At 36.0% G+C, this 72,089-nt stretch overlaps 5 protein-coding genes and 2 pseudogenes across 28 annotated transcripts in view; 4 read left to right on the forward strand and 3 right to left on the reverse strand.

The window, feature by feature from the left end:
• The first annotated feature begins 3,671 nt into the window (after positions 1-3,671).
• Positions 3,672-5,566, forward strand: LOC107624798 (hydroquinone glucosyltransferase). Its single transcript, XM_016327256.3, has one exon. It carries the CDS (start codon positions 3,929-3,931, stop codon positions 5,441-5,443), a length of 1,515 nt encoding a protein of 504 aa, XP_016182742.2. The 5' UTR covers positions 3,672-3,928; the 3' UTR covers positions 5,444-5,566.
• An 8,964-nt stretch (positions 5,567-14,530) lies between these two features.
• On the forward strand, positions 14,531-20,436 carry LOC107624801 (UPF0481 protein At3g47200-like). Of its 14 annotated transcripts, XR_015905283.1 has the most exons (5): positions 14,599-14,755; positions 14,975-15,065; positions 18,488-18,836; positions 19,363-19,484; positions 20,021-20,436. XR_015905283.1 is itself a non-coding variant. In XM_088505382.1 (3 exons), exon 3 carries the CDS (start codon positions 16,443-16,445, stop codon positions 17,904-17,906), a length of 1,464 nt encoding a protein of 487 aa, XP_088361508.1. In that variant the 5' UTR covers positions 14,585-14,755; positions 14,913-15,065; positions 16,422-16,442; the 3' UTR covers positions 17,907-18,028. The 14 variants fall into 14 exon arrangements, 10 of the variants coding, with proteins under 10 accessions (XP_088361502.1, XP_088361501.1, XP_088361503.1 ...); XR_015905284.1 differs by lacking the exon at positions 14,975-15,065 and having other exon boundaries at positions 14,610-14,755; XR_015905281.1 differs by lacking the exon at positions 14,599-14,755 and having other exon boundaries at positions 14,771-17,951.
• Positions 20,437-46,426: 25,990 nt separating this feature from the next.
• Positions 46,427-47,770, reverse strand: LOC148572989 (uncharacterized; annotated as a pseudogene).
• Positions 47,771-51,295: 3,525 nt separating this feature from the next.
• On the forward strand, positions 51,296-53,817 carry LOC110268684 (uncharacterized; annotated as a pseudogene). The gene is made up of 4 exons (XR_015905168.1): positions 51,296-51,503; positions 53,025-53,090; positions 53,251-53,485; positions 53,680-53,817. The product of XR_015905168.1 is annotated as an uncharacterized LOC110268684 (transcript).
• Positions 53,756-63,481, forward strand: LOC107626766 (argininosuccinate lyase, chloroplastic). Of its 10 annotated transcripts, none has more exons than XR_015905166.1 (7): positions 53,756-53,833; positions 53,948-54,009; positions 54,526-54,855; positions 54,939-55,168; positions 55,280-55,444; positions 55,954-56,108; positions 60,084-60,412. XR_015905166.1 is itself a non-coding variant. In XM_088504864.1 (7 exons), exons 3-6 carry the CDS (start codon positions 54,546-54,548, stop codon positions 60,195-60,197), a joined length of 819 nt encoding a protein of 272 aa, XP_088360990.1. In that variant the 5' UTR covers positions 53,756-53,833; positions 53,948-54,009; positions 54,526-54,545; the 3' UTR covers positions 60,198-60,240; positions 61,890-63,481. The 10 variants fall into 10 exon arrangements, 7 of the variants coding, with proteins under 7 accessions (XP_088360990.1, XP_088360991.1, XP_088360992.1 ...); XR_015905165.1 differs by having other exon boundaries at positions 60,096-60,410; XR_015905167.1 differs by having other exon boundaries at positions 55,968-56,108; positions 60,096-60,409.
• Positions 63,482-64,637: 1,156 nt separating this feature from the next.
• On the reverse strand, positions 64,638-65,769 carry LOC148572990 (uric acid degradation bifunctional protein TTL-like). Its single transcript, XM_088505615.1, has 4 exons — positions 65,557-65,769; positions 65,328-65,429; positions 65,107-65,233; positions 64,638-64,957 (listed from the first exon to the last, which is right to left on the reverse strand). Exons 1-4 carry the CDS (start codon positions 65,767-65,769, stop codon positions 64,638-64,640), a joined length of 762 nt encoding a protein of 253 aa, XP_088361741.1.
• A 350-nt stretch (positions 65,770-66,119) lies between these two features.
• The window catches only part of LOC110269160 (uncharacterized), a 6,354-nt gene continuing 384 nt past the window's right edge, over positions 66,120-72,089 (reverse strand). Inside the window, exons 2-6 of the mRNA XM_021116825.2 lie at positions 68,987-69,783; positions 67,476-68,875; positions 67,081-67,389; positions 66,888-66,993; positions 66,120-66,788 (exon numbers count right to left, since the gene is read on the reverse strand). Coding sequence (XP_020972484.2) covers positions 66,120-66,788; positions 66,888-66,993; positions 67,081-67,389; positions 67,476-68,875; positions 68,987-69,783 — 3,281 coding nt within the window. The remainder of the gene's footprint in view (positions 66,789-66,887; positions 66,994-67,080; positions 67,390-67,475; positions 68,876-68,986; positions 69,784-72,089) is intronic.

Consider the following 72,089-nt stretch of genomic DNA (forward strand, 5'->3'; position numbering starts at 1 on the left):
TTATTTTGGTCTGTTTTTAAATATTGTATAGGTATTGTTGAATTGAATATTAAACCATATGTTGAAGATGAGGGTACTGACGAGTTGTAATATGTTCAGGTGAACGATATATAATAATATTGAATATGTTAATTTTTTTAGTTCAATTGACAATTGAAGTTTTAGATATCGAAAGATATATGAATGGTTTCTTATTACTATTGAATTATATGTCATTTATGTTCATGAAAAAAAATTAAATTGATATTATTTTGCTAAAGAAACTAAATAAATTGTTGATAATTTATTTTTATTCATACTGTTTCAGAAAAAGATTAGGCTACTTTAATTTAGAATTCAAAAAATGAAAATTCATCTAATTTAAACAAATAAATTGAATGAATTAATAAATGTGAGCTTATTACTTTTTTTTTTCAAATGACATAAGTTAATGTTGTTGTTATAGTAATTAACATTGAACATCAATTTGTTCCACATTTGTATGTGGTCATCATTGAATCTTAAAATACTATTTGATTAGTGACTCCCTCATTTTCAGAAAAGCAATTGTCTACGAGTAATAATATAATATTACAAAGTTAGTAAATTAGATATAGAACAAAAAAAATAAATTAAAAATATATATTCATGATGCTTTATTTTAACCCTCCTGTATATAGTTCATACTATTACTTAATAGAGAGTGAGTTAATGAGAAAAATAAAACTTTGTTTGGTTGAAGATAAATAAAATAGAAGTTCTGTCTTTTCTTTTTTATATTAGAATACAAGTATGATTTAGTGTTATTATTTAAGTGTTAAGATTACAAAAAAAATGTTATCATCTAAAGAAGCGTTACTATTCAAATTTATTTTTTAAATTTAAAATTTAAGTTATCGTCGGATTTACTAGAGATTAATCCGACAGTAATAAACTTAAAAATTTCACCATATAAAAATTTATATCCGCCACTAAATTTACGAGTAATTAATGACGAACAAAAAAAATTCATTAATAAATAATTATCAGTAAAATTTATACCATCACCGTCAAATTTATTTTGTCCTTAAATTTGATAGTAAATATATTATCATCAGATATTTTAATAAAGATGAATGCTAGGGGGCCAGCAACTTTTGTAATTTGTAACTATCAAATAGCTATCAATGATGATTTTAATGGTGTGAGATTGATGTGAGATTTCATCCAATGACTCACTTTTTTTTTCTGGTTACATGCTGGCCAGAATTTAACAAATATGACCGTATGCGATAATTTTTTTTTTTTTATTTTTTTGTAGTGCTGTGTTTATATGGAATGGGTCCTTGTATTGAATACGCCTGTCAATAGCCGTGGGGCCTTAGCTTATATCTCGTTGAGATTTCAACAGTGAAAGATAGGAGGAGGCACCCTAGCGTTTTTTGTTTTTCTGTGAACTCTTTTTTTTTTTAGTTTTTCTTATGATCTTATATTAATTTTCTTTTGACTACCAAAAAAAAATATTAATTTTCTTTTCAATAATAATCTAAATTTAGATTTTAAATTATAAAAATTTTGATATTATATTATTATGTTATTTTTTTCAAAATTTTAAATTAATAAAAAATACATAAATAATTATATTTTTAATATTTTTATTTATTGCTTTCTCTCCGAAAAGAAAGGGGTCACATTCACTAAGATCATCCAAAAAAAAAAACAGATATAGTTTCTCTAGGGTAAGATGACAGTAGTAATGGACTAATGGGCCTCCCTTCATCGGTCATCGCCATTAAAAGGGAAACGACAAACCTTTTTATTAGATGCTTGTACATAGAAAAATAATGTTGTATTTATGTGATTTGTTTATTTATAAGTGTTATTAACATGAGTTTTTTAATACCAAAAACTAAAAATACAAATATAATTAATATGTGTTTGCATTTTCATATAAAATATTATCATTTATGTATTTTTTTATTAGTTTAAATATTTTAGAAAAATAATTTTAAGGTATATTATTCAAACTTCGATCATCAAAAAATTTAAAAAATATTTAAAAATATAATTATTTATATTTTTTTCATTATTAATTTAAATTTTTTTAAAAATGATTTTATGACTGAGAGACAAAAAGTGTATTTCTAGAAAAAAAATCTGTTCCTAATATACAAAAAGTTTTAACAAAGATTTTAATTAAAAAATTATAAAAAAATTAAATTTAAAATTTCATTATATATCTTGTGTTTTTATTAAAATAAAAAAAAATTATTAACAATAACCTTATCTTATACCCTAAAGATGGTTAAACCCAAACTTTTATACAAATTAAATAAAAATCTTAAACTTGGATGGAACACACTATTGTTTCAAGTTTCAACCTTGAAGGACCAAATGCACATTAAATAAAGCTCGGTTTTAGATAGGCTTATTAATAGTGCAAGTTGTTTCAAGTTTATCATCACCTATAATTATTGGAGAAAATGGTCCCTTCAATTCCAAATCATTAGGTCCCACGATTTGATGAGTACACTGATGATGCTGTATATTCTGGCTTTTTATGTTGTTTTAATTTGATTATTTTTATTCCAGTTTATATATCTGTGGCTGTATGTAAGGTAGGGATGGCATCTTGATTGTAACGTGTTACCCATGCACCTCATGAAAAAAATAAACACACACACGTATATCATTTCTAATGATGAATATTGTTTATAAATTAATTAATTAAAGATTAATAAGATAAGTATATGTTGAAAAGAATTGTGAGATAAATTTATAGAGAAAAAGAAATACTAATATGTTTTTTTAAAAAAATTATTTTTTTAAAAATCTACGTGATAGTTTATTTTATTTTAGAGTAATAATAGTTAACGAACTCTTTTCGGTCAATATTAACTAATTTTTTAAATTATTTTATTTATTTTATATTTTTTGGTTGTCTACAATATCTCGCAATCTTATAGGTCAAAAACTAATGTGTCGCGAATCTGAGCTCTATTTAAAGGTCTGAGGAGTGAGCTGACCACTCGACTAACCTAAACTACTAAACCAACCTAAGTTGGTTATATTTATTTTATATTTTAAATCATAATTTTTTAACCATGCATTTTAAATTATAAATTCTAAAATTTAAAATCGGTTGATGTCGAAACTAATAATTTTCTATAATTTTTTCTTTATTTTATTTGTTGAGGGTTGCCCTTTGCTCTAATTTTAAAGTGGTATTTAGTTAATAACAGTGACTACTCATGTATAAAGATATCTTTATACGAAAATAATAGTTAAATTATTAACAATATTGTATTAGGTAATTAAAAAATAATTAAAAGTTTTAGTTTATTTTTTAAATTATTTTCTTAATTTTTAATGAAAAATTTTGATTTTTTATTTTTTAACATTCTTAAAAAATAATATATATTTAAATTTTTACTCATTTAAATATTAATAAGAACATAATTAGAAGATAAGTTAAAATTCCTAATCACAACTCTAAATAATTTTTAAATATTTTTTTTACATGTATTTCTCTGAAAAATATTAGAGGCCAATACTTTTTTGATAATATTAGGCAATATTTTATTTTTATATTATTAAAATTTAAAATTTAATATAAAAATATTTTTTATTAGATAAGCGTTAAAATAAATAAATAAATAAATTTTATTACTTATGTGTAATTGCTCTAATTTGATTTTATCTTTGCAAAACAACAATGGCTTTAGACAAAGCGGTAGAGCCATATTTTGTGTGTGGTATCTGCAGTCTGCACTTTAATAATTATGTCTTTACATGGAACTATGGAAGAAGGAATGAATCCTTTGTATATAGCAACGGTTCTTCTAACTGTTATGTTATATTGAAAGGTTGTAAAAATATAAGGACAATGCTTCATTATTTAATTTGTTGCAAGTAGCTAGCAATTTCACTTGGAAACAAATTAATTAAAACTTCTCTGATCTTTATTATTATGATTCCCATGATGGAAAAGATGGAAAAGAAACATCCATGCATAGTGATGGTTCCTTCCCCTGGTCTCAGCCATTTGATTCCACTTGTTGAGTTTGCAAAGATGCTTGTTCATGATGATGATGAGTTAAATGTGAAGTTCATAGTTCCAACACTTTCTTCTTCTTCTTCTTCTTCTTCTTCTTCTTCCATGAATTCCATTCTTAACAACTCTGATCTCCCACCAAACATAACCTTCACTGTTCTTCCCCAAGTCAACGTTGAAGACCTTCCTGTGAAGTCTCAAACTTCAACTCAAATACGCTTTGCAGTGAAGCATTCTCTTCCATTCATCCATCAACAACTTACCTCATTCATGAGTTCCACTACTCATCACATAGTTGCTCTTGTCTTCAGCATCTTTGCAACCGATGTTCTTGATCTTGCCAAGGAATTCAATCTCTTAACCTATGTTTTCTTTGCCTCTGGGGCTTCACTTCTATCATTCTGTCTTTATCTTCCATATCTTGATGAAACCGTTTTCTCTACTACTAATAATACTATGTCCTTAACAGAAACTGTGAATTTCCCAGGTTGTGTTGTCCCTTTTCAGATCAAGGATCTCCCTGACCCAGTTCTTTATGAGAGATCAAGTGAAGTCTACAAATCATTCCTCAATGTATGCAGAACACACTCTCTGGTTGATGGTGCCATAGTGAACACCTTCACACATTTGGAATCAGAAGCCATTGCAGCCATACAACAACAACAACAACAACAAAGAGAAGCCAATGATAGAAACACTGATAAAGTTCCTCCTTTTGTTTACCCAATTGGACCAATCATTCAAAGTGAGACAAGTAATGATGTAAACAGGTTAGAGTGTTTAAGATGGTTGGATAATCAGCCACCGAGATCAGTGTTGTATATATCTTTTGGAAGTGGTGGAACACTTTCTCAAGAGCAACTCAATGAGATTGCATTTGGGTTGGAAATGAGTGGACACAAGTTCTTGTGGGTTGTGAGAGCTCCAAATGAATATGGTGGAGGTGCTTATCTTAATGAACAAAAAGAGGATCCATTACACCATTTACCATCAGGTTTTGTAGACAGAACCAAAGGAGAAGGCTTGGTGGTTCCATCATGGGCCCCACAAGTTGAGATCCTTGGTCATGGATCCACAAGTGCTTTCTTGAGTCATTGTGGTTGGAACTCAATTCTAGAGAGTGTTGTCCATGGTGTTCCCATGATTGCATGGCCATTGTTTGCTGAGCAGAGAATGAATGCAGTGTTGCTCAAAGAGGTGCTTAAGGTGGCACTCATGCCAGAGAAGGTTGTTGATAATGATGAAGATGGGATAGTGAAAAGAGAGGAAATTGCAAGAGTTATAAAGAGAATGATGGAGGAGAATGAAGAAGGTTTGGAAATGAGAAAGAGAATCAAACACTTGAGTGATGCTGCTGCTGCTGCACTCACTCAAAATGGTTCATCTACTAAGGCATTCTCTACTCTTAAACAGAAATGGAAAATTGTTTAATGACATTTATGTAGTGTAATATTATTCTATAAATGAATAATGCATGTAACTTGTCAACACAACCAAAGTTTGGAATCCTTATTATTATTATTTTTTTACTACTTATGAAAATATTTTGTCTAATAACAGTGCTTTACAAATTAATTAGTAGTAACAACATGGATGTATGAACTAATTGGATTTATCGTCGAATGATCAATTTATTCATCTGCTTAAATAAGTATGGTTAGAAATTCAAATTTTATTTTATACATATAATAATTTATTGGTCAATAACAAATTTTTAAATAAAATTTAAATTCATAATGAATTGAATTAGTTTTTAATCTGATAGACTAAAAAATACTTTGAAAAATAAAAGGATGTTGCGTTCTTCAAATTAAAGCAAAACAATTTCACTAAAAACTTAGATACTTTGAAGATTTACATTGAAGTCGCCTAACAATTTTGTTACCTAGTTTGCAGAATGGATAATGCTATTACTACTCAAGGCCGAAATTTATATTTTATATTATATAAAAATTTCCAAATGAAAAAGATAGATTTTATATTTTTTAAATTTTGAATTTTATTTTAGAAAATAAAGTATGATTTATGACCATTTATTTCATAGATAGAATCAAGAGAAAATATGAGAGAGACTTGTGGAGCTGACATAAACTCTACTCGCGAGTTAACTCGTAGACTCATACGAGTTCACCTATTATGAAGTTTATATATATATATAGTATACATAATGTATATTTACTCAATTCTAACCCTTTAAAATTAATAATATCAATCTTAAAGCACATAATAAATTAAAATAATAGTATACACTATAATAAATACTTTAAAATACACATTCAAATCCTCTATAATTATTCTTATACAAATACAACATAAAACACACAAAATTAAAAATTCTAAATCTGTAATACTAAATCTTTAATTGAACATTGAATAATATCAAATAATCAAATTAACTCTAATCAAAATAATTAATTACTAATCAGCCATGAATGGATGAACCATCTGGCCATCTAACATAAACGATAAGTAATAGGCTAAAATTAGAAGCAATAAAATTTAAAGAGAAAAAAAAAAACTAAATCAAAAAGCAAAGGCTCAAAGAAAGGACAAAAAGTATACAAAAAATAGAGAATACAGAAGAAAAGAAGGGGCAAAGTCCCAGCAACAGCAGATCGAAGACAAGGGTGCAGCAGGCAGCGGTGGTGAGGGTGCAGCAGCAACACAAAACGACGGCAACCAATAGTCATGGATTTCACGACGGTGCAAACCATAACAGAGATAGGACTGTAGGAGAAGTAGTCGAACTCGTGAACGGTGATAGCACGATAATGGAGTTGCAGATAGTGGAGATGTGAAGAAATATAAAGCAGAGGGCAACATAGGTAAAATTCACAAAGATAATTGCGCAAATCAGAGCAGAGGTAGCAGACGCAGGCGAACAACGGCAACTCGACGGGGAACAGCAACTGCGGCAGAACTTAGAGAAAGTGAGACTTGAGAGAAACGACGCAGATGAGTGAGTTGTGAATGAGTTTTCTTTCATTCTTTGGGAGTGTTATCGTAACCCTAATACTTTTTTTTAGTTTCAAAATGACGTTTTTTTGAGTAAAAATAAAGAAAAACACAAACTCGCTAACTTGGTCCTAGATTCACGAGTTTGTCCGAGTTTGACCGAGTCTAGCCGAATTTACTCAAAATATAGTCTATGCCCGAGTCAATTCGACTCCATATCTAAATTCGTAAATTTGTACAAGTTTATGAGTTAACTCTAGAGTTTGACAACAATGAAAAAGAAAGTATTTAATAGTGAAAAATCTCACTTTATCATATAAAATGAAAATATAAACTTTAGAGGATCCAAATTAATAAAAGGTAAAGATAGCTTATCTAACCAAAGCTAATTAGTTGGATAATCTTATTTATGGATTGTTAGGTTAATTATTAGCATAGTGTATAACTGCATATGCTTCCACGGTAGGTTAATAAAATAAAAATTTAATTATTCTATTAGTTTTTATAATTTTACAAAATTATATATATATATATATATATATATATATATATATATATATTTAATTGGGTTTTTATATTTTTTTTATTTGAGTTTTTATATTAATTTTTTTTAGTTGGATCTATATAATTAAATCAATTACTGATAAAAAGAAATTAATTAAAAAAATTAGTATAATAACTAAATTAAAAAAATATATAAAAATTTAATTAAAAATTTTACAAAATTATAAAGACTAAGAGAATAATTAAACATAAAACAAAAAGAGTCATATATTGATGTACACAGGGACGGACCGAGGCTCATGAGAAGGGAGTACTTGTCCCCACTAAATAAAAAAAATAATAATAATATTATATGAATCAATATATTTGTTCTAGTGTAATTATATTTTTGTCCTACAAAAATTTATAAAATTTTATTTTAAAATTCATGTTAAAAATAATTTTTTATTAAATTTAATCTTTAATCATATTTATTTTGTTAAATTTAATTTAATATTAAAATTAAAAATAAGTAAATAAACTAACTCAATAAAAAATTAATAAACAGTAATAATATAATTTTTAGAACTAATCAACTAGTTAATTACCAAATAAAATTTTAGTTTTCTAAATATAAGTAAAATTATCAGTATCTTATTTTGTCTTCAAAAATTAGTTAAGATAAAAAAAATAGTATCTATCTATTAATTAATATTTTTTATTTTAATATTATATAAAATTTTTTATTTTTATCTCTTAAATAATCTTACTTGTAACAACTATTTTAAATTAAAAAATATTTTGTCATAAATATTATAACAAATAAGTTTCTTAATTGAATGAGAGGTAATTAATATTTAAAAATTATAATAAGTAGTAGAATAATTATTTAAAAACATAGAAATTAATTTTAATATATTAAAATATGTATATATTTTTATATAATAATTTAATTATATTTATATTTTAAATAATTATTTACGTGATGAATATAAAATATAATTTTTTTAATTATAATATATAATTAAATAAATAATAAAATTTTTAATTTAATAATATATTAAAATTAAATTAAAATATTTTAAGAATAAAAATATTCATTAATTTTTTTTAATTTTTATATATTTATTATATTTTTAGTATAATTAACAATGTTAAAAAAATATTTTAAAATATATATTTTTGCTCCATTCTTAAAATTTTTTGGATCTGTTATGTACACCTACGGACCTAGCTATACGTCCTATATGCATATTGATAATGCATGATGACGTGGGACCGATGGCTAAACAGAAAGGGACAAACTCATGAATGAGTCATGAGCCTTGAGTTCCGAGCCTCTGGGCCTCCACCATTATTAAAAAAGAAGACCTCTGATCAGTGATAATTTTTCTCCCCGAGGACAAAATATTTTCTTCCTCCTCCCATCATTTCTCATTTTCTCACCTTTTATTAAACCACACTTTTAACCAAAATATTTTTATAAAAAGATATTTTTATCATCTTTATTATAATATCCACCTTTATTATATGGATCTCTCCAATTATTAGACATGTTTCTATTTCAGTGCGTATATATTAAATATATAACCTAACATATTTGAATATATATATAAGGTGAGTTTTATAGTATTTTTTTATTATAATATTTAAATTATCTAATTTATTTTTAAAAATAAAAAATAAAATATTTAAAATAAAAAATAAAATATTTAAAATTTATTAAATATTATTTATTTATTTTTTTTAAAATTAATCATTCATATATAATATATATTAAAATATAAAATATATATTAAAAAAATTAAGCATTACATATATTTATATATAAATATATAATAATTAATTTTATAATTAATTTTTATGTATATATATATTTTTTACATATATGAAATAAAATAATAGTTATTTAATTTATAATTATTAATTTTTACGAATTTGATGTTAATCTTTTGACTTCAATTTCAAAAAGAAAAAATTATTATTTCTATCTATAAAAATTGAAAACACTGATATATCTACTAATAGAAGATGAAAATTATCATTTGTACTCCCTAAAAAATAATTTTTACAAATAAAATTATCCAAATCCAAAAAATTTACATAAAATTCTCAAACTACTATTTTCTTCACTACTACAACCTTCGTCTCTTCCCTCTCTCTTTTTTTTCTCTCTCTCTCTCTCCAATCACCATCATTACTACTGTCATTACCATCACCACTCTTCCTCCTCCCTCCACCTCAGCTCTTTGACTCCGATCTCAACCTCAGGCTCCGCTTCTCCCTCACCTTCTACCTCTTCTGAAACTTCAACCCCTCCCCTTCTTTCCTACCAGCATTGAAAGGAGTTGGAAAAATTTTAAGGAAATTATTAACTAACAAAGACTAAGTCATTGCAAACTTCAAGCAATTGGTACAAGAAGAAGATCCATTACCCTTCTTATCCACCTCATCACCATTCGTATTCACATTTTCATTACCACTCACTGAGTTCTGTGAGAAAATACCCAAAAAAGCTTTCAAGGGAACCTTCATTGACAACCATCTCTTCTTCTTCACATCGTAGATCTGAAAGTCACCACCTTGCTTCACTTGGAAAATCAAACAAACACCTTTCGTGTCCTTATTCTTGTGCCTTGACAAGAAGCAATGCTAAAGATTCTTTGCAACTTTCTGAATACCCACTTCTAAAAAGGACAGCGATTCCTTCACAACTTGAATGGAATTGAAGAAGGACTCCACTGGGTCATTTTCAGACACCAATTTTCGATCAACTTTTGAAAAATTCGCAGCCTTTGAACGTGTGTGTGCAGAAAAAATTTAATCCAGTTCTCTGGAACCCGATCTGAATCATCGAATGGTGAAAACAAAGATGCGTAATGCAAAAGTCTCTTCACGCGCTCTATGGATTCTGTTAGGGTGTTGAATTCCGAAGCCAGACAGTTAAGCTTGACGGTGATGGAAGATGGCAAGGATGATGAAGTTAACGGTAGTGACGGTTTATCCATCCCAACGGATCGCTCACGCTGCTCGCAGCGTCTTTAGATCTAGGGTTTCTCTTCGATATAAACAGAGGCTGAGCTTACATTAGATGATTATGCTGGTCATAGTGGTGCTGGTGCTGTTGAGTCCCGACCGACACCGATGGGGGAGTGTGCGGCGAAGGGGTTAGAGTGGCGGTTGAAGAAGAGGGTGAGACGGTGGTATTGAGCGGCGATGTGGTCGATATTGGAATTAGATCGCTAAGAACATTGAGAAAAAGGGGGAAGAGGGAGACGATGATAGTAGTGGTGGAGAGAAGAATAATTTAAGAATTTTATTTAATTTTTTAGAGTTTGGATAATTTTATTTGCAAAAGCCATTTTTTATGAGTATAAATAATAATTTGTATGTTAGATGGGTAGATATATATTTTTAATTTTTATGGATAAAAATAATAGTTTACTAAAAAAAATGTACAAGAGGACAGGAGTGTATGTAAATTGTAATAGCTGTTTTTACTGGATCTGAGAAGAATACTAAGTTTTTGCAGCATAACTGTACGTACAACCATTAATTTCTATAGCTTGAAATCTTGATTCAGAAACAAAACGTGTTTTTTATACTTGTGGTCACCAGCATGTATGTGGAATCAATTAATGAACCAAACCCACCCACCTAGGACACATTCTTAAAAGGCATATTAATTTCAATGCTCTATATGTTCAGACACACTGCTTATAGAAGAAAAATTGAGGTTTTTAAATGTAAAATACTAAAGTTGTACTACTTTGTATAAAATTACGACCAAAATACATTGCTTAAATACAATCATATTACATAAAGACTAAACATTAGTTATTAATTAATTACTTATTAAAATACAGGATATTTTTATATTTATATATTTATAATTAAATTGTATAAATATATACAAATACTTGATCATTAATTTTTTATGCTTATAAATTATTCCTATTTTTTTAATATGACGAGGTTTTAATTAAAGATTTACTTGTATAATAACGTAACAATTACAGTTTAAAGTTGCTTATATTATTTAAAATATAAATATTATGTGTGTACCAAAAATCAATCATTAAATTAATTATTATATATTTATGTATAAATACATGTGTCAGTCGAATGACAGAACAAAAATTTTTACAAGAAACCAAATTAAATGCAAAATTAAACAAATTAAAATATAATATAATTAAAAATTTAACAAAAATAAAATCTATAGTATTATGTAAAGTTAATAATTATATTATATAAAAATTAATATTCAACAATATATTTTAAGATTTTAATACTTTTAGATTTGTTCCTAATATTTTATGAAGTTAAAATCATTAGTTATCAAAAATTTGAAGTAATTTTATTTTCAATATATATAATCATATAATCTACCAAAAATAAATCTTTTATCTTCTTTTAAAACTTTGTTTAAATAATTTTCATAGTTAAAACGTTCATTCAATTGTTGCTGTTGGGAGCCTATCGAAACCTATGAAAGAATGAAATTTTATTGAAAAAAATTACAATTTTATTTTGTTTAGGCCATCTTAATATTTAAATAAACTAACTTATTATTTTTATTTTGGCTTATATTTATTACAAACTTATTACATATTCATATATAATACATTTATACTATTTTCTTTTTAAAAAACTACTTGCTATTACTATATATATATATATATATATATATATTGAACTATTTACCTATAATTTCTTATGTTTAATATATTAACAGATAGTTAATCAGTGGTATATACATATTATATAATAATAATTTTTTGAAAAAATGGAAGGATAATGTGTAGGGGTATTCATGGATCGGATCGTATCCGTAGATCCGCGGTAAATATCCACATCCGATCCAAAAAATTGCGGATACGATCCGATCCGCAAATTGATCGGATCGGATCGCGGATATCTGTTCTACATCCGCGTATCCGATCCGCGGATCCGCAGATCCGTACAATAATAATTAAAAATAAATAAATATATATGTTTGGTATTATATTTACTTGTTTGTCGCTTTTTCTTTTTCATGTGAGAGAGAGGAGTGTATCTCACAATGATGTGAGAAGAGATGAGTTTTACGCTGGTATGGTTTAAACAATTCGGACCCTCCGATTTGTTTCATTTTTTAAACCAACAATCAGAAATCGGACGGTTCAATTTGTAATTTCGAAAATAAAAAAAATTTTAATGTTGAAATCGGACCGTCCGATTTTTATTTTATTTTTTCTTCAAATAAATCAGACCCTCCGATTTGTAGTTTATTTTTTTCTTCAAACAAATCGGACCGTCCGATTTGAATAAAACACCATATAAAAAAAAACACCAAATCTTCCAATAACAATGTATTACACATATATTTAAACAATATAAAAAAAATTAGCCTTTGTTTGTATGTTTTAGTTAGTAATTATTATTCATATATTGTATTGTTTTATTTTTATTATTTAGAAAGAGTTTGATTAAAAATATTTTAGGAATAAATAAGTTTAAAAGTATAAAAGAAATATTTTTATTGAATTTGTTTACATAGAAATATGATTAAAAAGAGAATGTTTAATTATGCGGATATATCCGATATCCGATCCGATCCGATTCGCACATTTGCGGATCGGATCGGATCGGATCTGGCACCAAAAAGTGCAGATATCATATCCGATCCGATCAGATGAAAATTGTGCGGATCGGATCGAATTTTCGGCCATATCCGATCCGCGAACACCCCTAATCATGTGCTCACTTTAGACCTCTTTATTTTGTCACTGTATGTATTATTTAATTTATTTTTAATATATATTTTATATAAATAACTAATTTAATAATTGGTTTTTGATATATTCTTATCATAATAAATTTAAATCTATAATACACGGACACTGGTGTAAATACAGGACACGATACGATATGAAATACGTAGACACGCGAATTTAAAATTTTTATAAGATACAGAGATACGGTATATATGTAAAATATAAAATATTTTTTAGATAAATTGTAATAATATTTTAATATTTTATTGGTATTAAAATATAAATTAATTTTTTAATTATTTTTAATAACTTGTTTTTATGATATAAAGTATTTAAATTTTTTTTGTTTGAATTCTTAATAATAATATTATTTTTAAACTCATCTCAAAAAAAATATATATTAAAAATAAAATTAAATATATTAACACGTGATGATATTTAAATATGTCCAAACGTATTTATTTTATTTTATTTTTTATTAAAATATGATTAGACGCAGAAAAAATACGTATCAAACAAATATAGTGATGTATTCAAAATATGTAGGATACGCAGACACCAAAAATGAAAAATAGTCCGTTCTTCGTAGATTTAAACGCATTGTTGGTAGTATATGACCTCATGGCTATTGCGTTTCTTTGTGACCTCATTGTCCCCATTTTATTTATTTTTGCACCTGTGGGTCATATTAGTAGGTTCTGGTCATAAATTTTATTGATCAATGCTGTCTATCTGCGGTTTTTTAATTTGATTATGAAAGTAAAAGTAGTGTTGAACTCGAACATGGAGAATACAGGTGCTTTACAGCCATGTGGGGTAAGTGGAACAACTCGGAAGGTCTGAGTTGCGTTGTATATTCCATTTCATGAAAAAATTGATAACAACAAACAATTCGGAGGGTCCGTTTTCTAGTTTCGGAAATTCATATTTGCTCAACCACAAGTCGGACCATGCGATTTCTTAAGCAAAATTTTAAAATCAAACAACTCGCATGGTCCGATTTATGTACTCTGAATTTTTTCAAATTGTTTTAACACAAATCGAACCCTCCGATTTGTGTACTCTGAATTTTTTTCACTTTTTAAACACAAATCGGAGGGTCCGATTTGTGTACTCCCATAATTTTAAAAAACACCAAAAATTACCATGTTAAAATATATCACTTATTTTACTCCCATATCAAAATTTTTTAGCCTCTATCTGCATTATAGCTAACGAATAAGGTCTACATTATTAAGAATTTGATGAGCCCTTTATAATTATAAAATATAATATATATGAACACACTCCATACATATAGATAAATATCTTGTATAGTAGTAGATCAGAGTATTAAGGTGCTATTGTAAGCTAATTATTAGGGCTTAGTTAAATATAACAAAACGGGTGTATATATATATAAATATAGTGGCAACCTCGCTCAACTAAAAAGCACATACAAAATTCTTCCTTTTACTTCAATTATTATTCTCTCCGTGGAGCAAAATTATCATGTAGGCAACTCTTGCTCTTGGAGGACACTCACCCCTCTTCCTATATATAAAGGGTAATATCCTTTCTTTATTTTTGCTTTATGCGATTTTTTTCTTTTTTTGCATTTGATTATTCTGCTTCGTTCTTCTCATCGATCTAAATACTGCCACTTTTTTATTTCATTTCTTAATATATGTTATTTTCTATGTTTCATTTAAAATATATAATAGCACACTACTTGTATAAGACAATAAGACATATTCTTCTTATATGTGGTCCTTGTACAAAGCAGAAATTAAGCTGAGAGAGCTTGAGATAGAAGTAGCAACGTGCGACTGAGAATTTGCTTAGCTTGTTGACCAAACCAAATTAGCTTTCATCAGGTTGTTCATTATTTTCTTAGCTTGGAGTCATAGTTAGCAGTATAATATATGTGTACTTGTTTACTTTTTTTTTTGTCATGTGAATATATTGAAGTAAAAATTCGGGTATAGTTAATTTCATATAAAATTAATAGTTAAAAATCGTTAAATAATTTAATAGATTTAACTAAATTATTATTTAACAATTTTTAACTATCAATTTTATACAAAATTAACTGTATCTAAGATATATATATATAGAGGATAATATGAGGTTAATTATAACTACGTATTATGTATTATTAATTTATTATATTAGATCTTGCGTGTTGTGGTTTAAGCAGTCCAGTTGGAGCCGTCAGTTAGGGGTGCACATGGGGCCGGGTGAAGCTGGGTTCGCTGTGACCCGAACCCGACCCTAAATAGTGACCGGGTCTATTTATGAGATCCTTACCCGACCCTAAACCCGATGAATCGTGTTACTTTCGGGCCACACTTAAGCCGGGTCTAGACCGGGTGAAGCCCGGGTCTTGATCAACTTTATCACGACATCACAAAAAATTAGATTCTACATCTTTTGAACTTCTAAATTTTGGAAAATAATTATTCCATAACATTACAACATTCACGTAATAATAATTTAGAATCTAACAATAATAATTTAAAGTTTCATAATAATAATTATATCAATTACACATTAAACATTCAAAGTTCAAAAGACAATTAAAACAAAGTTAACAACCAACACAAGATTAACATAATAATATTAATTTATAGTGTCATACCAACCAATAACAACAAAATATTAAGTAACAAACAACTATACGGGTCCAACGGGTCGGGACCGGGTGACCCGAGGCTTGGCCCGAATCCGATTTAATAAATAACCGGGACCATCTATTGAAACCTCGGATCTGACCGGGTCATAACAAAATCGGGCTAAATTAGCCCCGAAGTCATTGGGCCCGGTCCAGGTCTTCGGGCCGGACCGGGTCTTGTGCACCCCTACCGCCAGCCTTCTAAGTTGTGACAGTCAGCTATGTGTTTTGCACTTCTATTTGTTAGCAAAAGTCTTCTCTTACTTCTATTTCCTTCCCTCTCATCTCTAACTATATGCATATATAGAAGAAGAGGTCAATTGTTTTATCATTATTTTAGAAGAGAAATTTATCTTCTATTTTTTTTTAATTTAAAAGAAAACAAAAATGTATGTATACATGAATACAGTGAAATTGTTGAATCACTGAATTAGTGTTAGATTGAATCAAATAATTATATAATTAGTGATAATTCTAACTCCTTTTAAAAAACTCAATTGCAATTAAAATGTTAATTATGAATAGAATATGCTTTTGATGGTAAATTTGGCATGTTGAGGTAGTAGCAGAGCAAAAGAAAATGGCATGTTGTGTAGGGAATGGTACGGAACTGGAGCACAGAATTATTGAGATCACATCAGAAAAGTTTGATCCTTTACAATGTCCTGCTTCTCGTCCATTCATCTACAAGGTTCCTAAGAGTCTCTTCACTGTGAAAAGAGAAGCCTATACTCCTCTCTTGATCTCCATTGGTCCTCTTCACCATGACAGAAAACAATTCAAGGACATGCAAGAACTCAAAACCCGCTACTTCGTTTCCTTTCGCGACCACCTAGTCTTCCTCGAGAAAGATCATCTTCTAGAAGAATACAAAGCCTTCCTCAAATCAGAAGAGAAAAACATAAGATCTTGTTACCAAAAATCACAACTACCCGACTCTTTCAACAACAACGACAGGTTTGTAGAGATGATGTGGTTGGACTCTGTTTTCATCATGGAGCTGTTCTTGAGAGAAGAGGATGACTACCACTGCAAGTGCAAGAGTCACATAAACAAAGAAGATTATTACATAACAACTCGACCGTGTCTCAGCAAAAGCATTCAGAAGGATCTGTTACTTCTCGAGAATCAAATCCCAATGTATGTTCTTGAGAGGCTCTATAAAACGATTGCTGTCGATTTCAAGAAACACGCAACCTTTCTTGATCTCGCGAAAAAGTACTTTCGATCGTGGGACCCTTGTTCCGAACTAACAGAGAATTCCAAAAACCTCGACCGCCACCAGATTCTGCATTTCACTGATCTGATCCGGCGCGCTTACGTTCCCAACCCGAAGGATCTGAAGTATTTGGAAGATGATAATAACCAAAACCCTAATAATAATAATAACAATAAGAAGAAGAAGAAGAAGGATCTTCATCAAGATTGCTGTTTCATAAGAACAGCAAGCAAGTTGAACCAGGCCGGGGTAAGCTTCGAGAAGGTTCGACACAGAAGCCTTCTCGACATCAGGTTCGAGACGAGGCCCTTCTACGGCTACCTACTCTGCTTTGGCTGCTGTCCATTTCCATGGTCTAAGTTCTTCAAGGCTCGAATTCAGTTCCCGGAGTTGAGAATAGACCACAGAACCGAATGTGTTCTTCGGAACCTGATTGTGTTCGAGCAGTGCCACTACCCTGAGGAGCCTTACATATGCAACTATGTTTCCTTGGTGGATTCTCTGATTCACACCAAAGATGATGCAGAGTTGCTGGTTGAGAAGGAGGCTATTGTGCATGAACTTGGAAGTGATAATGAAGTAGCAACTTTGGTTAATAGTCTTTGCATGCATGTTGTGACGAATAAGACATGTTACCATAAGTTAATGGGTGAATTGAATGAACATTATAACAGCAATTGGAAGTGGACAATGGGGACACTCAGGAGGGTTTACTTTCGTGATCTTTGGAGATGTAGCTCTACCTTTGTTGGCATTGCTGTCTTTATATTCGCCATTTTCAACTTCTATCGTGTTCTTCGTGGATTCCCTTTGTTAGTTACTTGACTAATCTTCACGTTAATGATCTATCTATGTATGAATAAATCTTGTGTAAGCCACAATGCAAGTTACTTTAATAAATTATCCTTAATTAGTTGTATCTATCTGAATATTAGTACGATTTATAAGTAGGTAGATTAATAGTTTGGGTAGTGCTAGGAGCGAATGATCTAAGCATACACTGATTTTGGGTTCATCAAGGATCGAACTTTTGACTTTTCGAATATAAAACTCTAACCACTCATTCTAAAAACATAACCTGACAGAACAATGTAACACTAATAGTCATATCTCTAATACTTCTTAAATATCCATTATATACATTATATGCTTAGACCATTAGCTTCCTATCCTTTCTCTTAATAAATTGTACCATACATAATTATGCCTATGTTATTATTAATTGCGTTATATATTTGTAAAAATTTCTAGACTTATTATCGAGTGAATAGTCACTCTTGCCAATTTTTATTGGGCTGAACCCAAAGTCCATTTTATTTATAAAGCCACATCAATTAATCTGGGATAATCCTAATGTCACTCCTTTACTATTGTAAACCTAATTTTCCAATTATTTTACCGTGCAGCTATATCCCCCAACTCCCACCTTCAAGCTCACCGTCGCGCAAACCCTCTTCAGTGGAATCGTCGACGGTCGCTGCCGTCAACGGTAGTCAACGCCGCCGGAACGCCAGCCAGCGATCCTCGCGAGTTGCTCCTCGCAGTCGCCCCAGCGCCGCCGCCCCCTGTATGTCGCCGTCGGCCTCCCTTTGAAGACGCATCCATCCGCGGTGGAAGTCTCCCTGCATCGTCGAAGCACTAGCAAGCGCCGCTGCTGTTCGCCCTGCACAGCCATTGCCAGCGACACTCCCAACCTCGCCTCCGAGACGCGTCCCGCAGGGTGTCCCTCCTCCGCCGCCGTCGTCGCGTTCATAGGTTAGTGGTAATTCATGATTGTGATAAACAGAGATTGTTCCTGCTTTATCTTAGGTGCATGTCACAGGGTTTCACTTTCATACAAGATTTTTGATTTTGTGAATGCTAATTTTATGTAATTTTAGGAGAATTGATATATGAGCACCCACAACTTCTGAATCAAGATTATGCTTCATTAATCTACCTTGAAAAGAAGTGGATCTGCAAATAGAAAGTAGTTATATTCACGACACCAACTTAATAAGTTACACAGTAAACATATTTTTATATATATATTTTTTAATTTCCTTCTTTAGGTGAAGGATAAACAAGTTAATTTGTGCGTGTAATGATATATGGATCTTAAGGACACACAAACCTAGATGTATGTAGATGTCTATGAAGGATTGATGTATAACGAACAATAAAAATAACTATAACTAATTTTTAAACTTTTCCATCAAGATGATTTTTAGATCAATTGTGTGCCTGCTATAGTTCATAAGGATGTGAAGAGCAATAACATATTGCTTGATCATGAGTTTAGGCCTCATGATGCGGATTTTGGGCTTAATAAGATCTTGCAGCGTGAGGCTGGCGAGGGAGGTGCTGGTGCTGGTGCTGGTGACATGTCCAAGGTTGCTGGATCATATGGTTACATTGCCTCGGGTAAGTTCTTTGGAAGATTTTTGGGTATTATTCAAATTGATCACCACATATGTAGACTTTTCTATTTTCATAGTCCATACTCTTAATTGGTAAACACAAAAGCTAGTTACAAGCTAAAATCTGTCATTATCTAGGTGTTAGAACTTAGAATTGTGTAGTAGCATTTGCATTTAGAATTCAGATAATAACAAAAAAAATGAGGCTTTATTATTTGGTGCATAAGTTTTTAGTGTAGTGTATATTGGGGTCATTGATTCAAGAGAATCGATAATTGATATCACCATTCAAGGGGAAGTAATGACTACCATGAATCATGACAAGTATTTAGCAGCTTAGTTTAGACTATTGGGATGTGTCAATTTGAATTAAGGTTCATGTTATTTGTTTTGGAAAGCTTTATTGCTAATATCTACCTAATTGATCCACTTGCAGAGTATGCTTATACGTTCTATATGCTTATGATGAGATGTTGAATTAGTCATGAATGGCTAGTCTTTGTTTATAACCATGGTGAATTTCTTCTGTTGTTGATTTAGGGGCAAAGTAAGAACTTGTAAATGATTGATCACATGGTGCTTGACATAAATTCCTAAGAGAAGCTTGTTCCAATTTTTTGGGAGATGCATAGACGAAGAAGAAACAAAAAATTGTGCAGTATAGAGAATTCTTTGATAGGACTCTTGTCTCACTTGATCTTACAAATGATGAGATGCTCAAAAAATTTGTTGAAAGCCAACTTATGTTCTTTGAAACGAGAAGTAGAATGTCATAACATTCCCTTGTGTCCTTTGAATTCATTTAGGTAGAAATGGTACTAGTTTGGTAGAGCCATTATTTTTAGTTAAATTATTCTATTATAATTTTTTAAGATGTTTTGTTTGATTAATTAGCATATAAGGAGAAGTTGTTAAAAATGAAGACAATCATTTATGTATTTTTTGTATTAATTTAATTTTTTTTTTAAAAATAATTTTATGACATTTATATTTTTGTTTTTAATTAACCTCAATGGTGTTTGCTTTGTTTGATGTACTTTGAATTTAGTAACAAATAAAGTTACAGAATAATACTGTAAATTTTTTTATAATAATTAATTCAAAGATTCAAAATGTTACAAGTTCTTAATTAAACATGTGGAACTTTGTCTTTAGAACTTACAGAATCATACCCGATGTACATATCTAATTCTTTTTATATGTTAAGGAGTGCTTATTCAGATGTGCTTTTGTTGAACACTTGTTTTATTTAGCCGGTTAATTTTTAGATGTGTTTTTAATAGATATGTCTTCTGTTTAAATATTGTTTAGATGTGTCTTTAATGAATGTGTCTTCTGTTGAAAGAGTTTTTTGTTTAAATATTGTTTAGATGTGTCTTTAATGAATGTGTCTTCTGTTGAAAGAGTTTTTAATGGATGTGTCTTTTGTTTAAAACTTATTTAAATGTCTTTTTAATGGAGGCATCCTCTGTTTAGAACTTCAAAATTACTTGTCAAGACTTGTGGACTTTCTTTGGTTATGACCCGATTTTTTTTTCTTGTTGGACTTATTAGTGTGTGTCTCTATTGAGACTCTTGTAAAATTTTTTTAAGTGTGAATGTGTCTCCTCTATTAAGACATTGATATGTCTTTTTACATTTGTTAAACACTTGTTTTATTTTAACCGATTAATGTTTGGATATGCCTTTAATGTTTAGATGTGTCCTTAATAGTTGTGTCTTGTGTTTCAAACTTTTTTGGCTTTAATGTTTAGATGTGTCCTTAATAGTTGTGTCTTGTGTTTCAAACTTTTTTGGCTGTGTCTGTGATGGATGTGTCTTTTATTTAAAACTTGATTGAATGTGTCATTAATTTCATAACTACTTAAAATCAGATAAGATTTAAATTTGTTTTGGCGCACCCTAATCTAATCTTTGAATACAAGTCCGCACCTTTAGTAAAGAGGACCAACTTTAGATCAAGACTACGAAAATAAAAAAGAAATAAATAATTATTTGTCATATGATCTGAACATAATTAACTACAACCCAAAGTTCGCAGCTCTTGAAACTAAACAATAAACTTCAAATTTGAGAAGAATATTATGTCATATTCCAAGGTTGATAATACACGAGCAAACAATATGTCTGAATAAAAGACTTGTAAGCAACACCACTATATTATGTCATATTCCGAGGGTAATAATACACGAGCAAATAGCATGCTTGAATAAAAGACTTGTAAGCAACACCACTATACATTGTAGTTATCATACTTTAGGCATCTAATTTCAAAAAAATATTAACAGCTTCACAGTCACCTATACAAAAAGCAAAAAATTTGACTAAAGGATTTAAGAAACATTTTAAAACAAATCAGTTAGTTATTATTTTGGTCAGACTCAGCATCAGAGGGCACCACAGGGTCTTCATATGGATTAGGATGCCTTGATCTATTTGATTCAGTTGCCCCTCCCAACATATGATCTGCTAATACAGATAAGGAAATTAAATTTAAAGGTTAGTAACTTATGTAATCGAGCACCAACTATATTCCAGAACTATAAAACATAATCATCAACCTGAACCACTTATCTTCATATCAAAATGGAGAGTCGGACTCTTTAGGCAACAACCAAGTTCCAAATGGCACATATAATTCACATTCATACGGCATAACATCCATTTATTCTGAAAGAAATACTCGAAAAATTAATAAAAGCTTCTAGTTTTTCAGAGAACATAAAGTCAAATCATAAGAGAACATAAAGTCAAATCATAAAAGGCAAATAAAAAACAAAGATCATAAGAGAACATAAAGTCAAATCATAAAAGGCAAATAAAAAACAAAGAGAACTAATGCAACTAAAGTCTAAACTATGAATTCATATCAATAAAAGCTTCTAGTTTTTCATTATTGCTTCCAATTCCCAAAATTTAATCATAAAGAGACTAACTACTCTTTTATAGAAGGCATAAGTTGAAGTGTACAACTCTAACCATATAACCAATCATATCTTAATTGCTCATGGAAGATAAATAACAAAGAAAGCTAGAATTTAATTTTCAACATAAAAAAACAACATCCACAAATAAGAGGATCACACATGCTTGAATTCAATTTTCAATCCAAAGAAAGCTACATTTTAACACAAACAATAGATTACAGATGTAAGGTCCCACATCGGTTGGGGAGGGGAACGAAGTATGCCTTATAAGGGTGTGGATACCTCTCCCTAGCATGACGCGTTTTGACGAGTGAGTGTGGGGGGCTTCGGCTATCATCCCTATCGTCAAAGGAAAAATCGTGAGGCATTGTGTGCCAAAGCGGACAATATAGTGCTAACGGGTGGTCAGGGTGTTACATTTTGGTATCAGAGCAGTTCGTTCCTGTAGAGCCTGAGGGACGGACTGACTATGCTTCTGTGCATTCTCTGTATGTGTGTTATGTGCTATTAGGATATCTACTTGATATAACTGGCATAAACGTTCATAAGTATGCATTTGGGACTTTGAAGCACTAAACTTCCAATATTGAGACTGATCAACTTAATATCGATTGTTTGGTGTGTATAGAAATCAGATGGCGTCTCGTGGACGCGGTCGAGGTCGTACTAATGCTCGGGGGCCGGGTATCAACCCAAATGACCCAGTGAATTTTATGACGGCGTTGGAGAACATGGCTGCTGCTATGCAGGCCACTGCTGAGGTTCTTGGGCAACAGATGAACAACCATGGTAATGACGGAGGTGGAGCTCAGGGCACAATGACATTGGCAACCTTCTTGAAGGTCAATCCACCTAAGTTTAAGGGAACCACTAGCCCGACTGAAGCCGATACTTGGTTTCAGGCTATGGAGCGAGCACTGCAAGCGCAGATGGTACCTGAAGGGCAGTGTATTGAGTTTGCTACCTATTTGCTCACTGGGGAAGCATCACATTGGTGGCAAGGAGTCTGACGTCTCCTACAGCAGAGTGATGACCTTATCACCTGGGGTGCCTTCCAAGAGGAGTTCTATAAGAAGTATTTCCCAACTTCTGCCAGGACGGCCAAGGAACTCGAGTTACTGCAGCTGAAGCAGGGTACTATGTCCGTATCTGAGTATACTGACAAGTTTGAGGAATGAAAATGCATTAAGCATGAAGGAGGACTTCGGAGCGATATCTTCAGCTCAGTGGGACCAATGGAGATCAGAACTTTCTCTGAATTAGTGAACAAGTGTAGGGTTATTGAAGAGTGTGTGAAGAAGGCAGCTGCTGAGAGAGGGAGTCACAAGGGATCATTCCCACAGAACCGAGGGAAGAACTTTGCACCTAGAGGTCCGCCTTTCAAGCGGGGAGGTTCTGGATCACACCAGAATCAAGGACAGAATGGTTTCAGGAGGCCCAACAACAACAACTCCCAAGGGAAGAGGTTTGGAAAATAGCCTCAGAATGAGCAAGCTTGTGCTACGTGCGCAAGTCACCATTCGGGAGTCCCATGCAAGGCTGGATGAGGCTTGTGCTACAATTGTGGAAAGGCGGGGCATAAAGCCGCCAACTGTCTGGAGAAGCAGAAGTAAGGTGCAGGGAAAGCACAATAGACTGGTCGAGTGTTCACCACCTCAGCTATAGGTGCCGAGGGATCCGAGACACTTATCCGAGGTAACTGTAAAATGACTGGTCAAACTTTAAATGCTTTATTTGATTCGGGAGCAACTCATTCATTCATTGTATTCGAAAAAGCTAATGAGTTAGGCTTGAATATTGTAGTTTTAGGTTATGACCTAAAGTTGTATAATTCTACCCATGAAGCCATGGTAACTAGGCTAGGATGTCCGAAAGTTTCATTTAGGTTCAAGCAACGTGATTTTGTTCACAATCTAATCTGCTTGCCGATGATCGGTCTTGATCTTATCTTGGGACTTGACTGGTTATCTGAGAACCCTGTCCTACTCAATTGTTCTACAAAGTCAGTGGTTTTTATGACTGAAGATACAGAAGGACCGGTTGTAGTGAATAGTTATTACTTGAATTCTATGATGGTGAATTGTTCCGGGACCAAATGTCAGGGTATTATGTTGTTGACCGCAGGTGTTTCGGGTGATGATCAAAGGTTGGAGCAAATTCCGGTGGTGTGTGAGTTTCCGAAAGTGTTTTCCGACGACATTGATGAATTTCCACCTAACCGAGAGGTTGAGTTCGCTATTGAGTTAGTGCCTGGGGCTGGACCAATCTCGAGTGCTCCTTATAGGATGTCACCGCTAGAGATGGCCAAGCTAAAGTCTCAGTTATAGAATCTGTTGGGTAAGAACTTTATCCGACCAAGTGTTTCCCCATGGGGTGCACCAGTGTTACTGGTAAAGAAGAAAGACGGGAGTATGCGACTTTGTGTGGATTACAGGCAGCTAAACAAGGTCACAATAAAGAATAAGTATCCACTGCCGAGGATTGATGATCTTATGGAACAGTTACAAGGAGTTGGGATTTTCTCCAAGATCGATTTGCGATTCGATTATCACCAGATAAGGGTGAGGGCTGAGGATATCCCTAAGACCGTATTCAGGACTCGTTATGGTCATTACGAGTACACTATAATGTCTTTTGGGCTGACAAACGCTCCTGCAATGTTTATAGATTATATGAACAGAGTTTTCCGTCTGTTTCTGGATAAATTTGTTGTTGTCTTCATTGATGACATACTAATTTACTCCAAGACTGAAGAAGAGCATGCAGAACACTTGAAGACCGTGTTGCATATACTAAAGGAAAAGAAGCTCTATGTGAAACTGTCCAAATGTGAATTTTGGAAGAGTGAGGTGAAGTTTCTGGGTCAAGTGGTGAGTAAGTAGGGGATAGCAGTAGACCCATCTAAGGTGGAGGCGGTAATAGATTAGAGGCGACCAACCTCTGTAACTGAGATAAGAAGTTTTTTGGGCTTAGCTGACTATTACCGAAGATTTATCAAAGGCTTGTCGCAGATAGCTTTGCCATTGACAAGATTAATCCGCAAGGACGCGCCATTTGTTTGGACTCCTGAGTGTGATGAGAGCTTTCAGGCGTTGAAGCAAAAGTTGACCACCGCGCCTGTGTTAGTGTTATCTGAGCCAAATGAATCATTTGAGGTGTACTGTGATGCCTCACTGAAGGATTTAGGGTGCGTGCTGATGCAGCATCGTAGTGTGGTGGCGTATGCCTCACGCCAGTTGAGACTTCATGAAGTTAATTATCCTACGCACGATTTGAAACTTGCGACGGTTGTGTTTGTGCTAAAGGTGTGGAGGCATTACCTCTATGGGGTTAAGTTCCAAGTTTTCTCTGATCACAAGAGCTTGAAGTATCTCTTTGATCAGAAAGAGCTTAATATGAGACAGAAGAGGTGGATGGAATTATTGAAGGACTACGACTTTGAGTTGAATTACCATCCGGGGAAGGCGAATGTAGTGGCGGATGCGTTAAGTCAAAAGTCATTGTATGCTGCTTGAATGATGCTTCGAGAAGAGGAGTTGCTCAAAGAATTTGAGAGTCTGAAAATTGGTGTTCAAGAAGTGTCTGGAACTCTGTGTTTGAGTCGATTACAGATCTCCAGTGATTTTAAATCCGAACTCCTAAAGGCTCATGAAAACGATGACGTGTTACCGAAGGTGTTACCAGCTATTGAGCAAGGAAAATAGTGGCGAGTGTCAGAGGATCAAGATGGGTTATGGAGATTCAAGGGTAGGATCATTGTGCCAGATGTTGGCACTTTGCAGCAAGATATCTTAAAGGAAGCACACAAAAGCGGGTTCTCTATTCACCCGGGAGTACTAAGATGTACCATGATTTAAAGACGATGTTTTGGTGGCCAGGTATGAAGAATGACGTGGCGGAATATGTTTCACAGTGTTTAACCTGTCAGAAGGTAAAGATCGAACACCAGAGATCTTCGGGGATGCTGCAACCTTTAGAGGTTCCGCAATGGAAGTGAGAAAGCATTGCGATGGACTTTGTGTCGGGATTGCCAAGGACTAGGGCTGGTTTTGATGCTGTCTGGGTGATTGTGGACCGATTGACGAAGTCAGCTCACTTTTTACCCATTCGGATGACTTACACCCTTGAGGAGCTAGCACGGTTATACATAAAGGAGATTGTGAGACTTCATGGCGTACATGCTACTATAATCTCTGATAGAGATCCTCGTTTCACTTCGAGGTTTTGGGGTGCATTTCAGAAGGCTTTCGAAACCCGATTAAGCTTGAACACAGCTTACCATCCTCAAACAGATGACCAATCCGAGAGGACGATCCAAACCTTAGAAGATACGTTGAGGGCTTGTGTTCTGGATCAGCCGACAAGCTGGGATCGTTATATGCCACTAGTGGAGTTTGCGTACAATAATAGCTATCATGCAAGCATCAGAATGGCTCCGTATGAGGCTTTATATAGAAGGAAATGCCAATCTCCACTATGCTGGTATGAAGCTGGGAAGAAAGGCCTGTTGGGGCCTAAGATGATAGTTGAGACCACTGAACAAGTCAAGAAAATCCGAGATAGGATGCTTACTACGCAGAGTCGTCAGAAGAGTTACGCCGATCAAAGGCGGAAGCCCTTGGAATTTGAGGAAGGAGACCATGTTTTCCTTAAAGTTACTATAACCACAGGAGTAGGTAGGGCAATTAAAGTGAAGAAACTGAATCCTCGGTACATTGGTCCGTTTCAGATCCTGGAGAGGGTTGGACCGGTGGCGCATCGAATGGCTCTACCACCCCACCTTTCGAACCTGCACGACGTATTTCACGTGTCACAACTTCGAAAATATACTCCTGATGCTAGCCATGTGTTAGAACCTGAATCTGTTCAGTTAAAAGAAGATTTGACGCTTCCAGTGGCTCTGATTGCGTGGAAAAGAGATTTCATTAGTCAAAGTGGCATGGAGTCGAGGCGGTGTTGAGGAACACACTTAGGAACTTGAGTCGGAGATGCGAGTTGACTACCCGCACTTATTCTCAGGTATTTGAATTTGAATTTGTGGGTAAAATTCCCAATTAGGTGGGTAGAATGTAAAACCCGGTTAATTAATGACTAATTAACCCATAAATGAGAATTTATTATAGAAAGTCAAAAATTGATTTTTATGGCTTGATATGATAGAGGAGATTGAGACGAGAATTTCGATACCAATTTTGTAGAAATTGGCCCAAGATTGGACCGAACGGGTCAAACCGAGCCAACCGGACCCATAGTAGGCCCTTGGCCCAACCTAATGTAAACCTAAAACCACTCTCTCTCCTCTCTACACTCTCATTCACGCTGAAAAAAGGAAAAAGGGAGGGGAAGAACACTCCTCCAAAGTTCTATCCTCGCTTGATCTTCAAACCACCATAACTTTTGATTCGGAGCTCCGATTACCGCACCGTTTGCGGCCACGCGTTCACCGCGAAGAGCTCTACCAAATCCACTACTTTATTCTTGAGGTAAGCCACGATTTTATCTTAGTTATTCATCCCTTAATTTTGAATTTTTGGGTGAAAAGTGTTGAGATTTTGGGCTCTTTGATGTTATAGGACCCAAATCTCTTGAAGGAGAAGATTAATCTTGCCTCCTTGATCTTTGAGTGTGGTAAGATTCTCAACCCTAGTAAAATTTGTTGGTTTATGATGTTTGGGTATTGAGTTGTTGTGTTTGGATATGATAATTGTGGCTTAGGTAGTGTGTATGTGAATATTAAAGCTTGATTGAGATTTTGGAAAGTTTGGAAAAGGGCTTTGGTGTGCAAAAATCTATTCTTGGAGGGGTTCAAGCCTTGAGAGCTTGTGGGATAGTGATTTGAAAGTGCTCCGGGTTGAGCGGGGAAATCGGCTAAGGTAAGGTCTCGGTTTCCTGTATCTAAAATGTAATGTGGTCTGAAAACTTAGGCTAGAGGCCCTAAGATAGGAATTGAATTGTTGGTGTTGTTGAATAGTTGAGATATATTGCATGGTCATATATGTGATTATGAAAATTGATATTTTGGTGGTATAATGCATGAGAGATATGCATGTTTGATATATACTTGATGATTGATTGAGGTTGAATTGTGGGTGAAACCATGTTAATGGTAATAGTGATATTGATTATATGTAATGATGGTTAATTGAAAATGGTGTTGTTGAAAATTGGGATGAGGAAAGATATATGACATGATATGGTATTTGAAATTGAGCCATTTGTTTGGGATTGGTTAAAATGGTGGATTGGTGGATTGTGAATTTGGTAAAATTGTCAATGTAAGAGTTGAGGAGGCTTGAGGTTGAATTTTGGTATGTTTTGGTTGGTTTTGGAAAGAGTTGAAATTAGTTTGTTTTGAAAATGGCACTTTGTAGTTTGTATGAAAATGTGGTTTTTGGGCATACTTTGACGGAGCATAACTTGGACTCTGAATCCCCGATTTGTACCAAACTTGTTTAGAAATGAAATTGGATTCGGGATGTTTATGCCATTCGAAGAATAGGTGAAAAATGATTTGAAACGGAGAAGTTATGCCCCTCAGAAGATTGGGGTTTGAAACTGTGAAATTCTGCAGCTTTTTAACTTAGTAAAATTTTTGTTTGAAAACACCTCCACGCGTACGCATGGCCGACACGTACACGTCGTTTTCAAAGTTTAACTATCCACGTGTACGCATGGCCCACGCGTACGCGTCGATGTGGTATTTCAAGTGCCCAGCCAAGTTCCAGAGAGTTGTGCGGGACTTGCGCGAGTTTTGTGCGTGGGGCACAAAACGCATCCACGCGTACGCGTGGCTGACGCGCAAGCGTCCCTTGGTTTTTCTTACATCCACGCGTGCGCGTGAGCGACGCGCACGGGTGACCCTTTTTTCACCCCAAATGTTGATTTTGAGTTTTCAAAGCCAAATTTCATACTTCTAAGCCTCCGATCTCACCGCTTATGTCTTAAATCATTATGATATGCTTAGCAATGGAAAAGGAGCTAGGGAATGTGGTAACTTGTGAATGAAGAAAGGGGAGAATTAATGATCAATGATGATCAAAGATGATTGTATGAGATACGGAGGATGGCGGTGGAAGTGCTTTATGTGCCATGAGCCGAAGAGTTGTATTTGTTAATGAATTGGCTGGCTATGGATTGAATTATGAGCCGGATGGCTGAGTTATTGCTGAATTTCAGCGGAGCCATTATTGATTTATGGCTGAGTATGATTGCATATATGCGTATTGCTTGAAATGTGAATTGTTGTACTTCCACTATCTGAGATACGAGTTTTCCTGGGTGAAAGCAGTGGCTAGCCACCATGTGCTCCTGGTGGAGACTCGATACTCTGCTGACCCTATGTCGTAAGTGTGGCCGAATACTGTGAAAGTTCCAGATGAGCTCGCCCCTATGAATATACACCAGTGAGGGTGTTGGATATGAATTATGATTTATGTTGAGTATAACTCGAGTTGGGGATGCACGACAGAGGGACAGTCCAATGGTTAGCTACCAGGACTTGTCGGGTTGGCTTTATAACCGACAGATGATATCATCAGCAATTAGGACATGCATACATCATATGCATATTATGTGAATTGTTTGGAATTGCCTAATTATTGACTGTATATTACTTGCTAATTGTCTAAATGCTGTATCTGTTCCCTATTTGTATATCTCTTGTCTGATATAACTGTGTTTGCTATACTATACTCCTGCTGGTGGTTGGAAGGTCTAAAGGATTTGGAAAGGGAAGTATTAGTTAGACTGAAGATCTTTGGTCAGTTTCCATTTATGGTTTAGTCTGTTTATAAGCTTGATTTATCTGGTGGAAGTTCTAGGATTGCCTTCGGCTTTCCTAGGATATTACATGTTAGATATGTGGGTACTGTTACCATACTGAGAACCTCCGGTTCTCACCCAAGCGGATTTTGTGGTTTTCAAATGCAGGACGTGAGGCTCCTCGCTGAGGCACGCTGGAGACTTCTGGATTAGCGAAGATCCTTGGTTCTTGGGACTTTATTTTAGTTTTATGTTTTTCTCTTAGATACTTTATCTCCACTAAATAATACATACTGTGTTGTTTCCTCTTAGAGGTTGTTTTGGAGAGCAGGTTTTGTATTTCGCCCTTTGGATTTCCTTTGGGTTCCTTGCTTTCCATATTTATGTATATACTTCTATGCTCGGATCGGTTATCTTCGCAACCGGATCTTGAGTTTTGATATTCATGTTTTTGATACTCCTTTGTATATATATAAGCTTGTGTTAGCTTGTTCCTTTATCCGTTACGTTATGTTATCGATCGGAGTGTTGCGCTTTTTAGTTTATCGATTTTGTTTTACCACTTTTTCTTCAAAGGCTCCTAGTTATAATCATTTTTCACACTATTATACGTACTAAATTTTATTTTTAGAGGTCATAATACCTTGCAATCTCTGAATTATGACTTAAGCATAAGATTCTGTATGGTAGGGTGTTACATTTTGGTATCAGAGCCGGAGCCCGGATCGATGTGCCAACGAGGGCGCTGGGCTCCCTTAGGGGGGTGCATTGTAAGGTCCCACATCGGTTGGAGAGGGGAATGAAGCATGCCTTATAAAGGTGTGGATACCTCTCCCTAGCATGACGCATTTTGACGAGTGAGTGTGGGGGGTTTCGGCTATCATCCCTATTATCAAAGGCAAAACCGTGAGGTCTTGTGTACCAAAGCGGACAATATCGTGCTAGCGGGTGGTCTAGGTTGTTACAACAGACTTGAAAATATTGCTTATACCTTAAGATAATCACACTTTATGTCAATTAAAAAAAGACCATAATAGATTGACAATTAAGGAGTTAAAAAGACATTCTAAAACCTAAAACTTTAAACCAAATCTATAATATTCACATTTTTAATTCAGCAAAATTTTCATAACTTTTGATAGGCACAACTTTACAACAAAGGTATAGAATCATATTCCAAGAATAATCGCATACCTAAATTTTCATTAGCAACAACATAACACAAAATTAACAAACAGTACAAATTCCAAAATAAACCAACAACCAGAAAAAATCATGAATTTCGACACAAATCCACCGTTTACCACACTCATCATCATAGGTTATAATAGAAACAACATGTATATTGAAATAACCAAAACAATTAAAAAAGATTGATTTTTAAATTAAATTAGAGGAAAGAGAAGGAAATCGGAAAAGTAAAAGTAAAAGTAAAAGAAGATGAATTGGTTCACCGGAAAGGAAGTAGAAAGGATTGAGAAGGTGGATACGAGAGAGAGGGAGTATGCTGCAGTGGTCGGCAGCGATGCGAATCACAAGGAAAAGGGCGCTAGGGTGGTCTTGCGGAGGAGGAAACATCGCACGCAAAGAGCGCGTTGCGGCGACGGAAATTGGTTGTAGAGGACACTGGCGCTATGCAGAGGATCGTCGAGGTGGAGGCCGCGATGGCGCAAACGCGGGCTTGGCTTTGGGTATGCAAGTCACGAGCGGCGATCCGACAAGCGAGCGGCGTGGGTGCGAATGACGCAGATCAGCCGGCGGTGCAACGGGAGAGTGGCGACGTGCGCGGTGCACTGTAGAGACGGCGACACGGCGTTCTCCGCGATAGAAGCCAAGGCATTTCCAACGCATCGATGAGAAGGGGTAGAGACCTTTATAGTGAGGTTACTATTTTCCTAATCCTTATATTTCAAATTCTGTTTAATGCTAATTATTTAAATTTTGTTTTTTGATTTAAAATTAATAATTAATTGTTGTTGTCAAATTTTGGCAGACTCTAACTTGGTTCCAATACTTTTTCAATAGTCAAATTCATCCCTGAAAAATCACACATTCTTCAAATTGGTCCTCAAAAGATTTTTTTAGTCATATTAGTCTTTGAAAGATGAAACGTAAGTCAAATTGGTCCTTCCGTTAGTTAGATGATGACGTGTCACGTTAAGTGCCACATGACATGATGACATAGTAGGTTAATGCCATGTGTCACAAGATGATTGGTTGATGTGTCAGGTGAGTGACACGTAACACGCCACGTGTCACTTGACATATAAAAAAGTTATTTATAATGTAATCAAAATAATCCCTGAAAGTCCAGACGTAAGTCATTTTTCATCTCTAAAATTTTAAAAATAATCAAATTGGTTCTTATATATAAATTTCTTTTATTTTTCTTCATAATATTAAATTTAAAATATTTTTTGATAGTACTCATTTTTAATATTATATTTTAGACCTTAATAAACAAAATTCTCTTTACATAAAATAATAAAAATAATTAAATTATTATAAAATTATTTTGTCATTTGTATTTTAAAATTTTATATTTTTAAATTGTAATTTTTTATAGTAAAATTTTTTTATTTAAAACAATTTATTAAATTATTGTAAATTATATATTTTAAAATTTAATATTTTAAATCTCACTAAATAATATAGTAGTTATTTTAAAATTTAAATTTTTTAAAATTTTAATTCTTATAATTGTTTAATTTATATGATAGAACTCAATAATTTATAAAAATTATTTAGTGAGATTTAAAATTATAATTTTAAAAAATTTAATTCTACAGTGTCGCCAAACTCGGCTTCCCTCAATTAAGGGACGATGGCATCCAAAGATGCAAGTGTGTGACTAACCCGCTTAGGCAATAAAAAGCGAGGCCTATGTTTAAAGGTTAAAAAGTTACAAATACAAGATTTCAAACTAACTTCTCTAGCATGTTCAGATCTATTCTAAAAAATATAATATGCAACTCAGATAACCATAAGAAAAACATAAAAAAATAGCACTTATAATTTTTATTTGCCAACTAACATATTTATCAAATTTTCACTAAGAATAAACTTAACTTCTGCTAACTAAGTTGTCAACAAGCCTTTTTTATAAATAAAAAGTTTATTATAAATTAACTTAACTACTTGTAAATGTTTTAATCCATATTTGTCAACTAACATACTCTGAGTTACCTAAATATCATTCCATCTATCCCGTCTATTTACTAATTAAAAGACAATCAATTATTAATTTGAACCACAAAAGATAGCACCAACCTCGAAGTCGATGGCTTCCGCAATGTGCCAGGACGCGTTTAGCCGATTTATGTCAAGGTTGCGTGCCATAACGTATCGAGAACTCAAAAATATTAATAAACTAGCATAAGGATGGAGAGAAATGTGAGAAATGTGGGTCAAAAATGGAGTCAGACGGTCTGTCAACGAGTTGCTTTTATAAACGTCAGTTTTTCTTATCTCGTTTACGGTATAAACGAGATAAGTATGGTCATATCTCGTTTACACTGTAAATGAGATAAAACATGTATCACAACGTATTTATAAACGTGATACGTAAAGACGTGTGCGTGCCTTATTTCGTTTATAGTAAAAATGAGATAAGGCCGTATTTATCTCGTTTACACTATAAACAAGATAAGATTAAATATAAAAAAATAGTAAATATTCTGAAAATAATGTATATCAGTAATTTTAATATTTATTTATTTATTTAAAAAAAATCCTACATCCCATTGCTCTACTCTCCCTTCGCCTAATACAGGACCTACAATCAACTTAAGTTCACCGGTTCACACACTGTTCATCCAATTTTCACTATTATATTCGTGGTCATTCTTCATTTTAATACGCCAAGTTGTATATATCTGTTCGGTAGGTCGGGTACCGGACGGTTCGGGTTGGGACCCTGAAGTCAACGCTTGGGATGATGGAGAGGCTCGTTGGGTCGTGGTTTCCTGGTCCCGGGTGTGCGAGGTCCCGAGCACTTCGTATGTAGAGGAGGGGTGCCACCTGCAAAGACACTCCGACGCCCTTGTCAGAATATGTGCAGGCGGAAAGGAGGTGGTGTAAGAATGTGACGTACCTTGGGGGGAGAGCCAGTCTCCCCCTTATATACATGTTAGTAGTGGGCCCTTCCAGTGGGAAGGCCCATACCCTCAAAGGTGTTGTCCCACGGCTGTGTGCAAGCCGTACGGGACGCGTGTCCGGGTCGGGTGGAGGGTGCATTACTGGGCCGGCGAGGACTCGGGTCGGGTTAACCCGCGTGAGTTTGGGCCAGGCCGTAACAGTGCCCCCGACGCGTCAGCGATGGCCGTGGGGGCCATTGGTGGCGCGTGATGTTTACACTCGTACGTTGTCGTTGGGTCGGCTGATCGTGGGAGGGACGCGTCTCTTGTGCGCGTGTCTCTTGATCTGCTGTGGCATCTATTTGCCGTTTCGTTCTCCGCACTGGGCATTTAATGCTCATAATGATTTGAAAAAACCCGTGCGCAAAGACTATCTTGCCCCTGCTTCCTTTCGCGCTTTTGGGGGTGGTTTTTAAACAGTTTTCTCCCTATCCACCTCCCACTCTCACTATTTCCAACTCCTTCTCTCCCTAACATCCAAAGCTTCCTGTGCGAACTCCCTCCTGCTTCAACTTTCAGTCCCAGTTTCCTTCATCGTTCCAGGTAATCTTCTGGTTTCTTTCCTCTGGTATCTGTGTTGTGTCCTGTTGTTGTGCGATTGCTGTTTGCGTTTGCTGCATGGCTAGTTTATTTTTGTTGAGAGGTTTTTCAGTGTTGGGGTAGGTGAGTTAGGGAAGGGGTACCATTCCAGGATAGGTTTTTTGGGTGGTTTGTGAGGTAGGCGTAGTTTTTAGCCATGTCTGGTCATGATTGAGTTGAAAAGGCGTAGTTTCTGAGTTTTTTCGGGCTCCCGACCTCATAGACTAACGGAGTGGTACCCCGCTGTAGGTATGCCTCGCGTTGTCTCCCGGTCTTCCGGATCTGGTGCGGCTTACGACCCGTATGCTTGGGTGACTGACGATATACGGAGCTCACCCAACCAGATGGGTTTGGAGGAATTGACGGAGTTCCGGCAAGCCGGCTACTTGTGTGGGGGGACTGACGAAGAGGCCAACTACGAGTCCATTGTCCCTGCTCCCCATGAACGTATTTATGAGCTCAATTTTCACTCCCCCCGTGTCCCCGATTGGATCTGGTTTTATAAGTCCATGTTCACGCAAGTTGGCGTTCGGATACCGTTCTCCGAGTTTCAAATGGCGCTGCTGAACCGGATATCCGTCCCCCCGTCTCAGCTTCATCCGAACAGCTGGGCTTCGATCCGCTGTTTCGAAATGGTCTGCGAGTACTTGGAGCTGCCGGCATCGGTGGACGTTTTTCTCTTTTATTTCAACCTTACCAATCCTTCCAAACAGGGGAAGGCGAGAAAAGGATTTCTTTCTTTTCGTGCTGCCCAGGGTAGGAAGATTTTTAGCCTTTTTGAGGACTCCTACCATGGTTTTAAGGATAAGTATTTCAAGGTTCGTCCCGTCAAGGGTCGTCACCCCTTCTGGTTGTCATTAGAGGGGGAGCGCCTCATCCAGACTTACTGGAGCTTTGGCGCGGGGTCGAATCCTTTTGTTAAAGTGTCGTACAAAAGGTTGTCGGCTGTAGATAAGCAGATAGCGAACGTCCTTCTTGCTATCTTTGAAAAGAACCCCGTGAACCCCCATCTTCTTATGGGTGAGCGGGAGGCCGCCAGGAGCTATATTCGTGAGTTGTTTTCCTTGTTTGCCTATGTTTGTCGTTGTTTTTTCTCTTTCCGATCTAACGGCTAATCGTGCTTGTTGTTTGTTGTAGTGGAAATGTCTGCCACCGTGACCGGTCTTGAGAATCTGATGAAGACCTTTTTTGAGGTAAGTGATGACGAGAATGCCGAAGAGAAGGACGTCGGCAAGTCGGAGGGTCCTTCAGGGGAGAAAGAGGGTCAGGCTTCTCCTGTCCGGGAAACCGAAACGTCGGGAAAACAGGCCGTAGGGGGTCAGGCTTCTCCTGTCCATGAGGAAGGGGGCGCTGACGGGCACGTGACTCTCACCCCTCATCCGGATAGTGACGTGGAGCTTATCCACACTCCCAAAAAGCGAAAGATGTCTTCCAGCCCGGAAGGGGCCCTTACCATAATGGAGAGGAATTTTGATGCTACCAAGTTCATTGACTCCCAACTGATACCCGGGACAGAAGAGCATTTTCATGAAACCGAACTGTCCGGGCAGGCGAGGTGGATGTATCGCACCTTGCTTCGTGGGGCCGTGATAGCTCGAAAGGCCGAGTTTGAGTTATCCGGTATGGAGGCGCTTCGGAGGAAGCTTGAGTCTTCTGTTAAGGCGAACAATGACTTTAAGGCTCAAGTTGAACTCCTCCAAGGTCAGCTGTCCGAGATGGGGGGAAGCTCAGTGCTGCTGAGGAGAAGTCGTCGTTTGTCGCGGAGAGGTTGAAGGCGTCCGATGAAACCGTGGCCCGGCTTCTTGAGCGCGAGATGACATTGGAGGGTCAACTGAACGCCGCTCAGGATCGGGTTATCACCTTGGAAAAGGAGTGGGAGCAGGCCGTTTCGGAGGCGAAGGCCGCTAAAGCAGAGGCCGCTGAGCTTAAGAAGAAGCTTAAGGTGGCCAAGGAGCAAGGGAAGAATGCTATCTTGATGACCGAAGATGCCCTGAAGGCTCAGCTGAAGATTGCTGCTCCTGATTTCGAGACGTCGTCAATTGGCGTTTTCAAGACTATCCAGGACGGAAAAATTGTTGATATGCCGAGGAAGTGAAGTCTTTTAACTTGGGATATTTTGTCGTTTTGTTTGTTTTGAACAATTTGCTTGTCCGTTCAATATTTTGACGCTTTATAAGTTATCGTCATTTGATTGCTGTGGTTCTTGTTTGTTTCGTTGTTTTGTCGTGTTGCCGTTATCGTGTTACCGTTTATTCGGGGCGGGCTTATTTCTTGTGCCCGTGTCGCCGTTTTCACATTTGGCGATAGTTCGGATTGATTTGGTCGCGTCGTTGTCGAATTGGTTGAGGCCTATGAGCCGTCTGGCTCCCGGGGTGATCAATCCCGGGGTGCCGTTTTCACATATGAAGTAAGAGAGTTTTAACAAGTAAAAAATTTGAACAAGTGAAAATTACTCGTCAGTTGGGCAAGTATTTGACAAAGCAGGTAAACATGGATGAATTAACATGTGGATATGGCAAATATCAACTATCTGGCTAGGCTCCCTTATCGGTGAGCCGGTGGGTCAGGAGTAGAATCTCTTTAGGTTACCTGCGTTCCATGTTCTGGGTATTTCCTTGCCGTCAAGTTTTTCGAGTTTGTAAGCGCCTTTGCCGAGTACCTCCTTTACCCTGTAGGGGCCTTCCCAATTTACCGCCAGCTTGCCTTCCCCTGGGGTCGGGACGCCGATGTCGTTGCGTCGCAGGACGAGGTCCCTTTCCTCGAAGTCTCGTTTGAGGACTTTTGCGTTGTAACGCAGGGCTATTCTTTGTTTCAGCGCCGTTTCTGTTAGGTGAGCCATCTCCCTTGTTTCCTCAATCAGGTCTTTCTCGACCGCTTCGCTCATGCCCGCAAGTAGTAGTCGGGGGCTTGGTTCGCTGATTTCGACTGGTATCACCGCATCGACCCCGTATGTTAGGCGGAAGGGAGTTTCCCCCGTGGTGCTTTGCTCGGTTGTCCGGTAGGACCATAAGACGGAGGGGACTTCGTCAGCCCAGTTTCTCTTCTTACTGTCTAGGCGCTTCTTTAGACCAAGAAGGACGACTTTGTTTGCGGCCTCTACCTGCTCGTTTGTTTGGGGGTGTTCTATTGAGGAGAACTTTTGCTTTATCCCCAGGCCAGAGAGGAATTCCATGAACTTCTTGTCGGTGAACTGGGTCCCATTGTCCGAGATAACGACCTCCGGGATGCCGAAACGGGTTATCACCTGCCTCCACATGAACTTCCTGCAGTTGGAGGATGATATCGTGGCTAGCGGTTCAGCCTCTACCCATTTGGTATAGTAGTCAATGGCTACAATGAGGTATTTGACTTGTCCTGGGCCGACCGGGAAGGGTCCCAAGAGGTCGACTCCCCATTGTGCAAAAGGTCGTGTAGTCGTTAGCGAGCTTAGCTCGGAGGCTGGTGCCTTGTGGAAGTTGGCGTTTTGTTGACACTTCGTGCATTTTCTGACGAATTCCTTTGAGTCATTCATCATTGTTGGCCAGTAGTATCCTGCTCGGATGAGCTTCCTTGCTAGGGCTTTGCCCCTGATGTGGTGTCCGCAACACCCCTCATGGACTTCTCTAAGCACGTAGTCCGTTTGGTCGGGGTGCAAACACTTCAATAGGGGCTGGCTGAGTCCCTTTTTGAATAGTTGTCCCTGTATGATTGCATATCTGGCCGCCTCCCTTCTTAAAGCTTTGGCTGCTTTCTCATCTTCAGGCAACTTGCCGAGTTCCAGGAAGTTGGTAATGGGGTCCAGCCATGAGGGGCTCGACTCCGTCAAGTGGAGGGCGACCGTTGGTTCCTTCACCATGCCCTGGATGAGCGACCGGTTACCCGATCCTGGCTTTGTGCTCGCAAGCCTCGACAAAAGGTCTGCTCGTGTGTTCTTTTCTCTTGGAACGTGCTGGATGACGACCTCCTGGAACTGGCTTGTCATTTGCTTAACCTTTTCCAAGTACTTTTGGAGGAGGGGGTCCCGGGCTTGGTAGCTTCCGTTTATCTGCGAGGTGACGACTTGGGAGTCGCTGCATACTTCGACCCTCGTCGCCCCGACTTCCCGAGCCAGCATTAGTCCGCCTAGGAGAGCCTCATATTCTGCTTGGTTGTTCGACACTGGGAACTCGAACTTGGTCGATTGCTCATAGATGACCCCTGCTGGGCTTTCCAAGATGACCCCTGCTCCTCCGGACGTTTGGTTGGAGGCTCCGTCCACATGAAGCCTCCACCGTGTGCCTGTTTCCTCGGGAGGGTCGCCCGTTACCTCCACCAAGAAGTCTGCCATTGCCTGGGCCTTGATTGCGTGTCGAGGCTCATACTGTAGGTCATATTGTGAGAGCTCGATGGCCCAGGTCATCATCCTACCAGCCAAATCAGGTTTTTGAGTATTTGTCGAATCGCCTGATCTGTCCTCACAACTATACGGTGACTCTGGAAGTATTGTCTTAACCTTCGGGAGGACACTAGGAGCGCCAGCGCCAGTCTTTCCAGTTTGCTATACCTCAGCTCTGGTCCCTGGAGTGCCCTGCTCATGAAGTAGACGGGCTGTTGTGTCTTTGCTTCTTCTGTAACGAGGACCGCGGCAAGCGCTTCCTCGGTTACTGATAGGTAGAGGTAGAGCGGTTCTCCGGCTCTGGGTTTCCCGAGGACTGGTGGTGCCGCCAAGATTTGCTTGAAGTGGTTGAATGCCTCTTCGCACGCTGGGGTCCATTCGAACGTCATTCCCTTTCTCATTAAATTGAAGAAAGGTAGGGCCCTTGCTGCCGATGCGCCGAGGAAACGGGACAAAGCTGTCAATCTCCCAGCAAGTCTCTGGACGTCCTTGATGCAACCCGGACTCTTCATTTGAAGGACCGCTTGGCATTTTTCAGGATTGGCTTCCACTCCTCTTTGAGTGATCATGAAGCCCAGGAACTTTCCGGCCTCCATGGCGAACGCGCATTTGAGCGGATTAAGCCTCATGTCGTGTTGTCGCAGGGACGAGAAAACGTCGTTAAGGTCGCTCAGGAGATCGTCAGGTCGTGCGGTCTTTGCGAGTATGTCATCTACATAGACTTCCACTGTTTTGCCCATGACTTCGCTGAATATCTTATTCATCAACCTTTGGTATGTGGCTCCTGCATTTTTTAGACCAAACGGCATTACCTTGTAACAATAGATGCCCCCTGGCGTTATGAACGCCATTTTTTCCTCGTCGGGTCGGTGCATCGGTATCTGATTGTACCCTGAGTAGGCGTCCATGAAGCTCAGATATCTGTACCCTGCCGCTGCGTCGACGAGTGCATCAATATTAGGTAGGGGGTAGCAGTCCTTGGGACAAGCCTTGTTGAGGTCAGAGTAGTCCACGCACATTCTCCACCTCCCGTTGTGTTTTTTAACCAGAACCACATTCGACAACCAAGTCGAGTAGTCCAGTTCCCGGATGAATCCCGCTTCTAAGAGGCTGGCTGTTTGCTTGGCTACCTCGTCCGCCCTTTCCTGCGACATTTTCCTCCTTCTCTGGGCCACTGGTTTGGCTCCTGCCTTTACGGCCAGGTGATGCGACATGAGCTGGGGGTCTATCCCTGGCATGTCGGCAGGTGTCCAGGCAAAGAGGTCGGCATTAGCCCTGATCATTTCCATCAAAGGCTCCTTTATCTCGTGCGGGAGGTTTCTGTTTATGAATGTGAATTTATCGTCCTCCTCGCCGACTCTGAACTTTTCCAAGTCTCCTTCTGGCTCTGGTCTGGGTTTGTCGTCTACCCTGGCGTCCAGGTCGGCCAGGAAAACCCCTGACGCTTCCTTGGATTTTTTCCTGAGAGAAAGGCTGGCGTGGTCGCAAGCAATCGCCGTTTCCAAGTCGCCCCGGAGGGATCCCACGGATCCGTCATCGGTGATAAATTTCATCATCAGTAGTTTCGTACTGATAGCTGCCCCCAAGTCGTTGATGGTCTTTCTCCCCAGGATGATGTTATAAGCCGTCGAATCTCGTAATATCACATAGTCCGCCATGACTGTTCTCCGCCTTTGCCCTTGTCCCACAGAGGTCGGGAGTGTGATAATTCCGTCCGGCTTGATGAAGTGGTCACCTAGCCCTACCACACCGTGCTGGTGGGTCGTTAGGTCGGAATCTCTCAATCCCAAGGCATCGAAAACGTTTCGGAACATGATATTTGAGTCTGCCCCCGTGTCTACCAGGATTCGTTTGACGAGGCCAGTTCCGACCCTAGCCGTGATGACCATGGGCGGACTTTCCGGCGCCTCGTCGAACCATTGATCCTCCGGGCCGAAAGAGATAGTTGGGAGACCCTTAAGGCTTCTAACGGGTGAGGTGGAGATCGCTAGGACCTTGGCATCTTTTTTCTGTGACGATTTCGACTTCGGGGCGGTATTTCTGGCCGTTACCACGTTTACCACCGTGAGGCCGTGGTCGTCACCCCCTGGTTCTTGTCGTCGCCTCGTTGGTCGGGATCTATCTTCGGTGTTGTGGTCTCGGTTGCGTCTCCTTGGTTCCCTTATGAGGTGGGCGAAATCGGCGAGTTTGCCGTCTCTGATAGCTTGCTCGAGGGCATCTTTTAGGTCAAAGCAGTCTTGGGTCTTGTGCCCGTAACCCTTGTGATATTCGCAGTAGAGGTTCTTGTTTCCTCCCGTCCTGTCCTTCAGTGGTCGGGGCTTCGCCAGTATCCCCTTTTCTGCTATCTGTTGGTAAACTTCTGTGATCGATGCCGTGAGGGGGGTGTAGTTGGTGAACTTCCCAACTCGGGGGAACGGTTTGGGTGGTTTACTCGGACCGCCGTCCCTGGCGTGTTCCTTTGGTCTTTCTCTGGCTTCGAAGTGCCGGAATTGGTTGTAGGCGGGCTGCCGTTTATTGGCAGCCACAACCCGGCTGACTTCCTCGTCATTAATGTATTCTTTGGCCACGCACTGGATCTCTTGCATTGTCCAGACGGGCTTTGTGGTGAGGTGTTTCCTGAAGTCCTCATTCGAGAGTCCGTTCGTTAAACACAAACTTGCCACTGAGTCCGTCAGACCGTCAATTTCCAAGCACTCGTCATTAAAACGGTCCAGGTACTTCCTGGTCGGCTCTCCGGGTCTCTGTGTTACCCCCAACAAATTAATTGGGTGTTTGGCTTTGACAATCCTAGTTGTGAACTGAGCCAAGAAGGCGTGGCTGATGTCGGAAAATTGGGTCACCGAGCCTTGCGGGAGGTTGTTAAACCACCGTATTGCCGGGCCCGCTAAGGTGACTGGGAAGGCGCGGCATCTGACCTCATCTCCCACCCCTTCTAGGTTCATCCTGGCCTCAAAGGCCGTCAAGTGTTCCAGGGGGTCTTGCGTTCCGTCATATTTCATGTCTGTCGGTTTGTCGAAGTGTTTTGGTAGTCGGACCTCGAGTACAGCGCGGTGGAAAGGGGTCGCTCCTATTATGACGGGTCCTCGGGTAGTTCTTCTCGACTCATTGTTCTCGCGGTGAGCTTCCTCGTCGCCCCTGTTCGACGCGCGCCGCCTTTCGTGTCGGGCGTAGATGATGGGGTCGCGACTTCTCCTTCTGGGGCGTACTCGCCCCCCAGTGCTCTCCGACTCGTACTGGGGGCTCGGCGTGCGCCTTGAGCGGCTCCTTGAACGGGAACAGGTGGGGCTCCGTTCTGGGGAGCGTTGGTCGCGCTCTCTTTCTGCTAGCCTGCGCTCTAAGTCCTGCATTCTGTGGCGTAGTTCTTGCATTATCCTGGCGTGGTTATCACCCGTCCCCCTGAAGGGGCGTCTCTCGTGAGTCTGTGTCGCATCCCTTGGGGGCGACCGTTGCTGTTGCCGGGATTCCGTCGCGGCGGCGCCTCCCCCGAGCACGGGAGGCGCTACCTCGGAACCTGTCCCAGTCTGGACCAGCACGAAATCCATGAACCCGTCCCCACAGACGGCGCCAATGTTCGGTAGGTCAGGTACCGGACGGTTTGGGTTGGGACCCTGAAGTCAACGCTTGGGATGATGGAGAGGCTCGTTGGGTCGTGGTTTCCTGGTCCCGGGTGTGCAAGGTCCCGAGCACTTCGTATGTAGAGGAGGGGTGCCACCTGCAAAGACACTCCGACGCCCTTGTCAGAATATGTGCAGGCGGAAAGGAGGTGGTGTAAGAATGTGACGTACCTTGGGGGGAGAGCCAGTCTCCCCCTTATATACATGTCAGTAGTGGGCCCTTCCAGTGGGCAGGCCCGTACCCTCAAAGGTGTTGTCCCACGGCTGTGTGCAAGCCGTACGGAACGCGTGTCCGGGTCGGGTGGAGAGTGCATTACTGGGCCGGCGAGGACTCGGGTCGGGTTAACCCGCGTGAGTTTGGGTCAGGCCGTAACAATATCCAATATTAGCTTAACATATTTGTCATTTCATCTACATTTTTTTTTTGAAATATCATTTCATCTATATTTATCCGGAGGTTAATTAACATAATAGATCCAATAAACATATAATATTCTATCTACTGCACAAAAAAAAAAATGAAGATGATCAAATCAGCTATAACACTACAGCAAAAACTACATTTAGTAATAATAATATAATAATTATTGTATATTTTATTTAACTTATATTTTTACAATAATTATATATTTATTATTATTATTATTATTATTATTATTATTATTATTATTATTATAGTAATTATATATCTTTTACGGTTATTAAAATATTTTTATTAATAATTGTATAATTATTATTACAATTTTTAACAATAAAATATACGACGACTAATATCTAATTACTAGTAAATATATTAACGATTATTTTTATTATCGCTAAAAATAAAATAAATAATTAATAAAAATAATTTTTTTTAGTAGTGTAAAGATTATTTTAAGATCCAAATTTGTCGTCCCTCATTAAAAAATAGAATGAAAGTTCCTAGTAAATGTATAAAAACATAACATATAGTTCTATATACTGCATTTGAATTACAAGGTAGAATTGAAGTTGGTCATCAAATCAGCTAATAAAATATCATTATAAGATCCAAATTTAATTTGTCGTCCCTGATTAAAAATTAGAATGAAAGTTTCCATTAATATAATAATAATAATAATAATAATAATAATAATAATAATAATAATAATAATAATAATTAGAGTTTTGATATAACTTTTAAAATTTTTTGATATTACAATTTTAAATAAGTCAGTCGAATTTATAAAATTTTTACTGGGTTGGATAATTTGATGATTTAAATTTCGTTACAATTTTATATTTACACATTTAATTTACTTTTTTTATTTTACATAAATCTCGATTTTTTTATTTCAAAATTTAATAAAATAGACACAAGTTTAAGGATTAAAAATAGCAATAATAAATATTATAAATGAGTTTTATAATAATAAAAATAGTATGACTAAGTGAAAAAATTACAGAGCTTTAAATTTAAGAAAAAATTTATAACTTACTTTTACTTTTATATATGTATAAAAACTACATTTATACAGATAATATCAAATTTAAAAAAGAAAATATAGGAATTAAATTTATTAGCCAACATTAACTATATTTAGAGTTTAACTTTATAATTTAAAGGGTTAAGTATTTTTTTCGTCCTTAACGTCTTGGGTTAAAATCAAAATCGTCCCCAACCTTTTTTTGTTATTAAAATCATCATCAACGTTACAAAACGTTATAAAATCATCCTTTTTACAAAAAATAATAATACTTTGACAATTTTATCCTTAAAACAAAAATAAAAATAATATTAAAAAAAAGAGAAAAACCCCACCCACCCCACTCCCAGCCTCTTCGGTCTCTCTCCCCCCCTTCACCCCCAAAATTTTACTGACCCTCCTTTCCAAGTTTCAACTTCCTCCGATGATGCCGCCGCCTCCGATGGCAGGAAAGAAGGCGGCGCCGGTGGCGGAAGAGGATGACGCAAAGAGCAAGTATGAGGAGATGATGGAGATGAAGATGGTGGTGCGGCATTGGAATCACAGAAGTCCATTTAATTACCCGAAAAAATTGAAATCAATTTAATTGGAATCACTTGGATGCCAAGCACCAAAAACAGAACTCAATTTAAAACGAATGACTTGGTACATACCTTCCAACTTGTACTCTATCCTTGGTAGCCATGGATGCACCCAAGTGTGGATAGGAATGGTCTCGATGTAGTTCCCAAGTATTTGCAGACAATTCTGGCAAGATTATGTTGTCTAATATGGCAGTGAGGACTGAAGGAGGAAGCAACTTCTCCCACAAATCAACAAATCGTAGCATTGGCTCAGGATCCAGTGCTCATATCATAAACCTTCTTGAAAATGCTCCTTGATTTTATTTCTAATTAAAAGCAAGAAAGCAGAAACAGAAGCAATAGAAGCAAAAAGCAAAAAACAGAACTCGATCGCAGTTTCAAGCAATTGAGGGGTTTGTTCTCTTCTTCTTGTTTGTTTGTTTTGATAATTAGTTGATAATCAATTTTGGATTTTTTATTTGTTTCATTTGTATGGTTACTGAATTTTTGGGCAATTAAGGGGTTAAGTTCATTGGTTCTCCTTGACCATCACTTCTTCTCTGGATCCATTCCTCCCTTGATGAATCATTACTACTGCTAGTCATCAACCTGTTTTTGTTGTTCACGTTGTTGTTAAGATGCGCTTGTTGCCTCAGTCCCACTTGGACGGCAACAAAAACAGCATGATGATGTTGATAAGAAGGGTAGTTTGGAGGTGGTACTTGCTGCAGCATGTTCTGGAAGCTGAGAGTACCTAAAGAAGACGAAGAAGAAGAGACGAGTTGTTGGAAGTTAATGGCAGTAGTTGGAGAGAAGAAAGGAAAGAGATAAGGAAGTGGGGGTGCAGGTGGAGTAGGGAGGTTTTTTTTTATTTTTTAATATTATTTTTATTAATTGATAAGGGTAATTTGGTAAAATAAAATAAAAAATGTCGATTTTATAATGTTCTATAACGTTGAGGATGATTTTAATAACAAAAAAAAGTCGGAGACGATTTTGATTTTTACCCCAGACCTTAGGGACGATTTCAGTACTTAACCCTAATTTAAAATAGGGTAAAGTATACTTTTTGTCCCTAAAGTTTGCTAAAAATTTCAAAAATATCCCTAAGTTTTGATTTGTTTCAATTTTGTCCATCAAGTTTTCGATTTGCATCAATTTTACCCTAATTACTAATTTTTTGATAATTAATATTTTTCTTTCCAAATATACCCCCTTCCTTATACTATCAGCATCATCACAATCCTCTTTCTCTCTTTTCATCTCACCGTCGTCTTCACCACCATCATCATTATTGAGCAACACTGTCAATCTCCTCCTTCATCGTCGCCGGCCAAACCCCTCATTCTCCTTCTTTCTCCTTTCTTCTCCGACCCTCCATCTCCATCACCACCATCTCTGTTGAGATCCATTCTCGATGACCATCACCATTTTTCTTCTTCTTCGCGGAAACCCAGCACCGTCGAAACCATCGCTCTTCCTCCTTCTCTATTAGCAAACCCAGTTTCCTATCTTTTCATTGCATGTATATATCCTGTATACCCTAATCAATAATTATACTAATAAATTAGGCCCCTTTTGTATTTGACTGCAAATTGAAGCCTAATTGAAGATCCAAAGCTTTGTTATTACTTCTATGACTTTGTATTTGATGATTTGAAGAATCAAGAAAATTGCAGGCTTGAAAATGTTGTAAGTCTTATTATTATTATTATTATTATTGTTATTATCTGTACTAGTATTAGAGAAATTGAATATGCAAGAATCTTGTGGTGAAAAAGCAGCAGCTTGATATGATGATGGCAGAGATGAATACCAATTACTATTTGATGCTTTCTCAACCAAAAAGTTTGAATCTTGATCTTCGATGTTGAAGCTAATTTGGGATTTTTCACAAATTGTGAAGTCATAATAGTAGTTGTAAGAAGAAGGATTATAGAACCAAGGTGTGTTACTGTTATTATGATTATGATTATGGTAAGAAAAATCATGATGATTGTTGTTTGGGAAATTGGGCTGTTGAAGATAGTAGTTTATGGTGGCTTTTCTTGCTTGAAGCTGCAACCTTTTCGTCTTCATCCTCTTTTCTTTGTGAGCATTTTGGTGCCCTCCAAGTGCTTGTAAATTTGCAAATTCCTTCAAACAGTATTGGCACTCAAACTTTCTCATTATTATTAGTGGTTGTGGTTCTTTGATCTTGTGCTGTGGTTTTTTTTCCTAAGCTGGGTTTGCTAACAGAGAAGGAGGAAGAGTGATGATTTCAACGGTGCTGGTTTCCGCAAAAAAGAAGAAAAAGGGTGGTGGTCATTGAGAATGGGGCTCAACGGAGATGGTGGTGATGGAGATGGAGAGTCGGAGAAGAAAAGAGAAAAAAGGAGAATGAGAGGTTTGGCCGGCGACGATGAAGGAGGTTGACGGTGGTTGCTCAATAATGATGATGGTGGTGGAGTTGACGGTGAGGAAGAAAAGAGAGAAAGGAGAGGCAGAGGATTGTAATGATGATGATAGTATAAGGAAGGGGGTATATTTGGAAAGAAAAATATTAATTATCAAAAAATTAGTAATTAGGGTAAAATTGATGCAAATCGAAAACTTGATGGACAAAATTGAAACAAATCAAAACTTAGGGATATTTTTGAAACTTTTAGCAAACTTTAGGGACAAAAAGTATACTTTACCCTTTAAAATATAAGTAAAAAATTTATGATTTTGAGTTTAAATTTAAGATAAATAAAATAATTTTAAAAAGTTAAATATTGGATTAAAAAATTAATTATCTAATGTTATTCAATTTGAAAAACCTATTTTTTTTTTAATTGCTCTCATCACATTATTCACTCACCTACTAATTCGTTGCCACTTGCTTTATCTTGATCCAACGTACAATAGCATTCACTTTATCAATAGCCATCATTTAGGCTCAAATGATCTTTTATTTATCTATGTATTTATTTAGACCAAAGAATAGCATTCACTTTATCAACAGCCATCATTTAGTCTCAAATGATCTTTTATTTATTTATGTATTTATTTAGACCAAAGACTAACTTTGATTTCTTTACATATAATAATAGAGTTGGAATTGGAGGGTGTGCTTGTGCTGGGCAGCTGGACTAGTCTACATTTTTCATTAAAGATTATGTTATGTGTAAATTAAAATTAGTCATTAAAATTAGTTATTAATATAAAATATATTCTAAAATATAAATATATTATAAAAATAAATTAAAACCTATATATTTATATATAAATATATTAATGGCTAATTTTAATAGCCGATTTTAATGTACAAATAAGATAATTTTTAGTTGATTCTTTTTATTTTTCAAATATTATTATATTAAAAATAAAAAATAAATATAAATATTTAAAAATAGAACAAAAATATAATTAATTATAATTTTAAAGAAAAATATAAAATAAATAAATTATTTTTGTAATTAAATTTAATTATTTTTTATATTTTTTTTCAATTGATTTTTATTGTTTTTTAAATTAATTTAGTTGAACTTAATTACCAAAATAACTATAAAATACGTCCGAGTACTAAAAAAAAAGAGAGAAGAAGAGTGCGAGAGCAAGAGTTTGAGAGAAAAACATGATGAGGAAGATGGCCATGCAGTCAGAAGAGATAAGGGAGAGAGTGTGGAAGGATATGCATCTAGTGTCAAAGAGGATTTTTCTCGAGAGAATTTAGAAAAGCCATCCAAGTTCTCTTCTAGAGATAAGGTTATTGGTGCATAGAAGTCTAAAGTCTTTGCATTAGTGGGGTTTTATTTCGGGATGATATCACGATGGTGATAGGTAAGCAAGGTGATTTTCGTCCACCGAGTGTCAGTTTTACGAAAGAGACAAAGAGCTGCTTGGCTGAACCAAACAAGGAAGCCATCGTGATCAAAGTGCTGGATAAGTATTATGGTTACATGGCTCTTATGCATAAGCTTCGAACAGTATAGCACATCAAAGGAAGGTTCGATTTGTTGGACGTGGGGTTTGGATATTTTTTAGTTAAATTTGATGCTGCTGCAGATCGTGAGAAGGTCATGTTTTGTGGCCTTTGGTTGATCGACGGTCACTATGTTGTAGTAAAGTCATGGGATGTGGACTTTAGGCCATGCGAACAATCATTCAGATCAACGCTAGTATGGATACAGGTCTTGGGACTTCCGATTTCGTGCAACTAGGAACAAGCAATGCTGCGAATTGCATCTACAATAGGGGTTTCAGTGAAGGTAGACTTGGCCATAAAGCTTGCAGAGAGGAAGATATGTCTGAGCTTGTATTCAGATTAATCTAGGGTTGCCAGTAATCAAATATATTATCGTGGAAGGCGTCACTTATGAAGTAGAGTAAGAGAATTTACAATTGATTTGCTCTACTTGTGCATGATATGGGCATGATAAATCATTATACATGGAGAAGGAATACTCAGAAGGGAAAGGTGATGTTTTCGATGATGGAAAGAATCATGAAGTCCTAACACTGGTGCCACACAAGGATAAAAAAAAATTCAAAAAGAGGTTGAATTAGAAGCTCGTGATTTGGGCAAGGATTCTTGTGATTTGGGCGAGGAATCAGAAGTTGTTAAAGAAAAGGATACGGGATCGAGATCATTGGCTCCTCACGTGCATGATGTTCATGTTAATGAGGCATGCATGGATGATAGAGAGGGCTCGTAACAAGTTCTATGTAAGAAAAAAATCACAATGGGTCATAAAGTCAGGTTTGAATGCCCAAGATGAAAGGTAGCATAAGTCTAGTTTGGGAAGGATCTTAAGGCCCAATTTGCATAGTAATGGATTCAAATCAATTGGAATTAGGACGGGGCAACAAGAAAAGCATGAAAGTGTGCATCTTCATCGCACAAAACTCCTGCACGTCGTGAAATTTTCCTCCGAAAGTGCTTGCGACCTTCCTCCTTGCAGAACTCCCCAGTCACTACAAGAGACGCGGGACTTAGTAGCCAAAAATTGTCGGCTGTTGTCCCAAACCGCTGCAGCTTCATTGAATTGATGCGGTTTCTCATGCGTAATTAAGCCTCGCTCCAATTGTTCTGACTTGAGGCGGTTTTGGGCATTCACCGCATCGAATAACCCTGGGCGCTACTGGCCTGGCCTTTCCTTTCCTTTCCTTTCGTTTTCCATTTCTATCAGACAACTCCAAAACACACAAACTGAAAAGTGAAAGGTGAAAATAGCATAGCACAACCCCCAACCCCTTTCCCTTTCCTTCTCCCCCCCTCCATCCTACGTGTTAGTCCAAAAAATTAATTAGGGCTTCATTGATAGAACACAATCAAGTATCAACCAAAGCCGCAGCGCACACACTCTCTTCCTCTCCAAATGCTTGTTCTCTTGCCCCAAATACCACTTTTAGGTTTTTAGTGAAGAGAAATAGCGAACAGGGAAGGGAGTGACCGCGGCGACGGATAAAGGGCGCGTGCCCGGCTGAAGAAATTGGCTGTGGCTCCGTGAACGACAAGCGGCGGCCGCGGTAACCGGAGGTGGCAGATCCTCTCCTTAGTTCCCTTGGTCTGTACTCTCCGTCTCTCTCTCTTCCTGTACATTTTGCTTTTTTTTTTTTCGGTATTAAAAGGATAAGTAAAGAAGTTGTTGTTGAACTTAGTTTTAGGGTTTTGGATTACTAGAATTGTGCTGATCTTTGCAATGAAATGGTAAAGTTGAACCTAGACTTGATGAAGTGAAGATGATGATTTGTGTGTGAGTTGAAACTAATTAATTAATTATGGCTAAATGGTTAGAGTCTATTCCATAATGTGTCATCATATTTGATTAAATGCTTCCATTTTGCTTCATTTAGATATGATATCTTGATTTGGTTTGATTCACCTATTTATTACCACTTTGAGCTGAATTATTATTATTATTGAATATCTCTGAAAATGACATAGATACCAAGAAACTTATCTTCTGATTAGGAGCCTCAACATTTTGATTCATTTTCTTGGTTTGGAACATTTATATGTATCAATTCACCCATATCACCTCAAAGGAAACTTTACTCTGTTCTGTACTTGATAAAATATAAACTTATAAGGGACCTTCTTGATTCAGGGATTAGGGATACTGACAAGGATGATTAGGGCAATTGCCAGTTTCATGCAGTAATATTCCCAGATTGACAAGTTTCCTTAGTTTTCAAAAAAACAAGTAACTTTGAGAATAGAAAATTTTAAAAACATAGAATATTGCTGCAGCTCATTCAAAACTAAATGTAATAAAGAAATGCTTTGGATAGTTATGTTTTTAATTGATGCATCAGTATGAAGTTTAAAAGAATGAAAATTCTTCCCAAACAGATTTTTATGTGCTTGTCAAGCATAAATCCAAAGTTGATTATTGTTCTTTAGGGTATTCCATTCTCAAACTGAGTACTAGAATATATGAGACTTTTTTGGTGTGTGTTTCAAGGTTTGGAATTTTAACACAAGAAGTTAGAGCCAAGGATGTCTCTTCGTATAAAGGCTGTGGTAGATAAGTTTGTTCAAGAGTTGAAAGAAGCATTAGATGCTGATATTCAAGATAGGATCATGAAGGAGAGAGATGCAAAGTTATATTGAAGAGCGTGAGCGTGAAGTAGCGGAGCGTGAAGCTGCATGGAAGGCTGAACTTTCTCGTCGTGAGGTATCCATTTCTCTAAAATTTATAATATTTGTAGTGGGTTTTGCTACAAATCACTCTCATGATTAATCATATATCCTTGTATGATCATATGGATATATTTAAAATGTTAAAGGAATTAGAGAAACGAGAAAGCAGTAGCAATCTAGCAATGCTAGTGTCACTTGACTTTTGATGATTATCCAATGTTTTGATGGATAACCTGATTTTTGTTTAGATGAATGCTTTGAATTTGGATACCACTAAGTATCCCTTTATCCTGTAGTCATCCATGACCATTGACCAAGAAATGATTGTATGAATTCCAATTCTGATGTCTAGATGAACGCTTGACAAAGTGAGATGTAGCAGTTTAATTTAAAGTTGATGGTATTGAAGATTTGATATAAGTGAAATTTTAATGAACTTTCCTGAAACCATAGAGACAAAGTAATGTGGCTTTTAGGTACACTAGGCATTATACACAGCAAATTATTTGACTAATCAGTTAGAGTTGGCAAGTATCACTGAAACAGTGACTTCATGGTTGATTTATAAGATGCTTAGCTGCTGCAACTTTCTGCAAAATTAGTTCTCCTTAGACTAACATTTTTTATCTAAGATTTTTTAAAATGTTAGCTATACTAATAAAATTATATTTTTAGTAATATTTATAGAATAAATGTTAAAAAATATATTTTTTCTCAAATATTAGTTATCTTTTTTATTTTATTTTGTATATTCTCTCTTCTTTTATGTTATTGTGGTTCTTCTTTGTTCTTAAATTTTTTAGCAAGATTGCTCATACTGCTGCCTTGAGCTGTCATCAAACAATCATATTAAAATTAATTTTTTCATATGCAACATTCACATCGATTGTTATTAAAAATTGATTTAGTAAAAAAAAGGGGAAAATTAGGACTTCAGGTCTGATAAGAATAATAAATAATTTATTCAACATGTTTATGTGTGCCTTAGTATATAATAATTATCCTGTTATAGAAGTCTTTGAATGGTGTACTTTCACTCCTCATGATTAGAATAAAATCTCTATTGCTTCTTATGGGTAAATGCTCACACCTCATTTTAAACTATACTAATAAAATGTGTACTAGATACTGATTTTGTTTGAGACTGGAAACACACATTAATTTATTATTTGTTGTTTATGCTTTATTTTGGTATTTTTTATGTTTAGTTCTACCAATTGTTTGTGAAGTTGTTTGTTTATTCTTTATAGCATTTGATATCTTCAGTGTTGATAGAAAGCAAAGCACAATCATGCCCCTTTAAGTTTGTTCACACCAGTCGTGGCACTAATTTGATTTTGATTTTTGAGTTATGCAATTGTTGCTTTAACATTGCTGCCTCCTTTTGCCAAAACTAGATAATAATAACCAATGAAAAAGGTCTTAGATGTTAAAGGGCTATGATGATAACATATGAAACTGTGAGTGAGATCATAATTCAGATCCTTTCCTTTTTGTTAATTAAACTACTCAGGACAATGTTTTTTTTGTTAATTCATCTATTTATACACATCAGTTGCGATGGATAAAGTTACCAGCTGAGCTAAAGCTCATGAAGGAGGCTGCATCGGTTGCTTGTCAGGTACATCCATCTTCGTTGCACAGTTAATAGTCCAATGACTCAAATTCCTAGTGAGGCTGTCTGATACACTGTTGTTAAGTATATTCCTACCATTCGTTGGGTCTAGGTGCAAAATGATAAAATCTTGATACTTTGAACCTTTCTTGTCTGTCTTGAATAGGCCCTTTTGTTGACTATGCTGCATTCAAAAACATACCCTTTTAGAAGTATGCTAGCTGCAAAGGTTGAATATGAATGCAGAATGAAAGGAGCACAGCGAATGGGGTGAGTGCCTCTCTATTTATCTTTCCACCATGTAAAAAATTTTGGATGCAGATCTTGAAGGCAAGACAGATCTCAAGATTCGTGCTTTAGAGGTTGTGGAAGAACTTAGAACTAAAAGAGCAGACAAGCAGGTCAGTTATTAGTTATCACCCTTGAATGCTAAGATCCATGTGTCGTTATCAGTGTTGTAAACTCTGGATCATTGTTTGACCTTTTTCCTTTTGTTGTTTTCCCTTTGTCATTAAACTATTAAGATACTTGTCTGATCACTATTTTAGAGGAGCATACTAACAATTCTTTTGACTTTCTAACAATTTCCAAACAGTCCATGCTCCTGTTAGATGCCTTTAACAAAGACAGGGCATCTTTACCTCAACCTCTGCCAAATCCACCTCCTTTGGCTCCCATTCCTGTTGCTGCTCCTGACCCTCGAACACAAAAGATGATAAATGAGAAGTTGAAGAAAGCCAAGGACCTTGGTAAGCCACTGATCTGATATTCTTTAGCTCATTGGAAGACTGAGGAGAGATGCCTTCTTTAAGGAAAAAGCCCTTTAATTTATATTCAATATATAAGTTTGGATTAATGAACAGGCGAGCAAGGAAAGGTTGATGAGGCGCAAAAAGCATTGGAAGAAGCCGAAGCACTTAAGAAGGTCCTTCACTTTTTATAATATGGTTTTGTTTGTCTTGCTATTAAAATCATTTTGGGTACTGTTTGCTTATTTAAATCGAAGAGTTCATATATACCTGCTGTGATTTTTTCTTGTTAATTTTGATCTGTGTGTTAACAATCTTTGCTCTCTTCTTTTAGTTGCCTTTGTTGCCGAGGCACAGAGAGAGAGACAGAGAGTTTTTGGTTTGTGTTCTTCGTCAAAATTCCTCATCCAAGTAAAATTCCATTAAATTTTTTTTTCAACTTTAACTTTATTCCTCAGTTCATTGTGTTCCTCTGCCCTGGTCATTCCTAGAATAGTAGAATTATTCGCTTTTTTCAGCTAAGTTTAGTCTATGTTATTATCACCTCCAGAATTGGCATATTCTTGTGTCCCCATTTTTCTCAAAACCATCTTTAGTCTCTCGACACTTTATAAAGTTAATATTTTTTAAAATGAGTTGTAGTTCTTATACAAGTATCAAACCACTTGAAGGAACTAGCTTGTCTTTTGTAGCTTAAGATATATCATTGGACATGGGAAGGCTGCAAGGTGTTGAATATGGCTGCAGAGATGTAGTAATACACAGAATAAAATTAGAATGGGTATCACATGGGGATAACGTTCATGTTCATCCAACTGGCCTATTTGCAAGTGTTGGTCAAGCAGGGTTTGGCTTTGGTATTTCACCAAATCCACCACCTGCTCGAGACAATGCCGCAAAACTCCCCTTGGCTAATTCTTCCATGAAGAACGTGTTGATACCTGATGATTTTGGTTTTCAAACTACAACAAGGTTTCAAGGATTTTTGTTGAGTGGTGAGCATGAAGAAGCTGCAACTGAAGGTTAATTGTCATCTTAAATAGTATTGATGCAGTTTCTGACCAAGATTTTGTGATGGAGTTCCTTTCTGCTAATGCCATCACAGTGGTGCATCTTTCTCGGCTTGGTGAAGAATGGGTGTTGTGGACTTCTGAGGAGTTTGGATTTATCACTCCAAGTGACTCTATCTCTACAGGGAGTAGTATAATGCCTCACAAAAAGAATCCAGACCCAATGGAGCTAGTCCGTGGAAAGTCTGCTAGGGTCATAGGAGATTTGGTTACTTTGCTTACATTATGCAAAGGGCTCCCTCATGCATACAATCGTGATTTGCAGGTAACTAAAGAATATAAGGAAGGAAGTGTAACTTCTCTTAGTATATTTCCTTTGTCTTTTAGATTAACTAACATAAGTTCGTTACTAACATAAGTTCCTTTCTTGAAGTAGGAAGACAAAGAACCAGTATTTGACAGTGTTAAAACTATTTTGGGGATGCTTGAGGTGTCAGCGGAGTTTGCACTGAACATCATCTTCAATCGGGACAGAATACAAAATGCTTTACCTGCTGGTCATCTTGATGCAACAACACTTGCCGATTACCTTGTTAACAAGGTAAAGACATGTTATTCATTGGCTCTCTGGTGGTACTTGATAGTCTTAATGCTGTATATCACTGTCCAAGTTCAGATTTGAAATCATTTTCAACTCTGGCCCTCTAGTCGTCACACCTTTGTATAACTTTTATTGACTTATAATTTGTTGCTGCTTCTATTACCTTCCTTGTTTATCAGATATATTGTTTCATTTTATTTATAGAATTTATTGCTTATATTATATTCGAAACCATTGCAATTTTTTTTAAAAAAAAAAACCAACATAAATCTGCGGCGGTTTTGAAACCGCCGCAGATTTTTTTTAAATCCAATACAGAAATAGCGGCGGTTCTGCAACCGCCGCAAAATCGTCAACCTGATTTGCGGCGGTTGTGCCAGCGGTTCATTAGAACCGCCACAAAATCATATTACAACCCCCTAATAGGCGACGCTTCTGAAACCGCTGGAATTTCGTTTTGCAGCGGTTTAAAACCGCCGCAAATTCCTAAATAAACCGCCGCTATTCAGCGTGTCTTTTGTAGTGAGTTGATAGAAATGGCAACGCAATAGAGGGCGCCTCAGTAGATGGAAGCATGGAGGCAGGTGCAGCATTGGAGAGTCCGAGGGTGGCAAATATTGAGGATCAGGGAGTGCCAGCACCGCAGGACAAATCACCAATTGAGGTTGGTGATTCTATAAATAGTTTAAATATGATTGTTTGAAATATTAGGGGTGCTTCTAATAAGTTAGTCCAGGTGCATTGTAAGGAACTTGTTAGAAAATTTAGACTTATTTTTTTTTTATTGTGGTTGAAATTCACTCTCTTTTTCAACATTTAAAATTGTTCTGGAAAAGATTGGGCATCACTCTGTTGGTATAGTGGGGGACATAAGGGGACATTGGTTTCTATCATCTATGCAGGGTGTTTGTTGTAAGTTTATTGATCCCTTTGATCAGAGTGTTATGATTGAGGTTCAGTTTGATCATTTGACTTGGACGTGTAGTGGTATCTATGGTAGCCTCCAATTTAATAAAAGAGTTTTTCTTTGTGATTATCTTGTTGCACAGTTCATGATTTTCCAAGGACCTTAGATTGTTCTTGGTGATTTTAACGAAGTCATATTTTCTCATGAATCTAAGGATTACCAATTTTCTCATCAAAGAGTAGGCATGTTTGTTGCTTCATTAGGGGATAATGGTTTGTTTGATCTGAAGACTATTGGAAGACAATTCTCTTGGTACAAGAGGGTAAAAAATTATGTTGACGTGAAAAAAAGCCTGACCGAATTTGTATAAATAATGGTTGGTTATCTATCTTTCCAGAAGCCTATGTAAAAGTTTTAAATAGGCTTCAATTTTATCATTGTCTTATCCTAGTGTATTGTAAAGGTTGTCCTCATCCTAAAGGGAATCGACGCTTTATATTTGTTGTTGCGTGGGCTACTCATCCCGAGTACAAGGATATTGGGAACTAGTCATGGTGATCTGATAATAGAGGGATTCATTGCGAGCTTTCAGAAGTACAAAAGAATTCCTTAGAGTTTAATTCGAAGGTATTTGATAACATTTTTGTTAGGAAATGTGAAGTAGAGCACCAGATTAATTATTTGCAGAAGCGTTTGGAAGTGGTGGATAACATTTATTTGCATAAGAAAGAGTAGCAGTTGATTGATGATTATAATAATACTCTAGTGCAAGAAGAGCTCCTATGGTTCTAAAAGTCCAAAGAACAATAGGTAAGGTTCGGAGATAGAAATACAAGATTCTTTCACGTTCAAACTTTTGTACAAAGGAAGCATAATAAGATTCATGGCCTTTTCCTCAAGGATGGGATGTGGGAGACTGATCCAAAAGTTCTTAATTAAGAAGCAAAGTCTTTCTACAAAAGCTTATTCTATCATTTAGATGATGTTGATTTGGGTTGTCTTGGTGATGTGCTGCTTCATTCTCTGCCTAAGGAAGCTTGCAATGATCTTACAACGCCAGTTACTATGGAGGAAGTAAGGATAACTGTTTTTCACATGAATTCTATTAAACCTCCGGATCCTGATGGGTTCCAAACTTTTTTCTTCAAGGAATATTGAGAGATCATTGGTCCTAATATTTGGGATATGATTAAGTAGGCGTTCTCTAGTGTTGCTCTTGATCCAAGGATGATGGAGACTTTACTGGTTCTTATTTCGACGGTTGAAACGTTGGTATCCATGAAGGACTTCAAGCCAATTAGCCTTTGTAACATGGTTTAAAAGATCATTATAAAGGTCCTTGTTAATAGGTTACGTCCTCATCTTGCGAAGATTGTTGGCCCACTTCAAGGCGGATTTATTCTGAGATGAGGAACTCCTGGCAACATCATTATTGCGTAAGAGATTTTTCACTTTATGAAAAAGACTAAAATCCAAGAAAGGCACCTTAGCCTTTAAGATTGATCTGGAGAAAGCTTATGACATAGTTGACTGGAGATTTTTTGCCCATACCCTTCAGAACTTTGGTTTTTTCAGTCCTACAATCAATTTGATTATAGATTGTGTCACTGCTTCCTTTTTGTCTATTCTTTGGAATGAAAATCGTCTGAATGACTTTACTTCTAGTTCAGGGACTTAGGTAAGAAGACTCTATGTCATCCTATCTTTTTGTGTTGTATGCATGGAGAGATTGGCATACTATATTAGTCATCAGGTGGATCTGAGCGTGTGGGAGCTGGTTGCTATTTTTAGAGGAGGACCAAGAATATCCTACTTAATATTTGTGGATAATTTGTTTTTATTCTGTATAGCTACAAAGAGACAAGTACAAAATGTGATGGTGGTTTTGGAGATTTTTTGCAAAGCATTTGGGATGAAGATTAATGCGGAGAAGTGCTTTACTCCAGTAATGTCTATGCGACAAGAAAAGAGATTTTCATTGGGGTGTCCTCCATCAGATTTGTCCAGCACTTAGGCAAGTATCTTGGGGTTATCTTTAGCCATTCTAGGGTGACTCATTAAACTTTTAATATTGTCCTGGATAAGATTCGGGATAGGCTAGCAAATTAAAAAGAAGTTTGCTCAACTGGACAGGTAGACTCTATTTGGGTCCAATTGTTGGATACCGAATACCGATAATCTCAAGATGACTGTTTTTTGTGTCCTGAAAACAAGGGCTCTCACATTTGAAGGAGTTTTCGCAAGGCTTGAGAAGTGTTGAAGGATGGGTTTGTTTAATGTATTGGAGATTTGAACTAGAATTTTTTATTTTCTAGTTAGAGGAGAGAATAGCAATTATCTAATGAGATGGATTATGTTCACATTTCTGATTTGAACCTACAGATACAGGATATCTAGTTAGTTGGTAGGTGGCATTTGGAGACTCTTTATTCCCTCTATCTTAGAATATGAAAGGTAATATTTTTTTTTCTTACAATCCAAATGTGCAAATAGGTCCGAAAGTGGGTTGGTATTGGTATGGAGCTAGATCCAAAGTCTATGACTCGTGTAATGGTTACTTATAGTTGTGTAAGTAACTTTTTGGTTGGGAGGAATAGGGAATTGGCTTTAACTTTGGCGCCAGCTTATTTTGGAGAAGTACAAATTTTTAGCTTGACTGTGTCTTAGAGAGGCTCTTCCTACTGCAAATTTTCACTTCAGAAGAGGGATGTCATCATTGACACATTGCTCAAGATGTCTTTCTAGTTTGGAATCGGTTACATTGTATTTGAGATTGTTCGAAAGCTTAGCTTGTATGGCACATGTTAGATATTTCTTGTCATCCTTTAGATTTGAAGAACTGGTTCTTACATCATAACAGAGAGTATCCATTCATGTTTTTTTGGAATTTTGGTGGATATGACCAAAAAAGAATAATGACATCTTTAATTCTCATGAGATTTACCCTATGAAAAAAAGTGATTTGTCTGGCTTTAGTTTTAGAAAAAGAGTTTAGGATTTTTTTTTAATTATAACGTATGTTCTTTCTCTCTATTCTAAGTGATTCTTGAAATCCTCCATCTATAAGTACTTTTAAGATTAATTTTAATGCTAGTTATCATGATTTTAGTGATAGTATTAGTTTTGTTTGCATTATCAAAGATTGTAATGTGTGTTGGCAAAGGGGTGTGTGAAAATGATTGAGAATAAAGGATATCATGCATTGAAATTCAAGAGTTAACTTTCGTTTGATTATGAGAGATATAAACACGTAGCAGATATCATGACAAAAATGGCAATGATGTTCAATTCAATCAAACAGAGCTTTCCTCTTCTTAAGAGGAGTTTGAGAGTTGTCTTAAGTAGAACTGTCCATTTATTTAAGCAGTTTCTGACTTTTATTTTTTTTCTTGTTTATTTAACTTATTTAAATCACCAAAAAATTATCAAAATAATTTGATCATATAGTCTCACAATTTTTTAATTTAATTAAAAACGTAAAAAACCTTTATTTTGGTTGTTAGAAACCACACTTAGCTTAACCAGCTCTAAGTGTGGTTGAGTTAATGTAACGTTAGAATGTTCTATATAAACAATTTTGTTAAGCCTAGCGTCTAAATGAGTTTTACCAGTGCTTAGTTCTCATTTTTTCTTATCTTCTTTGATTCGCATAGCTACTCCCTCTCACTCGCAACTCTTCTTTGCAACTAAAAACATATATAGAATTTCACATAAAGCTTGATAATTTTAAAGTGGCATATGCAGTCTTCACTTGAGTCATCACTCATCAACCAACATAAAAGAAGAGACATTACACTAAGGAAACAAGCTCAGACACAGAGTGAGTGGGTCGTCACTACTAATTAAAAGAGCTCATCACGTGAAACTTTGATTTATTCCCACAAAACAGGTTCTTAATCTATATATCCATCAGTAGTCTCACCATGTTGTCCATTTCCGTTTCTTTGATTTTTAATGATATTGTCTTGTAATTTCTTCTCATCATGTATTAATTAACAAGTTCTTTGTATAATATAATTTAGAATTGATTAGCAATTTGCTGTATAATTAATTTGTCATTTTGTCTCTCTTCTTTCGGCACTAATTGGGGTGGGTTAAAGCCTTTTAAAATGCATCATATTCAAATTTGTTGTTATGTTCACATCTATGAGAATCACACATAATTACATAAATAAAGGTGTATGTGTTTGGTTAATTGGTGAAATGGTTTACTTAAGTTGATTATAGATCAATTATCAACTGATATTTTTTTCACCGTTCTTTTCTTCTTTAATTCATATTTTTATAGCATACAATTCATATTTTTATAGCATACAGATACGTGAAAATAGATTTTCATTTTTTTTTCAGTTATTTAGTAAAGTGTGATTTTTTATTTTACATTTTTTCAGTGACACTAAAAAAAATATATAAAAGAATATATTAAATAATAAAAAATATATTTTATCAAACAATTAAAAAAAATATATAAAGAATTCGTTTCTCCTATAAGTCACTGGTGCTACTACTTGATATAAAAAATGCTATAGTTATTATGTATTTCAATATTTATGTATGAATACATATATTATTTCATTAATTTTTAATATATATTTTATATTTTATTACCTATTTTATAAAAATAACTAATTTAATAATAATTTTTTATATTTATATAATATAAAATATTAATTTTTAATTAGTTAATATTAATTAATTTTTTATTATTAAATTATTTATTAATTCATATTTTTAAAAATTTAAAAATTTATAATTAAAAATTTAGAATTTATATTTTAAAATAAAAAATAATTTTAAAAAATTAGTTAAAATGGTTGAACCCTAAAAAATTGGCTCCTTCCTCCTTGTTGGAGTAAATGTTACGTTGGCGTCGTAATTGAACATCTTTAGTCTAACTTTTGTTGTCTAACAATCCTTTTCTTGGAGTGATGTTTTTATCTGTGCATTAAATAAAAACATCAATCAAAATGAAAATACACTACATTTTTAAATTATTTACCTAAATTTTAATATTAGAATAACCAATCGTACACCTAATAAAATGAACATCCGATATATCTATTATTCACATTGTTTAATATTTTCATTGTCTACCTATATTTTTTCTTAAATAAAACTTGAGATTAAAAATGTAACATTATTGTATGCGTATACACTACAAAAGGTAAATTAAAAAATATTTATTTCTATATTTTTACTGTTTAATTTCTATTTTTGATAAATTAAAAGTTAAATAAAATATGTCCCAATACAAAAACTATCTTCTATCAATATTTATATAAAAAATTTCTAGACAACTAATTTTTTTATCTTACATTTAAATTAACACTAACTACTTTTTCCATTTTTTACGCTAAAAGATAGCCTTGTTGGCATTTAGCACTCATCTTTTTATATCTGTCTTTCACTAAACAACTTTATATATCTAGGTATATGTAGTTTTATATTTATATCACAAATAAAATAAAACAGTTTTCGAAACTTAAATCTTTTCTCCATTTTTGGTTTCTATTTTAAAGTTATCCTTTTGCTCCACAGCTATATAGGAAGTGAAGTTTGGTTAGTTGGAGAAACATGGCCACTGCTGCTACTGCTGCTCATTCAACATTGATTCCACCATTATTTGACATTTTGAATCACGTGATCGTTGATAAAGACCTTGAAGACTTGACTCTATCTGGTGATCACATGATCTACACGGTTCCTTCCAAACTTAGGAATATGGATGAAGTAGCTTTCACCCCTCAGTGGATCTCAATAGGACCCATTCACTTCGGCAAAGAAGAGCTGAGCGAAATGCAAAAGCTAAAGTGTATGTACTTCCAGGACTTTTGGGCGCGTTTCAACGAGGAAGCCATTACCATTATGAAGGAATACAAAGGTTTCCTTGAAAGTGAAGTTCAAAAAATAAAAGAGTGCTATGCGCAGCAGAAGTTCCCAGGGATATGCAATGAAAAATTAGTGGAAATAGTGCTGCTAGATGCTGTGTTCATCGTGGAGCACCTACTGACGGAGAGACAATATGCTGATGAATGTATGTTAACCAACTACGTTAGAAAAGGTATCCAGAGGGACTTACTGCTTCTTGAGAATCAGCTTCCATTCTATGTGTTGGAGGAACTCTATAATAAAGTCCCAGCCAGCAGAGATTTTCCTGTTTGCGAATTTCTAACACTTGCCCTCCTTTACTTCAAATCTCTTAGTCTGTACGCGAGATATTCAATAAGTAGATATGACGTAGTTCATTTCCTGGATTTTGTTTGGAGGTGCTGTGTTCCCGATGAGCAGTATCTGAACTTCGAAGAATTGTTTGCAGAGCATGCAATTTTGCAAGTGAACGCAAGCAAGTTGTATGAGGCTGGGGTAAGTTTTAAGTGTGCTGATGATAGTTGCCTGGTTGACGTAACATTCGGGACGATGCGGCCATTCAACGGCAATTTACTTTGCTTGGGTTGCTTGCCATCATCATGCTTGGAGAATTTCAAAGCTCTATTGATGCTCCCGCCGTTTAAAGTTGATAATGCAACAGTAACTGTTCTGAAGAACTTAATGGCCTATGAGCAGAATCGTTATCTGGAAACACCTTTCATCACCAGCTACGTGTCTCTGTGGTGCTCGCTCGTTCACACCAAAGAAGATGTAGAGTTGCTGGTGGAGAAAGAATGCATTATCCGAGAACAGGTGAGTGATAAGGAAGTGGTGAATCTGGTGAAGGAGCTTTCTAAGCATGTCATTTCCAGTAAGACGTGCTACCATCAAGTCATAACAGAACTCACACTCCACACCAAGAGTGGCTGGAAAAAGGCCATGGGAACAGTCATGAGAGTGTATTTCCGTGACACTTGGAGAGGCAGTTCCACCATTGTCGGCATTTGTGTCCTTATCTTCACCGTCGTCAGCTTCTATCGGAATATTCATGCTATAGTTTCTAAACAAAACTAATTGAGCTTCCTTTTAATTTCTTTTCAGAACCATCACTTTTGATCAAAACTTAGCTATCATTTAGCCAGCAGAATATTTTTATACCATCGTACAGTCATTTTAGAGAAATGTTAGTGGCAGAAATTTTTGTGATTTGTAACCATAAAGTAGCCATAATAATGTTTTTAATGGTGTGGAATTTCATCAAATGGTGTGGGATTATTCACTTTTCTTTTGTTGATTACATGTTGGTCAGAATTTAATAGAGTTGTTGATTACATGGTCAGAATTTAATAGAGTTGCTGCACTTAGACTTTTCCGTAATTTTAAACTCTCTCATCAAATCTGAAATGTTTATCGAAAAAGTCTAGGGGGCCAGCAATTTTGTTGCATTTTGGCCAGCATATAACCAGCAGAAAAATGTGAGCCATTGGATGATATCTCACACCAATCTCACACCATCAAATCATCATTGATGGCTAGTTGATGGCTACCAATCACAAATATTGCTGGCCTCCTAGCATTGCTCATGTTTATCAAAGGCAACCTAAGTGAAATGTTTGCAGGATTAAATTCTAGAACTGGATGGGTATATATATTGCAGATATTGTCTGAAATTTTATATGCAGCTTTCAAGTATCTCTCTTGATTTGACATATTAGATTTATTGTAAGTTTAAGATCCAACGATTCATTTATCGCACTACAAGAAAATCGGCAGATAGCAGCGGATATTTAGCAGCGGTTTTGTTCCTCCGCTACTAAATATGATCTGCCAGCGATTCTTGTAGCGGTTTCAGAAGACGCTACCAAATGATCTCATTTTGCAGCGGTTTTTTGATAACCGCTGCAAAATGTTCCCGTTTTGCAGCGGTTCTAGGAGATGCTACCAAATAATATCATTTTGCAGAGGGTTTTAGTGTAACCGCTGCACAATATACAATTGTTGAATGCATTGATACACGTTTTGCAGCGATTTTTTGCTAACCGCTGCAATATTATATTTAACTTGAATTTCTTTTTTGTTGGTATAAACATTAATGTCATCTGAAAACAAGTCTAGTCCTCGCTATTTTTTTAGTGAAAAAACATTTTTCAAAAACTGCAACTTAATGCATTAAATAAATTGTCATTTTTGCGTTACACAAAAAATAATTCATTAACTAAAAAAATATTTATAAATGAATAACTAAAAATAAATTTACGAATCAGGTTTTCTCTTGCACTATCAGCCATTTTGAGTAAGTATTCAACCATAAATGGTAACATAAAAATCAAGTGAACGTCCGAATTCATAAACTTGAAACAAAGTTCAATAATGGAGCATAAAAATCAAAATTACTAAAGTAGACAAACAAGTCTTGAGTCAAAATTTCTCATCAACATCATATTGACCTGGCCAGAAATACTCTGTCAGAAATCCGCTGCAGTGACGTGATAACGAATCTGATAATTCATCTCCAAACCATGGCAACTTGTTCAGATCGAAACCCCTTTTTGCAGCACGTACGGCATCTTCTCTATGTTGGGTGTTTAAAGTTTCATTGTCTTCTGGAACCTTATTGAGCTCAACATCCCTGGAGATGTCATATCCACCGGAGGAGATAGCATCTAAATCGTCTTCTGAATCAATGTCTTCTCCATCTAGAGTGTCAGCAACTATTTCGCCTGAATATTCAGCTGACACTGAATATTTGAACATGCAACCAATAACATATAAATCTACTTAAAATATACTCATAACTTCCCGATCATTTCCTAGTTATTAAGGAGAAAAATTGCGGAATTATGGAAAGAGGACTTTCAGAATTAACAAATACAAAATTAACTATTACCATCTCCTTCATCGGTAGTTTGGACAGATTTCTTGGAAAGAAGCTCTGTAATAGCACGTTCTATATACTTCAATTCCTCTGTTGAAGCAATCTCCAACTCAACACCATGCGAGTTATTAAAGCGCATCTGAACCATAATAAAATGTATAGTTGATGGTCTTTCTCGTAAAGCATATTGTGTCTTTGTAATTCAATTTTTATGCCAGAAATTTATTTATAACCTTTAATTCAACAAGTATGTCTTCAGATGTCCTTCCAGCTACAAATGTCACAAAAACATAGCCAAATTTCTTCTCGTATCTTAATCCCCATTCATGAAGTTCCTACAAATTTTAGCATGAACGTAACAAGTATCATTGGTTAAATGTTGTACGCATATATCAAAGTAAAATAATGGAGACTCAAATAATGTTTAACTCAAGTGTTTAAGGGTACGGCTCATGAACAGACCTGCACAGTAGCTTCGTTCGCCGTTTCCAAGTATTCATTAGAACAAGATCGTCCTGATAAAGCCTCCAACCAAGACCTAACATTCAACTTACGGTACCATATGTCTCTGGCAACCGTAATTGCATGTTCCAATGAAGAGAATGGAGAAGCCATAGCCATTTCGTTAGCGAATGTTGTGCCTGCACAGCATGATGAGAAATCCTCCGTTTTCATTACTCCTGTTACAACACCATTTTATATTAAATATATTTGTCAATGATAACAATATCGAATTCAAGATAATTTACTAGATATCGTAATAGGCTTTATTGGAGGTTACGAACAATAACAATGATGATGAGCACAACAAAGCCTTGAAAACTAACTTTTAAAAGCAAAAATCGTTGGAAATGGCAAGGAACTGGTGGTCTTCAAGAAAATCAACTTAAAATGAAATCTTAATTCAAATACGAAAACACATATAGTAATGTCACCAGCAAACTGCGTACATCATGAACACTGTTAAACTTATCAAACACACACAGATACTCTAAAAATTATGTACATGTTTTGCCATGTTTTCACTATGCCAGATAATCGATGTTATCAGAAACATCTGCTATTGGGTCTTCTATATCGTCATTCCTTGTCAACTGTAACTCACTGACGTCACCTGCTGCAGACATGTTCAACCCGGGTTGAGGAGAAAAAGCAGCTTCAACATCTTCATTCTCTCCTCCCATGTCATACAAGTCTCGTGGTTTTACATGAACCACTACACTCCATTCTTGATCTACTTCATCACGTACATAGTACACGAGATGAGCTTCTGATGCCAATATGTACGGTTCATCCTCTTCTCGATCACCGGTGTGAATTGGACGAGCAAAATTGACGCTGGTAAGGTCCAGATGGTCTTGTTTGATTCCTCTGCTCGTAGTTGTATCAGCCCAAATACATTTGAATAAAACCACTATGAAATGGCAGCTGTAGTTCAGTTCGATTATGTCCATAATTTTTCCATAATATGGAACACTACCAACATCCACTTTGTTGTCACGCACGCTGGCATAACTTCTTGTATTGGATGAGACATAAACTCCACTATTTTGTGTTTTCAAACCGTCTTCCTTTGTGATAGTTCTAAACTTGTACCCATTGACGTTGTATGCCCCAAAACGTCTTGCCTGAAGCATGGGACCACATGCCAGCAACTTCATTTCTTTCGAATGGACGGTACTATCCATTGGAACCTAACACCATAAATTATAGTTTGTTTGTATAAAAAATTGGACTTTATAATTTATAATTCTAGGGCACAAATAAGTTGGTCAGGTTAAATTTCTACGAACCTCACGCTTGAACCGGCGAGGAAATTTTGCATGCACAACACGGTCTATCTTAGATTGCGACCTTGTTTGATCCCGTAATTTTCTTTTGGTTTCTGCCCTAAATGCACTTTACGAAGTAATAAGAAATTAGTCCATTGACTGAGTGTTTGAAATTGGTTATAATCGTGCTTAATTTTTATATGTGCATACTTACTCAATAAATGGAGCAACGGCCTCGCAATTGACTATCACATGACGATGTGCCTGATCTCTTTCCATTGGGGTCAGTGTAAAATGTGATACAGCCCCTGAAGCTCTTCCAATTTCTGGGAACATATCACATCCTGTATTGTTTGTCGCATCAGCAGGTCGATCGTCAACTCGCGCTGGTCGGTTGATTCTAGTCTCAATGTTATCCAAATATCTGGAGCAGAATGTCAAAATCTCCTCGGATAAATAGCCTGCAATTGAGCCTTCTGCTTGTGCCCTATTACGCACGTATTGCTTCAATCGTCCTAAATACCTTTTACATAAAAACGACATAACGCTTAGTATATACGTAGCGAATTTGAAAAAAAATGTCTTGAATGCGTTTAGTATCAAGCTAACCTTTCTATTGGATACATCCACCGATAATGTACCGGGCCACCAAGTTTTATTTCATCAACGAGGTGCACTGTAAGGTGAACCATGACAGTGAAGAAGGATGGAGAAAAAATCATTTCCATCTGACACAGAGTTTGCACAACATGATTCTGAAGGTCACCAAGATTCATAGGATTTACAACTTTTCCACACAGTTCTCGAAAAAATGAGGACAGATTCGCAATCACATTTGATGCCGGACTTGGCAGTGCATTCTTCACCAAAATTGGAAGTAATTGTTGCATTAGAATGTGGCAGTCGTGACTCTTCAAACCATACAACTTGCGGTGCCGGATGTCAACACAACGCGCAATATTGCTCGAGTAACCATCCGGAAAGACCACGCTCTGTAGAGTCTTCAGGAATACATCCTTCTGTGGGTTCGACATTGTGAAGATTGCTGAAGGATATTTACCACCTTCGTCCGGCCACAATTCAGACCTTATGCCCATGCTTTGTAAATCTTTGCGAGCCTTAAGATTGTCCTTTGATTTGACGCTATCGTTTAAGATAGTGAAGACCACATTGTCACAAATGTTCTTCTCTATATGCATCACGTCCAGGTTGTGACGCAACATGTGATCCTTCCAGTACGGGAGTTCAAAGAACACACTCCTCTTTTTCCAATACGAGTCATCTTGATCTGCATCTTCACCAATGCGTCTTCTTTTGGCTGTCAGAGTTGAGCTCTTCCCAAACGATACTTGCATGTTACACTGCTGCCTTAAGACATCTGCTCCAGAATACTTCTTCGGTGGATCTCTGCTTTCAACTTGTCCATCAAATCTAATCCGGTCAAATCTATATTTATGGCCCTGATTCAAGAAGCGGCGATGGCCCGTGTAACACCATTTTCGACTGAATGTTAGACGTTGAGGCTTAGCATCCACGTTACACGTGGGACACGCTAACCCACTATACGTGTTCCACTTAGATAAATTTCCCAAACCTGGAAAATCGCTAATAGTCCACAATAGTGCCGCACGTATCTTGAAAGTGGTCCCCTTATTAGCATCATAAGTTTCGACGCCATCCCAGAGTTGCTTCAACTCATCCACCAGGGGCTCCAAATAAACATCGATATCATTACCCGGCATTTTAGGACCGGGAATAATCATAGATAGTATAAAAGATGCCTGTTTCATGCATAGCCAGGGAGGAAGATTGTACGGAATAAGAATCACAGGCCAAATGGAATACGTGGTACTCATGTTTCTGAAAGGATTAAAACCGTCACTTGCTAAAGCTAAGCGAACACTGCGAGCATCGTTAGAAAAAGAAGGATACTTTGAATCAAAGTCTTTCCATGCTTCAGCGTCCCTTGGATGCCTCAAGTACCCATCGTTATTAACTGCCTCCTTATGCTATAACATGTCAGATGAAGTTTTACTACACATGAATAACCGTTGCAGTCGTGGTATTAGAGGAAAGTAACGGAGAGTCTTCGCTGGGAGAGGCTTTCCATTTTTCCTGACAGGTATTTTGAGTTTCGTAACGGAACCCTTTCGCGTCTTCTGCTTCCATCGTGAAGTCCCACACTGCTTGCATCTGGTCGCGCCCTCATCCTCACCCCGATACAACATGCAATCATTCGGGCATGCATCTACCTTTTTGTACTCAATCTCCAACTTTCGGATAGTTTTCTTGGCTTCATACAAAGTGGACGGGAATTTGGCTTGATCAAATGCATCCCGCAGTAAGTCCAAAATCATCGACATAGCCTTGTCACTCACACCACACATACACTTAATGTGATAAAGCTTCACTAGGAAAGACAACTTAGAGTACTTCGAGCAGGCGGGATATAATTCCTCCGCTCCATCCGCAAGAAGATCGACAAAATCCTGTGCCTCGCGAGTTGGACCATCGTACAAGTACGGTAACTCTACATCATCGTCTTCTACAGGATCCGCTGTTGTGGTCTCCTCACCTTCAGGAGGCATTGTGAAGTTAAATGCCTCGTGCACCATTTGAAGATATGGATTCACCTCGGGTGTAGGTTTCTCAACTATTGGTGTGCAAGTAGAGCTCTCCCTAGCTGGTTTCTCACCATGACGCAACCACAAAGTATAGCCAGGGGGAAAGGGCTTTATCAACAGGTGGTCGTACGCATCCTCTCTTGTTTGCATAAATTGAAACCCACATTGAGGGCATGGACACTTTATCATGTTATCCGACGATGCATTCGCAAATGCAAAGTCTAGGAACTTATTAAGTCTTCGTCTATATTCTACGCTATCTCGTGGCTTAAGAATCCAGGTTTTGTCCATATCTATTATACACCAAAGATATGGTTTAATAATTAATGTGATACAACTATTTCATCACTAAAATAATGTTACGTATCTTAAGGCATTCATTCCGCATGATATAATAAATACCGTTCTAAAAACATAATGTGCATGGTAAAATATGTGTGCAACTACGAACTTTAAGATTTACACTAAAATGTGCAGTAAAGGTAGAATTTAAATCTACTATAGAACAAAAAATAGGCCTCATAATTACAATTATAATACGACGATAAAATTTACGCCAATTACTTTTTGGCAAAAAATAACAAGATTCATTTTTACATATAATAGTCATTCATATAAGTTCATTCATGGAGTACCGTACGAAAATTTTGTTGTACCTATAACAATCCTCCTATTAACCTTTTTATATGAGGGATTCAAAATTTCTTTACTATTATTTGTATTCAAGGTTTATTTTTCTGTTTTATTTTAGGTATGTTAATAAAAAATTTTAGCATTAGTTGTAAAATTTTTTCTGTATTTTATAGAGCTATTTTTTTCTGGCTTTCCTAGAGGGGGCGAGTAGTGGCCTCGGCCCCCTCAAATTTTAAGAAACTATACTTATATACGAGATATGTATGTCAGGAATAAAAAAATATTACATAATTTAATAATTTTATATGTAATTTTACTATATTAACAGTTTAGTTCACTTATATTTTTTACTTAACTAACTTAATATCATACCCTCAAGTCTTTGTACCTTTCAAAATATGTTTAATTTAAAATGGATTTATTTTTAAAAACATCCTTTAATTATTTATAATTCTATATTTAATATTTATATTATTATATTCAAAATGTCTTACGTTTTTATATTTTGGTAATCACATTATGTAAATTAGATATTATGTTTCTTGTTAAAAATACTAATTTTTTTTCTCGTGAATTTTTGTTCTTAAAATAAATACTAATATAAAGATATCTTATATCTTGTATCTATAAGAGGATTTTGTAAAACCTTTGAAATTATAAATTTTTGAATAATAAGATATGTGATAATTTTTTATAAGAAACCCGGTATAAATTATTAGTTTTTTATAATTTTATTATGTACTCTTGGTATTGTTATATTTTTTCGTGTAATTATCATATTAAAAATAACACTCTGAAAAAAATTATATAATATATATATATATATATATATTTTGATAAATCTTTTCAAAAATCAACTCTAATAACTATATGTTAACTATCTTTATGGAATTAAAAAATTTATCTAAATTTTGACCCCTGCATATTAAACTGAAAGTATCCGTTTCTGTATATGGTATTAACTGATTAAAGTGTACATAAAAAAATTAAAAAATATAAAGTAACTTCTATAATAATAAATTATTTAATAATATGTAAAATTAAAAAAATGCTTTAAAATGATATAAGTCACGGGAAAAATTCTTTTGGTATAAATTAGAAATCATCAATAGAGTGACTACTAAATTGTACTCAGCAGAAAAACACATCAAAGCCCTAAAAAACGAGACAAACTATTTTAATTAAGTCTTAAATTTTTATAAAATAGGATTGATATTTATAGTTAGATAAAGAAAAAGTTAAATAGTAATTAAATATGTCAAGTAATAACAATACTCATTAATAAATGGCCATTTGTTAAATTTAAATATTCAAAACACCCATTAGCTCTATTATTATGATAAACAAATAAAGGAACAAATAATATGGGACATATTTCAAATAGTACAATATATACACATAAATCATTACGCACCTTATGTTTAGTAATCAAAGATGTCGAAAAAAATAATCTGAAATGGATAAGAAATAAAAATAAAAGAATTAGTAAACCAAATATAATGTCAAAAAATTTATTCTCTTCATCCAAACTTTTCCAAAGAATCCTATCATAAAGAATAACATAAGATAATTATATACTTAACCAATAATTAAGGAATAGTTTATATGTAATACCATATTTCACTTACAACATACCTAAAAAAAAAAGAAAAAAAGATATCAACAATATAAAAAGTACACAAAACTAATTTATTGTTTTTTCCTATATAGAACATATTGATTAATCGAAAAAATATATATAGAAACATCGTTAAAAATTTTTAGTATAACAAATTTATAAACAATAGCTAATCAGATATAAATTACTTCCGGCATATCAAATAGATTTATTTTTGTTTTTTATTGTTTCGTTAGGTGTAGTCGGCTGATTAAGAAATAATTGGAGATTTTAAAAATTGAAATTAAATCGATGAACCGGCCGAGATCCGGTTTTGGCGAATCGAACCGTGATCTGGCCGGCTATTAG

This window comes from Arachis ipaensis, chromosome B2 (assembly GCF_059453495.1).
Source record: "Arachis ipaensis isolate K30076 ecotype BB chromosome B2, ASM5945349v1, whole genome shotgun sequence".
Classification (NCBI taxonomy): domain Eukaryota; kingdom Viridiplantae; phylum Streptophyta; class Magnoliopsida; order Fabales; family Fabaceae; genus Arachis; species Arachis ipaensis.

Excerpts from the sequence above, each read along its gene's own strand:
- LOC107624798 (XM_016327256.3), top strand. The coding sequence starts at position 3,929 with ATGATTCCCATGATGGAAAAGATGGAAAAGAAACATCCATGCATAGTG.
- LOC148572990 (XM_088505615.1), bottom strand. The coding sequence starts at position 65,769 with ATGAAAACGGAGGATTTCTCATCATGCTGTGCAGGCACAACATTCGCT. Across the intron at positions 65,234-65,327 it reads ACATACTTGTTGAATTAAAG|ATGCGCTTTAATAACTCGCA; the intron begins GTTATAAATAAA and ends ATTATGGTTCAG. Across the intron at positions 64,958-65,106 it reads AACTACCGATGAAGGAGATG|TGTCAGCTGAATATTCAGGC; the intron begins GTAATAGTTAAT and ends TCAAATATTCAG.
- LOC107626766 (XM_088504862.1), top strand. The coding sequence starts at position 61,926 with ATGGCCACTGCTGCTACTGCTGCTCATTCAACATTGATTCCACCATTA.
- LOC107624801 (XM_088505376.1), top strand. The coding sequence starts at position 16,443 with ATGGCATGTTGTGTAGGGAATGGTACGGAACTGGAGCACAGAATTATT.